General features: G+C 42.7%; 1 protein-coding gene and 1 non-coding gene across 3 annotated transcripts; both read left to right on the top strand.

Moving 5' to 3' along the window:
- The first annotated feature begins 12,199 nt into the window (after window positions 1–12,199).
- LOC135965569 (POTE ankyrin domain family member G-like) lies at window positions 12,200–42,331 on the top strand. Of its 2 annotated transcripts, none has more exons than XM_065522621.1 (12): window positions 12,200–12,436; window positions 12,617–12,807; window positions 17,201–17,315; window positions 17,475–17,648; window positions 20,842–20,948; window positions 22,275–22,412; window positions 24,862–24,932; window positions 30,760–30,830; window positions 32,199–32,243; window positions 33,267–33,433; window positions 40,327–40,450; window positions 42,110–42,331. In XM_065522621.1, the coding sequence occupies exons 1-12, from the start codon at window positions 12,200–12,202 to the stop codon at window positions 42,329–42,331; spliced, it is 1,662 nt and encodes a 553-aa protein (XP_065378693.1). The 2 variants fall into 2 exon arrangements, with proteins under 2 accessions (XP_065378693.1, XP_065378692.1); XM_065522620.1 differs by having other exon boundaries at window positions 12,200–12,594; window positions 12,682–12,807.
- On the top strand, window positions 23,638–23,744 carry LOC135965797 (U6 spliceosomal RNA). Its single transcript, XR_010578910.1, has one exon. It is a non-coding gene; the product is annotated as a U6 spliceosomal RNA (small nuclear RNA).
- Window positions 42,332–72,089: the final 29,758 nt, after the last annotated feature.

Here is a 72,089-nt window from a genome sequence, read left to right as displayed (position 1 = left end):
ACCCAACTGGATATTCAAAAGATAGAATTCAATGTTGGTGTGTCTGGTTCCAAAGATCACATTCTGTCCTTCATAGCGTGCTTCCTGGAGGTTGACTTTTATCCTCCTAGAGTTATTTAATAGCGAGTGAATAAATATATGTTAATTAGGAAGCCTTTGATCATAGAGTGATTATATATGTTTTCCTAAAGATTATAATGTATATTTACTTTGCTTTTATATAGAATACATATCAGTAGTAACTAGACTTGAATTGAGGCTTTTTGTACAACAGTTCTTTATTTAGTCTCTATTGTTTATCGGGTTTTATAATAAATACTGGGAGGAATCAGAAGTGACTGTCTTTGCTTTGAGGGAATTTCCCATGATGTTGAGAAGAAAGGTAATATGCACACACAAATATGGTATTTGCCATGAACCAAATGAGTTAGCTGACAAATCGTGCTAGAGGAGTTCAGATGAAGAAAGCAGACAATCACCCCAGGCTTAGAAAAAGGAAAAAAGGATGAAGCTTCACTTCCAAGAATCTACAAATCCAATTTCAAAAAAGACAAAACCTAATAATACCATGTTACAAAAGTAGACTTCTTTTATTCTAGGTAGGCAAGGGTCTTCTTTTCTGAAGTCCTGTGTGAATCTTAGTCTTACAGTTTTAGGTTTCCAAAGATTGCTATTACATAAAAACACAGAGAGCATCCTGTGTTTTTCCTTCCTAGCAGTCTTCACATTTTCATTTTGTTTGTTTTTTTAACAGCAGCATCAGTTGGTAATTGGCAAGCATCAGGAAAGCAGGGATGACTTAATATCTGTTTTCATTCCATTTTCACTCCTTCAGCACATAGAAAATATAGTGAGAAAGAAGTCAGTAGATTAGGTTCAAAGGCATAAAATGTGGCAAGAATAGCAATCAGGTAAGACATTTGCGTAAAATGAGATGATTGCAGGGTAGTTTTAAAAGTCATTTCCCTGATGAAAATATGGACTGTTGTGCACACTATTTCATAGACTTTGTGTTTGTTAAAGGTCTTAACCAAAAATTATCAAAGATTTCTCATATTAATAAATGTCAATAACATCATATTAATGGCTCTATAAAGACCTTATTCTGTGATTGTATCACAATTCAACAAGTGCCCTATTGTTGAACACTTAGACTCTTTCTGATTATTTCTTTACAAAAAATGCTATATTATACATTTTTGTATGTACTTTTAAGATATGAAATTGGTAGGGCAAGAGATGTGAATAAATGTAAGGTCTTTGATAAATACTGTCAGAATTCTCTCCATAGAGGGTATGATAAAGCATCTTTTCATTTGAAGGAACAAGAATAACTGCTATGTGCTTCTGAGACTTCCAGTACTTTTTTGGTTTTGAGTTTTATTGTTGTTTATTTGGTTTTTTGGAGGTTTTCTGTTTTGTTTTATAAGTAGGTTTCAGTATTACTTAGTGATCAGTCATGGTGGATATTTGAAGAATAATTTCTCTCTTTCGGATTATTCCTCTAACACTACAAGCAAGTATCACTGTGTTCTTTCTCTAAAGGAAAATATAAAGCATAGACAAATTAAATGCTGCTCAGATTCTAAAACTTTGAAAACACAACAATGGAGAAAACAAATAGAAAGTTTGTAGCTACTCAATGACAAGCATTGAGTGAATCCCAGTATGCCTATTTTTGCATAGAATGAAAAAAGACACAGCAGGTTCCTTTGAAACATCAAAGTGAGAAAATTGACTACAGCTTTAACAGCCTTCAAAGAAATTTTGGCAGAATGAAAAAGTATGCATAATTGAGAAAAGTACCCTAATCTGTAGAATAAAATAGGTATAAAAAGAGGCTAAACAAAAATGCTGCTGCCTGTTCTTTCCACAACAATTTTCCACCTGTCCCTGACTGCTGTGTTTAGGGAATCCAAGTTTAGAGCTGAAAAACATAGGAGGTTGGAGAGTTTAGGACGAAGGCAGTGTAGGGCTGTGTAAATTGCAGAGAACTTGGAGCCGGAAGACTTGAGCGGCATGCAATTGTGGGTGGGCTATGAAATCGGGGAGCCTGGCTTTAAATCCGAACTCAGACATGTACAAATCCTATGATCCCAGGCAAATACCATATCCCCTCTTTGACTCAGTTTCTACATTTTTAAATAGAGATAAAAATAGTGCTTTATGGCTGGGCGCAGTGGCTCACGCCTATAATCCCAGCACTTTGGGGGGCCGAGGTGGGCGGATCACGAGGTCAAGAGATCGAGATCATCCTGGCTAACACGGTGACACCCCATCACTCTCCTAAAACTGCAAAAAATTAGCCAGGCATCGCGGGCGCCTGCAGTCCCAGCTACTCGGGAGGCTGAGGCAGGAGAATGGTGTGAACCCGGGAGGCGGAGCTTGCAGTGAGCCGAGATCGCGCCACTACACTCCAGCCTGGGCGACAGAGCGAGACTCCGTCTCAAAAAATACATAAATAAAATAATAAAAACAGTGCCTTACTTTCTCAGTGCCCGACTCATATTATTTATTAAATATTAGCCAGTGTTTTATTATATAACTAGATTGGAACTAGACACGTCACCTTACTTTGTGTCTCAATTTCTTCAACTGTAAAATGAAGTAGGTAGACAATGTGAGCATGTGATATTACAACCAGATGTGAAAGTCTGTGGTCCTGTCAGAACAGCTTAGAGTAGGTTTGGAAATTATTTGAAACCAGCAAAGTGAATATGAAAATAAAGAATTTGAAGCACAGTAGGAGAGAAAAGGAGAGAGGAGAAATAAAAAAAGACACTTTTACAGAAGGATTTTTTATATCTGCATTTATCCTCTGAAACTATAATTATATCAAATATATGATTGATTGCATAGGCAATAAAGTTACTCTAAAATAGTCATTTGTGCACTGCAAGAAGAGTGGCTTTTTCCAACTTCCTTTTGTAAGCCAAAAAGTGAATGAGTCAGATCTCAAGTGCTTTAGAGATTTTGCTTTGCAAGGTGGAGGATACTTGCAAAGGGAAAATAGGAGGTTGGAGAGTTTAGGACATAGGCAGTGTAGGGCTGTGTAAATTGCAGAGAACTTGGAGCCGGAAGACTTGAGCGGCATGTAACTGTGGGTGGTCTATGAAATCGGGGAGCCTGGCTTTAAATCCCAACTCAAACATTTACTAATCCTATGATCCCAGGCAAATACCGTATCCCCTCTTTGGCTCAGTTTCTACATTTTTAAATAAAGATAAAAATAGTGCCTTACAGCCCGGAAAAAGAAGCACAAGTCACAAGTAGGCGGTGTCCCGTGCTTTTTCTAAAGAGGGCTTCGGGAACTTCAATATTTAAAGGAGAAAGAGCAAGCAGGCAGGAAATTAAAACCAGGGAGGAAAAGAAAGAGAGAGAGTAGGCAAGGAAGCTAATTGCTACATTCTTGCGAGGCTCTGATTAGTTCTCACTGAGTCTATTTGTTACATGTGGAAAAAAAAAAAAAAAAAAGGAAAGAGTCAGTTGTGCATTCATCCTCGCTCTCAGTAAATCTACATTTTACGTAAGTTAAAGTAAGCATGTGAAATTACAGCTATCTGTTTGGGAACAAAAGGATGGCAATTTTTGAATGACTCAGGTTCCAAGCTTAATTTTTCTTTGTCATAGTGAGTTTGGGGTCCCGAGATTTTATTTTCCTTTCACACTTTCTCCCAATATAAAGCTTCCTCATAGACGCCTTCTTTTTTCAAACATTTACAACCCTCATGGTTTTCTCTCCTTTTAAGTACAGAAAAACATAACACTGTGTAATAATCTTATCTGTCTTAAATACAAGACTGCTTAGGATTCACTTAAAATTTAAAAATGGCTCCACATTCCTGGTTTTCAGCTGGATTGTGATTTCCACCACAAATCAGAGCTTTTTAACATTGAGTTTGAGTTTCACAGACCCAGTAAAGTGGAAATATAGACTTTTTCTTAAGACAGTGTTATGACAGTCCAAAGAATCATGGCCAAACTTAATTACCTGTTGTAAACATCATTGCAGTTTTTTACTGAACTATCAGACACTTTCCAGGGCTTATCACAACGTATACTCTAAGTAAATATTATGGGTCCAGGCACACTGGCCCAGGCCTATAATCCCAATGCTTCGAAAGGCCAAAGCAGGAGGATTGCTTAAGGCCAAGAGTTTGAGACCTGCCTGGCCAACATACCACAACCCCATCTCTAAAAAAATTTTTTTTTTTTTAATTAGCGAAGCATGGTGGCAGGTGCCTGTAGATCTAGCTACTTGGGTGGCTGAGATGGGAGGATCACCTGAGCCCAGGAGTAAGGTTACAGTGAACTATGTTCACACCACTGCACTCCAGCCTGGGTGACAGAGTGACACCCTGATTCTAAAAATAAAAAATAAATTAAAAACGCATAAATACGTAAATAAGTATTATGGAATCAGCAAATAAATACATTGAATAAACGATTGAGTAAAATTACTTGGTAATGAGGCCTTTCTTGTCTATCCTTACACAAAATAAATCCCCAGGCCCCCACATCCCCCTTACTATTCATATTTTCCTCCATACCATTCATAGTCATGTTGTACTACATATGTATTTGTTTATGGTCTTTCTCTTGCTGCTAGAATGTAAACTCCATGATAGAAGAGACGTTGTTGGTGTTTTCCTTTGTATTTTTTTCACTGCTTAATTCCCACTGCATACAGTAAACACACAATAAATATTTACTATATGGATATTTAAGCAAGTCACCTCCCTTGATTTCTTCAAATTATTTATGTCACTTTGAAAGTAAAATCTCTCTTCTATACATCATTTTTCCTTCAATCTTCACTTTTAATATCTGTCACCGGCAAACTTAACACGTCTGCTCTTTGTCCAGGTCAACAATGAGAATTTTTAAGCACTTTATTCAATAAGTACTGAGTGCTCCTCCATAATGGACACTCTACTATACATTTCTGCCTTACTTGTGGAATGTATTCAATGTAATTACGCCACACACATAGACGTCCAGATCCTTGTGTCAAACTTACTTTCCTTGGCTTTGTGGGAGAACATGTACTTTTATGAAGCTCAGTTTAAGGCAAATGTTTCATGAAAATACAAAACTGATGGATATATGTATGCAGGGGTCCTTCTTATACGTCTTTTATAAACAATGAGGTTGTATTTCTCCTTTAGTATTTAATGTGTTTCATCAGATAATGCCCTACAAGTTTTATCAAAGCTTTCTGTCCACGTTTTTTTTTTGTTTTTGTTTTTGTTTTTTGTTTTTTTTTTTTTTTTTTTGAGACGGAGTCTTGCTCTGTAGCCCGGGCTGGAGTACAGTGGCCAGATCTCAGCTCACTGCAAGCTCCGCCTCCCGGGTTTATGCCATTCTCCTGCCTCAGCCTCCAGAGTAGCTGGGACTACAGGCGCCCGCCACCTTGCCCGGCTAGTTTTTTGTATTTTTTTAGTAGAGACGGGGTTTCACGGTGTTAGCCAGGATGGTCTCGATCTCCTGACCTCGTGATCCACCCGTCTCGGCCTCCCAAAGTGCTGGGATTACAGGCTTGAGCCACCGCGCCCGGCCCTGTCCACGTTTTGAGGTTGTATGAGAGTGAAAAAAAATGCAGTCTGCTGCTTCACTAATAAAACTAGGACAAAGGCCATTTAAACTTAAATATGTGAAAAACTTGCTTTTATTTCAAGCATTTTAAATGTCTAAATTTGGACTGGAGTAAAGACATTTCATAGAAAAACAGAAATATTTGTACTTGTTTATTTTTCAATCTTGATAACTTTTAATAGTTCACAGCCACAGTGGCAGCTTTTACATGTGTACATGTGTTTAAATATAGTTTCATACCATAAATAGCCATGTGGCAAAATACCCGCCTCTAGGCAAAAAAAAAACAAAAAAACAAAAAAAACCTTTGCCATTACATAAACACCTTTAAGTAATACTGAAAATAGATGTGAGGTAACTTTTTATCTAAAGTGACTGTAGCCAACATTAAGACATATTCAGTGTAACAATTCAAGTTTTAAAATCCTTGTTTTATAACTCTAAAATGTGCCTTTTTAAAAAAACACATCTTTACATTTATTGCTATTGTACATTTATTTGGCAGGAAACAGGGATGTTTGATGTCTTGCAATGATAAAATTATCCTATTCAATAGAATATTATCTCACATTCTGCATGACTTTTGAACATTCTATAAGACAATTACATAAGAGAAAAACCAATTTGTAGATATCTGAGTGAGTACAACCATTTAATAAATGTGAATAAAAACATTTCCGAACATTTTAATATACACTGCATTTTCTGATAGTAAGATTTTAGGTTAAAATAAGATCACAATTTAAAAAGTTTACCATTTTGAAAAAAATCATATCACTGTTTGCAATGCCATTTTCATACTTGAGATGCTAGTCCAACATATTGCTTATCCATTTGCTTTTGTTTGATTTTATTGTTATTAGACTCATGATAATGCTAAAATACACACACGCACACACACAATTACTTCGGTATTTTTTTTTTATTAAAAGCCCAAAGAAAAGTGGTGACAATGTTCAGTTGAAATTTTGAAATTGGGTTTTATAATTCTGCCCACGTAGCAAAAGTTGAAATGGTCAATGAAGATGTAGTTTTTGAAATAATGCAGCAAGTAGTAAAATCAACAAAACCAAGTGAAAATTATACAAGGAAACACAATAATAAGTTAACAAAGGAATTATATATAATACACTTTTTCTTCATGTTGACAAGACATGATTAAATCCTTTTTAATATTTCCCATCTCATAAATAAATAAGCTTGCTTGTTAATACTTTGTCTAACTCTAATTTTTATTCTGTTACCAATGTCAGTAATACTTTATTTTTCATTATTTCTCTTATAAAGTGACTTCTGAACTTCCTAGTTTGTTTAAACTATCACAAGGTCAGAAAACCAAACACAGCATGTTCTCACTCATAGGTGGAAATTAAACAATGAGAACACTTGGACACAGGGCAGGGAACATGATACACCACGGCCTGTCATGGGGTGGGGGGCCGGGAGGAGGGATAGCCTTGGGAGAAATACTTAATGTAAATGATGAGTTAATAGGTGCAGCAAACCAACAGGGCACATGTAAACATATGTAACAAACCTGCACGTTGTGCACATGTACCCTAGAACTTAAAGTATAATAAAAATAAATACATAAATAAAATTAAATTAAAAGGTAAATGCAAACATATTAATCATAAGTAAATGAAATATCTGATGATCTCATTATGTCTGGTAGTAATGTCATCTCTGAGTACTTAAATATTCATCTATATATTCCTTTGCTAAATTTCCCTTTATTTCTCTTTTATATTAAACTTTTTTTTAGAGAGCGCAACTCCAAATCATCTTTTATTAATGGAGAAAGGTCATATTTAGCAAAAGACACAAGGCAGGGAAGTGTCAGACCTGAGGCCTGAGCCCGTGCTGAGGGAGAAGGAGGCTCGGGGCACGTGGGAGAAGTGCTGGGAAGGGCTGAGTGGTGGGGGCCGCAGAAAGTTCCAGTGGGCAACACTGTGGGCAGGTCATGGGTGGGACTCACGGGGACCTCGCTGCTAACTCTTGTTGCGTTGGCAGAATTGGGTGGGGGGAAGGGAGGATCGTTAGTGCTGCCACCTGGAGTGAGAGCCGCCCCTTGGTTCCTGAGGGCACCATCAAGGGACACAGGACAGGAAGCCCAGGATGGTTAGTGCAGCTAGGGATGAGGGCCAGGGAGAAGCAGGTGCTCTGGAGTGGCCGGGAAAAGTCCAGACACGGAGGCTTAGGAGCTTCCTGTTAAGTGCGTGGGTTCCGCCCTGTCTCTGCCAGGCACTCTGACTAGGGATGGATGATCTCTCTCTTCAGGTGCTCCGTGGTGCTCTTGCTCCCAGCAAAGGTGGTCCGGATCCCTTTGCCCATCTCCCCTGTGACCGACAGCAGTTCCCTGTGGGTGCTCTGGGAGCCCCGGGCGCCAGGTGGTTTCATGGCCTGCATGCAGCCGATGGAGGCGGTCCAAAGTCGTTAAATAGCGGTTTGAAAGGGACAGCAGCTTCTGGCACCGAGCCCGACGGCGACGGGACGCTTCCTGTAGGGACCTGGGTGCCCAGCCCAGGGGTGCTGGAGCCGGGGGTGCTGCTGGGGGCAGGTGTGATGGGTTTGTAGGACATCCTCAACTCCTGGGTGCTGGGGATGCCAGCAGGCCGCTCCTCGGGGGTTGGCTGCCTGGCCACTCAGCAGAGAGCTGATTTGCAAGCTGGCTGCACGCCCCCTACTAAATCTGTGTTGAACTTTTTAACTGCAATTTTTATTAATCTAAATACAGTTCAGATATTCTCGATGAATATTTCACATTTTAGTTAGTTGAGACATACTAAAATGTAAAATACACAATGGATTTCAAAGGTTTCATATGAAAAAAGAATGCAAACTATCTCTAGTAATTTTTACATTGATTACATGTTGATACAGTATTTTGGATATAATGAGTTAAAATATGCAATTTTTTTTTTAAAAAATCTATGCTACATTTTTGTTAAAAAATTTAAATAAACTATGAAATTACTTCTTGGGATAGAAAAGGGGACATTATTAAATATTTACCTAAATTTTTTTCAAAAACATATCTTTAACAAAAACATTATCAAACAAAACGAAAGTATTTTAATTTTGAATAGGTAAAATAAACTTATTCCTGCTGGAATTCAATCCTGGTATGATTTCTTTTTTACGCATTTGAGGACTCTGTTTATAACCCAGATAAAACATAAAGCTTATGAAACTCCTCTGAGAATGTCGAACACAAATTACCTGTATAGATATCAGGGTGCAGATGATGCTGAGGCCGGGCTGGCTGAAGAAGAGCAGGATGAACATGCTGTACTGGCACCGGGGCTGGCCCCAGGTCACCCGCCCTTCATGTACGTGGCGATGGTCACCTGGCTCACCAGCAAAGTGAACAACAGGTCGGTGGCGGCCAGCCGCATACCAGTGTGTAGAAGGTGGTCTCCTTCTGCTCCTCGCGCGACTTGCACAGCAGCACGATGGCCACCAGGTTGCCCACCACTCCAAAAATGGACGGTCCCAGGCTGTCCAGCAGATTGGGCTCCAGGTGAGGGACACATTGACCTGGGAAGGGGTTAACATGACGGTGGCTGGTGGTGTGCAGCCCTGGAGTGTGAAGCTGAGTCTGGGGTGATGGAAGAGAGACAAAGCCTCCATGAGTGAAATGACCACCTGCAGGATGTCAGAGCCACGCCCAGGAAACGGGATGCTAACATGACAAGGGAGGACCTCAGTCCCACTCTCTGGATTGCAACCACTTACCAACTGCAGCCACCCAAATCTCCAGGCTCGCTCTGCTCCTGCCAGCGGCACACCATTGCTGATCTTAATATGTATAAACTGAGCCTCACATTCCTCTTCCTCCCCCCCCCGCCCCCCCCCCCCCACGCCTATATCACTACTCTGACAAGAGCCATCTTCAGGGAAAGGTAACTCCCTAGTATTATTCCTGACAGATTCTGAGTTAATAAAATGCTCGTGGAAACCCTGGAAGACAATTTGGAGAGTGTTCTCTTTCCTCCGTGGCTCCGCCGGCAGTGCCCCATCTCCATGCCTTCTACCCAATGGCCCAAATCCCATGTCACGTGTAGCGGCCCCAGTGGTGGCCTCTGCACAACCCCCCATGGTCAGCCCTCAGCTGTCCTGGACCAGCCTCCAGCCTGCCTTCACCTCCTCCTGCTCAGCCTGGAAAGTGCCAGGGCTTTGGCTTCTGAGAGCCAGGTCTCAGTGGCTGCGATTTAGGGATCTGAGGTCAGAGTGGCCAGTTTTCACAAACGTGGGAAACAAGAGGGCCAGCGGGATGGATCTGGAAAGAACAGTGCTAGGTTACTTGTTCGATTTTTTTCCTTCCTTCAAACATGAATACCAGATTTGCTGTGCCCCCCCCCCCCCCCCCCCCCACCGTGTAGGCTGTGGGAGGACAGCTTCCAGGTGTGAGCCGCACGCACAGGTGGCAGGAAGCCTGGGTCCCGGCTCCGGCCGCTGTCCGCCCCAGCCGCTAGCAGCGTCAGCAGCTACTGATGTTGGTGGCTGCCGCTCACTGGCATTTATAAAGTACTCCACCCTTGGCTGGGTGCAGAGGCTCATGCCTGTAATCCCACCACTTTGGGAGGCCAAGGCGGGTGGATCACCTGAGGTCAGGAGTTGGAGACCAGCCTGGCCAATATGGCAAAACCCTGCCTCTACTAAAAATACTAGAATTAGCCGGGTGTGGTGGCGGGTGCTTGTAATCCCAGCTACTGGGGAGGTTGAGGCAGGAGAATCGCTTGAACCCGGGAGGCGAAGGTTACAGTGAGCCGAGATCAGGCCATTGCATTCCACCCTGGGCAAAATGAGCGAGACTCTGCCTCAAAAAAACAAAACAAAATGAAACAACAAAAACCCCTGCTCCTCCACCCCCTAGCATCAGAATACAGCAGAACATTTAGGTACCCACAGAACATAAACCAAGATGGTCTGTGTCCTGCATTTTAACAAACATTAGAGTTTTAAAAGAACTGAAATCATGTAGAATGTATCCTCCAGCCAAAATGGCATCCAATTCAAAATAAAAAAGTAAGATAACAGCAAAATCTTAAATACTTGAAAGATAAACAGCACACATTTTAGTTTTGTTGGTTTTTTTCTTTTTTACATTTTTATTTATTTTATTTTAAGTTGTGGGGTACATGTGCAGGATGTGCAGGTTTGTTACACAGGTAAATTTGTGCCATGGTGGTTTGCTATACATATCAACCCATTGCCTTGGCATTAAACCCAGCATGCATTAACTATTTTTCCTGATGCTCTCCCTCTCCCGCCCCCATCCAGGGGCCCCATTGTGTGTTGTTTCCTTCCCTGTGTCCATGTGTTCTCATTGTTCAGGTCCTACTTATAAGTGAGAACATTAGGTGTTTCGCTTTCTGTTTCTGCATTAGTTTCCTGAGGATAATGGCTTCCTGTTCCATCCATGTCCCTGCAAAGGACATGATCTCATTCTTTTTTTATGGCTGCATACTATTCCATGTTGTATGTGTACCACATTTTCTTCATCCAGTCTATCATTGATGGACATTTGGATTGATTCCATGTCTTTGCTATTGTGAATAGCGCTAAACAGCAAGCACACTCCTAAGGGAAAAGTCTCAAGGGAAACTATTAAATATATTAAACTGAATAAAAATACGACATATCACACTTGATTCAACACAGGTGAAGCCAGTGCTGGCAGAAAATGTGTTTCACTAAATGTGTATGACGGAAAAGTAGAAATTTCTCAAATAAAATTTCAGCTATCACATCAAGAAAGTAGAAAATAGTAGCAAAATAAAACCAAAACAAATATAAGAAAGAAGCCCGAGCTCTGAGCGGCAGCCGTGGCCACCGGCAACAGCACTGCCACGAGTGTCTTGCGGGCTTTCCTCAGAGGAGCCTGTCAGCATCCTCCAGTTCCAGGCGCTCTAGCCCCTGTCCTGCTTCAAGAGGCTTTTTCCAACCAGAGGCCTCTCCTCCATAGCCTGAAGGCTCGGCCAGTTCCCACGAAGTTTGCTGGGAACGCAAGGCTGTCACTGATATTCGTGGCACCAAGACTTGTGCGCAGGTTGCACACATTGGCCACTGTCTGTGCCACGTGCAATGACGCCGCCTGAGGCGCGCACACCGCACGCGCGCCCGCGCGCCCGCGCAACGGCTTGGCTAGCCTGTAACGGCTAGGCCTGGCTCTGCGTTCCTGGCTTGGCTTGGCTTTCCTCGCTTGGCTCGGCCTTAATCGCTTTGCCCGTGTTTCTCGCTTGGATTGACGTTTCCTCCATCGCGTTCCTTTGCTGGGCTTGACCTTTTCGCTGCTGGGCTTGGCATTCCCTTGGCTGGGTTGGGTGTTTCCTTTGGGCGGGGCGGGACGGGGGTTGGCCCTTGGGGGGGGGGGCGGGGCGTGGGATCACCCCGGGTGGGTGTGGGCTTTCCCCGGCTGGGTGTGGGTTTTCCGGGGTGGGGTGGGCCGGGCTCCCCTGCTGGGGTTGGCAAGTTTGGGCTGGGATTGACCTTTCTCTTCAAACAGATCAGAAACCCAGAATTTCCTGCTAGTTGGTGAAACTGGTTGGTAGAGGCGATGTGCTCGCGACTACCGGCCTCCCCTGGCTGTTCAAAGCAGATGGTGGCTGAGGTTTCTTCAATACCTGCTGCCTCAGCTGTGAAGAAGCCATTTGGTCTCAGGAGCAAGATGGGCAAGTGGTGCCACCACTACTTCCCCTGCTGCATGGGGAGCGGCAAGAGCAACGTGGGCACTTCTGGAGACCAGGACGACTCCGCTATGAAGACGCACAGGAGCAAGATGGCCAAGTGGTGCTCCCACTGCTTCCCCTGCTGCAGGGGGAGTGACGAGAGCATTGTGGGCCCTTCTGGAGACCAGGAGGACTCCGCTATGAAGACGCACAGGAGCAAGATGGCCAAGTGGTGCTGCCACTGCTTCCCCCGCTGCAAGGGGCACGGGGAGAGCAACGTGGAAGCTTGGGAAGACTATGACGACAGCGCCTTCATGGAGCCCAGGTACCACGTCCCCAGCTGCAAGGGGCGCGGGGAGAGCAACGTGGAAGCTTGGGAAGACTATGACGACAGCGCCTTCATGGAGCCCAGGTATCACGTCCGTGGAGAAGATCTGGACAAGCTCCACAGAGCTGCCTGGTGGGGTAAAGTCCCCAGAAAGGATCTCATCGTCATGCTCAGGGACACTGACGTGAACAAGACGGACAAACAAAAGAGGTAACCGGGCCTGGGCTGGGAGGAGGTGGGACGTGGGGGGATGATGGGGACATACCCTCCTGGCGGGATCGGGGTCCTGGCTTTCTGTTCCTCCGCAGGCCCCACACCACCCTGGGTGTGGAAACCTCAGAGAGGTCAGGGCACAGGCCCTTTATGAACAACAACACAGAAACAAAACTTTAGCTGATTTCCTATCCGATTATAATTTCCCTTATAGAGCACTAATAGACTGTATGAAAGTGATTTAACTCGCAAAATCAAGTCGATGCAGCAGATTATTTTTAATGTACACATTTTAAAACAATGTTCTATACATTATAGAAAGGTGTATATTGAGAACTAAGTCCCATAATATATCAACTTCTGGGCTAAATATTTTTCAAATAAAATCCAATATGGATTTGATATCAATGTACCCTATGTAAATATGTCCTTTACTGAGGAACCTTACAAGGAAACTGAAATGGGAAGATGGTTTGTGTCCTTGAATAGGAAGATTCGTTTTTCTTAAGATGTGAGCTTTTTCTGTGTTTATCACTTTTACGTAAGCCAAATAAAAATAGCAAAGTTTTAGCATTTTTACACTGCACATCCTGTATTTTATTGCTATAATAAGTTAATTTTTAGTAACAGAATGGAAAAAGACTTGCTTTTCCAGATATCAAAATGTGATGTGCGATTTCCACAAATTGTTTACTAACAACTGAAAAATATCAATGAATAGAACAGAATAAGAAATCCGGAAATACCCAAATATATGTAAGAATTTAGCACTTGATAATGGCGATGTTTCATATTGATAAAGCAAGATTAATCATTAATAAATGAAATGCATGCTGTTTGGAGAAAACTAGCTAGATTTTTATGTCACAAAAGTAAGTTCCTGGAGTATAGATTAAAGTTTTTAAATATACAAAAGGAGAAAAGTACCAGAAGAAAACACAAAAGCCTATTTATATATGCAACTATTTATTTATTTACTTATTTTTCTGGGACAAAATCTCACTCTGTTGCCCAGGCTGGAGTTCAGTGGCGCAATATCAGCTCACTACAACCTCCGCCTCCCGGGTTCGAGCAATTCTCTGCCTCAGCCTATTGAGTAGCTAGGATTACAGGTGCCCGCCACCACACCTGGCTAATTTTTTGTATTTTCAATAGAGGCAGGATTTCACCATCTTGGCCAGGTTGGTCTTGAACTCCTATCCTTGTGATCCACCCGCCTCAGCCTCCCAAAGTGCTGAGACTACAAGCCTGAGCCACTGAACCAAGCATATATATGCAGATATAATAAAATAAGCTCAATTTAAGATTGGGCAAGGTACTTTTTTGCATATCTACCAGTGACCTGTGCACATAGGAAAACGTAGTGTTCCTGGCAAGAGAAGGAATTTAAGTTAGAAGAGGAACGAAATACTGTTTTCTATTTAAGTTAGAAGAGGAATGAAAGGTCGGCCGCGGTGTCTCACGCCTGTAATCCCAGCACTTTGGGAGGCCAAGGCAGGTGGATAACGAGGTCAAGAATTTGAGACTAGCCTGGCCAGCATGGTGAAACCCCATCTCTACTAAAAAATACAAAAAATTAGCCAGTCATGGTGGCATGCACCTGTAATCCCAGCTACTCAGGAGGCTGAGGCAGGAGAATTGCTTGAACCAGGGAGGTGGAGGTTGCAGTGAACTGAGATTGCACCACTACACTCCAGCCTGGATCATGGAATGAGACTTCATCTCAAAAATAAATAAATTAATTAATAATAAAAATAAATAAATAAAGGAATGAAATACTGTCTTCTATCCACAAAGTTTGTGAGGGTGAAGAACAGTGGTACTTATGTAGTTGCTGAAAGTTTAAGCTGCTGCAACTTTTCTAACACACTTCGATGATAAGAACCACATGTTAAAAATGTGTATGCCTTTTACCTATCAACTCTATTGTACTGAAATGTCTATATGAAATAGACACATATGTTTTTCTTAGTATTGCTTAAAATAGCAGTGTATTGAGAAGAGCTCACATAAAGATTTTATGAAAAACTTTCAGTGCATCCATAGGATGGAATAACATGTAACCATTGAAGGTGTCAGTAGATACAGAGATATGTTGACGTGCAAAGATGTGCTTTGCTATATCAAGTGAGGAAAAAATCAGTTTGTTATACACCTACACAAACAGAATCTGCTCTTGTGTTACCTGAAAACATGTAGAAAACATAATCAAACTTATTTCTGGGGATTTGTAAGTGAAGTTCTTCCCTTTCTCTTATCTGTGATTTCTGCAATGAATATCTGAAAAGTTTTAGTTAAATTTCACTAGTAATGAAATAATCCTTGGGAAGAGAAGGAATGTGCTACTTGCATAGATACAAATAATTTCTCACATTTTATTATTTATTTTTATTCCTGTGGATAGCTATCTTCTGTGAACTTTTACCCTCTTGAGAAGTAGAAGGTTTCTGTTTACCTGTTCCCGTAGATTTTATTGTATATACATTTTATTATAAAATTATCTTTTCATTATATATAAACATGTGTAAAAGGTATATATTATTTTATTTTAGTTATATATTTATGAAAACTAAAATAGCAAATATAAATGACCATTACTATTGTAAATGTATTGCTCTACTCAACAGGAGCATTCTTTAAAAATATTGAACTCCCAAGCTGTGTTTATGCATTCTTTCAATCCGTTTAGTCATCAAACATAAGCCAGACACCTATTATGTGGAAGGCATATTCTACCATCTCCCAGGATCCTTCCGTCTTTGAAAACTTCATATTTACCTGCTGGGCCTGAGCAAGTTGAGAGATTTAAAATTGGGGCATTAGGAGGTAATCTCAATTGAAACTTTTCTTCCCTCCTTTCAAACAAAAGCATTTCTGAAGGTAGACAATAGCAAAAGATAACCCTCAACTACCCTTCTGAAAATGTATAAGTCTTGGGTAAAGACTGTTTTAGTACTTTTAAGAACTAAAATGTGGTACACAAACAGCATGGAATACTATGCAGTCATAAAAGAAAGAACGAGAGCATGTCCTTTGCAGGGACATGGATGGTGTTGAAGGCCATTATCCTTAGCAATCTAATACAGGAACAGAAAACCAAATACCGCACGGTCTCACTTATAGGTGGGAGCTAAATGATGAGAATGCACAGACACCTAGAGGGAAGCGACACACACTGGGGCCTATCAGAGGGTGGAGGGTGGGAGGAGGGAAAGAAGCAGGAAATAGAACTAATGGGTACTGGGCTTAACACCTGGGTATTGAAATAATTTGTACAACCAACCCCCTTGACATGTTTTTACCTATGTAACAAACCTGCACATCCTGCACCTGTACCCCTGAAAGTAAACGTTGAAAAAAAGCTCCACAAATAGTTTCATAAATTCATTTTAAAAGGAGAAGAATTATAACAGTCTTAAATCCTATGAATGATTGGAAATATCTAATGTACATACATTGTATAAATCTAAGTATTGATAAAAATGAGCCCATGCCATTCATTTGAATTTCAAGCTTTCTTTGGCTTAAAGTTTTTGAAAACCAAAGTAAGAAATAGATTATTTTAGAAATTTGTTTGTGTTTTCACCTCAGCCTTCTTATTCCATACTTCTTTTAAGAACTAAAATTTATCTAAGTGCTAGTCATCAGACTGGAACTGCCCCAGACGTGTTATATTGTAACATATTTTACTTAATGTAAGGCACCAGGGATTGTATGATGCCCCATTATTGTATATCTCAATAAGAGAATTATTTAAATGCTGCCAATTATAGTTATAGTAAATCATGAATTATAAGTGGTATTTCAGTGTGAGAAATGGTGAAACATAGAGACAATGATCATCTTAGAATCACTAAAATACATCGTTACCTGTAATCTTTAAAACATACCTGAAAGTGTAGGTATAATTGTATCATCTCACTGAATTCAAATGTTGTCTTTAGTGGTATTAGTAAAAATTATAATATCTTACAATTACTGAGCTGTTATTTGTGTTAGGAACTATTCTATATCTTTCGTGTAGAGTCTTATTTAAGCATTACTGTGGTTTCCTCTGAGAAATCGACTCTTTTCATTCCCATTTTATTGATGAGGAAATTGAGAGCCAAAAAAGGTAAGCAACAGCTGGGAAGCATCAGAGCTTCAAGTAGGATTCCAGCCCACGTTGAATGCCATTCAAGGGCTCTGCTCTTCCTATTCAAATAGGCTGCTCTTTCATTCATACAGTGAGTCATGAGGTAATAAGTAGTGTGCTTTCTTCAAAGGGAAAATAAGTTTGTTTTGAAGGCAGAGTAATAGCAGGCTATTCTGTGTTTGCTATTGCATGAATCATTGATGTAGCTGTAGATCGTGCACTACAATTTCCTAAAAAGTCTTCTCACTCTCATAGGACTGCTCTACATCTGGCCTCTGCCAATGGGAATTCAGAAATAGTAAAACTCCTGCTGGACAGACGATGTCAACTTGATGTCCTTGACAACAAAAAGAGGACAGCTCTGATCAAGGTATGCAGTAGTCAACTATATCAGCATGAGATGGCTTTGATTTCAATACATAGCATAAAAATGAGTTTTCTCATTTAAATGGAACTAGTTGGTGAAAGCTGTGGAATGTTAGTTTTAATTCTCAGGACTTATAATTTATTTTTGGTATAATACTGACAGGCTGTACAATGCCAAGAAGATGAATGTGCATTAATGTTGCTGGAACATGGCACTGATCCAAATATTCCAGATGAGTATGGAAATACTGCTCTACACTATGCTATCTACAATGAAGATAAATTAATGGCGAAAGCACTGCTCTTATACGGTGCTGATATTGAATCAAAAAACAAGGTATAGGTCTACCAATTTCATCTTCAAAATACCGAAATGCATTCATTTTAACGTTGACCTGGGTAAGGGCCAGTTTTCCATATTTGGAAGCTCAAGCATAACCTGAATGAAAATATTTTGAAATGAGTTAATTGTCTAAGACTTTATTTTAAATATTGTTACTTTTAAAGAAGCATTTGAGGGTACAGTGTTTTTTTTTTTTTTTTTAATGCTCTTGTGGTTTATGTTTTTTTAAAAAACACTGAATTTGTAAAAGGTAATACTTTGTTTTTTTTCATGCCAGGTTTTTTTTTCCCCTAATAAATGTAAAATGACAAAATTTGCCCTGGAAATAGGTTTTACATTAAAACTCCAAGAAAACTCTAACACAGTTCAGTGAATAGTAATCCTGCCCCTTTGGCAAGTTCCCAAAAAAACAAAACAAAACAAAAAACAGTAATAGATAGGAGGTGATGGATTTCTCAGTGACAAGTCTTTTTCTCAGTGACAAGTCTTAAGATATTTCTGATTGCACATGAGGCAGAAGCGGAAAGGGAAAAAGACAGCAATCAGAAATATCAAGGCCAATTTGGAAATTAGGTAATGGAGGGAAAGACCATGAAGAGGTTTTCTGTGTGTGTGTGTCTCTGCACGTGTGTGTGTGTGTTGCTGTTGATCATTCATTTGTTTCCTTTGTATGGTGAGACAAGGTTCTTTTCAATTTTAGAGAATGACAGTTTTCAGTTTGGGAGAGGGAGTTAGTGGGTTGTAAACTGCTTAGAGATCAATTTCAGGAAGCCTCTGAGGATCCAGATAGGCAGTGAATAGGTGGTAATGTAGTGGGAAACACTTGAGCAGAGGGAACGACAAGTAATTAACTGACTTAGTGTCCTATTCTGGTAAAAATGGCCAATTGGAGTCTCAACTCTGCTTTCAACTCTAGAATATCTTGATGGGAAGGTGGGTGATAAGGGGCTTATAAGGAACAAGATCAGGTTGGATTTTGAGTTTACTAGACCTTGTTCTACTCTTACCGGGGAAAATTATGTGATGTTTTCAGCAAATGAGTCTCTCTCCTACTCTTTCCTCTTTTTGGCCAAATCCTCAAATGATAAAGGGAATTGGTTATGTGGATGAGCGCTGAGACTGAAGTAATCATCTATTGCACTAGCTTCCAGCTAGAGTTGTGCATTCCAGTTACCTCAGGAAAATTTTTAAATAATCCACAAGTCTAGGCTTTCCCCTGAAGATTTTGATAGAGTAAGTCTAATATGTACATTTAAAAATGTTTCCTTGAAGCCAGGCGTGGTGTTGCATGGCTGTAGTCCCAGCTGCTGGAGAGTCTGAGGTGGGAGGATTGCTTGAGCTCAGGAGTTCGAGTCTAGCCTGGTCAACATAATGAGACCCTGACTCTAACAACAACAACAACAACAACAACAAATTTCTCAAAATCTGGATACACTTCTGCTTAAGAACCATGAATACATAAGTGTAATATGTAAATTCTTATGTCTCAGAAACTTAAGATATTTCTAGAAGAGTTGGAGTTGGATATGTGCTAATTCCTTTAAATCTTTCCTTTCCAATAACATTAATCTAACTTTTTGTTTGTTTGTTTTTGAGATGGGGTCTCAATCTGTTCCCCAGGCTGTAGTGCAGTGGTGTGATCACAGCTTACCACAGCCTTGACCTCCCCAAGCTCAGGTGGTTCTCCAATCTCAGTTTTTGTTGTTGTTGTTGTTGTTTGTTTGTTTGTTTGTTTAGTAGACACGAGGTTAATGCCATGTTTTTCAGGCTGACCTTGAACTCCTGGGCTCAAGTGAATCACCCACCTCAGCCTCCCAAAATGCTAGGATTACAGGTGTGAGCCACCATTCCTGGCCAAGTCTGACTTTTATATGTGGATGAGACATTAAAATGAATATTATTGGCACTATCAGCTTACGGAATAATACCTTTTCCTTTATACCTCCAGTTATTCCCTGCCATTCAGAAGGTCTTTAGAAATTTGCAGTGAGTAGTCTTTCATTAAGTAGAGAATGGCCCTCTCAGGATTTTGTGTCTCTTTGTTCAGATATTCAAGTGCTTAGGTCAGTAAGTCATTGTTAAGAGCAGAGTTTTCTCAATTAGAATTGTAGCAAATTCTAAACCTTTTTTTTAATCAATTGAAGCTGTATTGTGGACTATCCATTATGCCTCTTATGGTTGCAGAGCTTTGACATAATCAAGATGACAGGTTTAAACACTAAAAACCATGGAGTTATTAAGAATACAGACGGGAATTCTGTTAGTTTCAGTAATCCTATGAACTGATGATTTAGTTAACAATCTGGAAAAAGTAAATACAAATAGATTTTAAATGAATGAATGGAAAAATTCTTCAAATGGGCAGTAGGAGTATTAATAGCAATTTTTATTGCACATTGGAGCTTGAACTTTTGGTAAAACATGTGAAACTTAAGAAATATTTTACATTCAAATTCTTGCTTTATACACAAGAATTTTGTCTTAGGGTTGGATAATATAGAGATAAAAGATACATCCCCTGCCCTCAAGAAGCTCTTTGTTTAAATGGGAAAAAAAATCATCATCCAAAAGTGCCATGCCAAATGCTGGGTTAGAAGCAAAGAGTCTTGGAAGCAGTAAATGTTGAAAGTGAGGTTTTTTTGTTTTGTTTGTTTGTTTGTTTGTTTGTTTGTTTGAGACGGAGTCTCGCTCTGTCACCCAGGCTGGAGTGCAGTGGCCGGATCTCAGCTCACTGCAAGCTCCGCCTCCCGGGTTCACGCCATTCTCCTGCCTCAGCCTCCCGAGTAGCTGGGACTACAGGCGCCCGCCACCTCGCCCGGCTAGTTTTTTGTATTTTTTAGTAGAGACGGGGTTTCACCGTGTTAACCAGGATGGTCTTGATCTCCCGACCTTGTGATCCGCCCGTCTCGGCCTCCCAAAGTGCTGGGATTACATGCTTGAGCCACCGTGCCCGGCCGAAAGTGAGTTTTTGAGATGATCAGAGTTGATGTGGTCAGGCAGCGAAGGGGTGTTTCCAAGGGAAGCAGCAGCATGTGGGAAAGCACAGAAGAGTGAGATGGAAGCAGCTACATTTGATTTACTTTCTGTGAGTGTAAGTCCATGGGATCTTATATAAAGTTTCCATTTCAGCTGAGAAATACATAATTTTTTGAATTACATATTGTTTTTGTTTTATATTGTTTTACAGCATGGCCTCACACCACTTTTGCTTGGCGTACATGGACAAAAACAGCAAGTGGTGAAATTTTTAATCAAGAAAAAAGCTAATTTAAGTGCACGTGACAGATGTGGAAGGTATAGTTATTTCTTTTAATCTGTGTGTTGTTCGAGATTGATAGCAGTCACTCAAGTCATAAATAATAAATTAGTAAGATTAAATTATACTTATTGGGACATAGTGATGAGTATCAACACAAATCAGTTAAGTAGAAAAACAATTATTTGGACTGGGCAACATGAAGAACAGTTTTAGTAGGATTCATCTTCTCTTATTGTATTGACTGATGTTATTTGTTGTATGATGTTTTTGGTTAGATGATATTAGGTTAGCTAAAGGGATTTCATGTTAATTTTATGAAATGTGAACTTTAGCTTTTAGTTTACTTTATGACCCAGTATTGAACTTCTTAACCTTTTCTAGTAGTTTTTAACCTCTGTGTCGTATATGCTTTTCTGCTAAATATGCTGCATGAAACATAAATAGGAGTTGAAAATCCTTTTTTCTATTCAATGACTCTGCTTTAAGTTGCCTTGTTTGAAGAATATTAATGTTAGCTTATCCCTACTTGACAATTAATTGCTATTCCCACATACTGTGGGTCCAACAGCTTTTCCTTTTTTATTTCCAGTGTATTTTGATGGTTTTATTTTTAACTGGTGTGGAGAGAGGGAGTGAAGATAGTTTTTAGTGGATACACTTTTCCTTTAATGAAGGCAAGCCGTAGGTGGGTGATAAAGAGAAAAGAGCTAGGCTTTGGATTCACACAAGACTGGGTTTAATCCCTAGCTTTCTTACTTGGTGTGTGACCTTGGGAATCTTATTTACCACCAAAAGTGTTGTCATATATGAAAAGTAGGAGAATATATCCTTCAAATTGATTGTGCATAAGTAAGGAAGATATATATGGCATTTAATTCAGTGCCTAGCACATGCTTATTGGCATCATTAACTGAAACTCTTGTGACTATTCTTACCATTATTATTAATATTACTGCTTTCAGCAAGCAGAGAGCTCTTACTTATCTTACCCTCTAGCTGATTTTCTATTACAGCATATCAGTCTAGGGAAGCTGTAAGGAAATCTTCACTTATAACTTTGTCCACTTCAGATAAGTGGCCCTAGCATTGTTTCTTGCCCATTGAAAGACTTTAAATTAATGTCTTCTACTTTCCAATACCTCACCGAGATAAGAGGTTTCCTTGTTGTCCCTTCCTTTAAGCCCTGTTGGTATTTTACAAAGATGAACACTTAAGCACCCAAGTGCTTGTGTGTTTTAGTGCATGTAAATCTTTAATTCTGCATGGACAGGCAAGATGTTAAGTTGATAAAGTATATTAAATTAGCTTTTAAAATAAGTTTATTACAGTTCCTAAGGGAGAAATTTTCTCTGTCATTTTAGAAATGCTCTCATACTTGCTGTACGTTGTGGATCAGCAAGTATAGTCAGCCTTCTACTCGAGCAAAATATTAATGTCTCTTCTAAAGATCTATCTGGACAGACGGCCAGAGACTATGCTGTTTCTAGTCATCATAATGTGTAAGTGTTTACATTAAAAGGCGAGTTAATGCTAAATTGAGGTTTAAAATAATTATAACAATAGCATCTTACATATCAGGTGAGATGTCATAGTGCCGTTCAGCTAGTTTTAGAGTGGCAGTCAGTTAGTCCCCTGCATCAGCCAGAAATCAGAAAAAAAGCAAGACAATTTAGAAGTACCAATGGATACAGGATTCTTTATCTCAGGACTTTTAAGACCTTGATACTTAGAGATCCCAACATTGTTCATTTCATCCAAGTATAACACCTATGGATGGGATTAAAAAACAGTGTCATATCTTTTATTTTTCTGATTAGTTGTTTGGGTCTTGAAATGTCCAGCTTAACAGAAAGCCTTGTACTGTCTTCTGGAGACTATTTCCTACATACTCCTTGAATTTTTCAATAACTGAAGGGATTCACTAAATCTAAGGAAGACAGTCCCTTTTATCAAGTCAGAAGGAGGAGAATAAAAAGGACATTCCAATCATTCTGATGTTTCCCTTGTTTCTGTTGCTGCGTTGTTGCCACTCAAACTGGTCCTGCTGCCTGGTAATGGTTGATCTTTGACACCAAGATGCCCTTACTGATTCAGATCCCTCAAGTCTTTAAGTTCCCATATCTATGCTTCTATGCTCAGCCATTGTTCCCAAAGCACCAACACCTTGCTCTGGCAGCTGGGCATCCTGACTTGATCTGCAGACAAAGTGAGCAAATTGACACTTCCCCCCATATTCAGAACCTAATATGGAAACCACATCTTAGCCAAGAATTAGCTGAGACCTTCATGGTACGAGATCCTTTGAGGCGGTTGTTGGTCTTTTCTCTGGTAGATATTAATTGGGCTTGTTCTAAAGGGTCAGAGGGGTTCAAATAATGTGACAGAAAGGGATCAGTGTTTGTTTCTTCTTCTTTGCTATCAGATCTGTACTTTGAGGCACCTTTATATTCTGTATAGAACCTTAGGCAGTAGAAAGTCCCATATGAACCTTCTCTGAGCAGTGGCTCCCAGTTGTGGTTGGCCCTTGAGTGATCTGTTTTACATGATAATGAAATTTGTCCAAGCTACTTTCATCTGTAACTCAAGATTTTAAAATATTTTCAAATTCTACCTCACAGGGATCCATTGAAGAGAATTCTCAGAATCTCAAGTAGGTTAGTTGGACTTAACAGAACCAAGCCCTGTGCATGACTCATCACTAATCATGTGTAAAAGTAGGGCTTTGTGCTTGCTTCTGCAGCACATATCCTAAAATGGGAACAATACAGAGAAAATTAGCATGGCATCTGTATAAGGAAGCAGCACAAATTTTTGAAGCATTCCATATTTTGGTCAGTCACTGGAAGGTCATTTGACTATTTGCTGACTAGCTCTAAGGACACAGTGTGAATCAAAGCAAAATGGGTGCCACCAAAATATTGAAATTGTGATTTGCACTAAAAAATAGTCATGTAAGATGGTCTATGAGGTGACTCAGAGCTGAATAAAGTGCTTGGTGCAAAATATGTTGTTAGTGTGTATGTCAAAAATTAGAGAATGTCAACTTACAACTTCTTCATGGAAACTAAAAAACATATAGGTAGAGTTTTGGTCTCCATGTCAGCTGGAATTGAACATCAATATAAACCATTATCCTAAGAAACATCCGCTGGCTCAGAGTTGGAGTCGGTAGAAAAGGATCACTGGTCCAAGCCAGGTCTTAACATCCATTGGTTTTTCTGCCCTTGGTGTGATTGGTCAACTCCGTAACAGTGGACACTCACATTATCTACTTTAATGAGATATTTATGAGTAAATTTAGTTACAAACTAAGACGTAGTTGAGATGCCCAGAATTATAAGCCCTAAGGAGCAGGAAAACTAAGAAGCAAAATTAAGACTTAATAACATTTGCTGAAAACTATAACATTTGCATATTAGAAGCTATGAACAAAATATGCATTGGGTTTTATTTAGGATTCTAAGATAATTTTAGTTATAATGTTTAGGAACAGATTATTCCTTTGCTTTACTATTTCTCTGAGCATTTAAAAAATGTTATCTTATTAAATCTTTGTAACAACCTAGTGAAAGAAGGCAGCAAAGTCCTCACTTTGTTGAAGAAGATATTGAGCCTAAGACAAGCAAGTCGTCCAAGAACAAATAGCTGTTCATTATGGAGCTAGGACTTAAGCAGGGTTGGAACACTTTCTATTATGTCATGCTAATGCAAGCTAATTTACTGGGTAACACTGCTCTCGATTTATGAGCATTTCACCCTACATTTTTGTCTTCTTTACTTAGAAGTTTCAAGAGAAGTTTGTAGAATGTACTCATAAGTGGATGGGATAATACTGTTAAGTTCTGATATTATGATATTGTTTGAAATTCTCTTAAGAATTTTACATTTGGTAAGTTTTTTACATCAGTATTAAAATAGTAATTTGGTTTATTACATTTTTATACATAGAATTTGCCAATTACTTTCTGACTACAAAGAAAAACAGATGCTAAAAATCTCTTCTGAAAACAGCAATCCAGGTAACACTTGTGATAGTGAATTACTTTAGGTCAGTTGTCCCCGATCTTTTTGGTACCAGGGACTGGTTTTGTGGAAGACAGTCTTTCTATGGGCTGGGGGAAGGTGGGGATAGTTTCAGGATTATTCATTCATGTTACATTTATTGTGCTACTTTATTTATATTATTATTACTTTGTAATATATAATGAAATAATTATACAACTTACCATCATGTAGAATCTGTGGAAGCTCTGAGCTTATTTTTCTGCAACTAGATAGTCTCATCTGGGGGCAATATGAGACAGTGACAGATCATCAGGCATTAGATTCTCATATGAAGCACACAACCTAGATCCTTCGGATGGGCAGTTCACAACAGGGTTCTTGCTCCAATGAGTATCTAATGCTATCAATGATCTAGGAAGGGGCAGAGTTCAGGCAATAATATGAGCCATTATTATTGGTTGGCTGTAAGTACAGGTGAAGCTTCCCTGGTTTGCCTGCTGCTCACCTCTTCTTGTGTGGTGTGGTTCATAATAATCCATGGACTGCTACCGGTCTGTAGCATGGGAGGTGAGGACTCCTGCTCTGGGTGGTCCTACCATAGATAAAAAAGTAAAAGTAAGGAACTTTTGATCTCAAAAGAATGCTGAAGAAAAGTTATGTTACATATGCTTGTCCCAACAAGGTCTCACTATTACTGACTTCATTCCTCCTCATTTGAAGTTGGAAAGAGACATATTTACTTTGTTGGAACAAGATGTGCTCTTCTACGTGCTGGTTAGTTATCATAACAGCAATTTTGTTAGAACAAATGCTCTGCTACCATTTGCCAAAAGATTGTCATAATAAATATACAAATTGCTCAACTCTAGGCTCAAGAGATTGTAATAAAATTAGAAAAATGTTTCACAATAACAAAAATGCTAGTATGCTACCTGGTTGTGGACACCTAATACATTGTATAACCCAAACACTATGAGGACACCTTCAATTTAGCCATCAATTTATCAAAGAATTTTGTAAGTTGGGTTTTGTAAGTTGCAGGAGATAAAGATGGAGCAGATGTAGTTTTGATCCTTAAGGTGCTCATAATAGAGCTGTCTCTATTTCATTTCTGTGCTTTTTCAATAGAATTTACAAAGAAAATATTTCCATTTATGTTTTCACTTCACTTAACAAATAACTATCGAATGTCTTTTAGATACTAACCATTTTTCTAATGCAACAGAACACAACAGAACACAATTAAAAATACAGACAGGAGCTTGTTATTATCATTGTCATTATTTTTTTATTTTACTACTTTATTCAGTTCTTACTGTGTGCTAGATGCCCACTGGAAGCTTATAATTTATTATTGATTGTGTGCCAGACATATGTGATGAAGAATGAAAGTTCTGGTTAAAAAAAAAAAAAAAAGTAGGTATGATTCAAGGGAAGCATGCAGAGTGAGAAGAATTTTTCTAGGTAAAGAAGCAGAAGAATAATGTTTGACAGAAGGAACATGCAACAAGATTGTGTGTTGGCCAGAAGGAACATCTAAGGAGATTGCCTGTTTGGCAGGAAGAGCAGCAAGTGCAAAAGACAAGATGCTTGAGTGAACTTTGCAGGGTTTCTGAGCAGTTCACTTTTGCTAGCACCAAAAGTGTGAGATACCAGAGTTTGGGAATGAGGTGAATACTTAGCTAAGGCAAGTTTATGACAGACTTTTTAATACTACAGAAATGAGTAGGTTTTATCCTGTGGGCCATGGGAAGTTTACCAGGTGGAATGCTTTGGACTGCAAATACTGATGAGCAGTGGTGAAAACAGTAGGAACCAGAGTTGTTTTGTTTGTTCAGTGATATCCTAGGGATCACTCTTGTCCCTCTTTCTGTGCTGTCGACAGTGTTTTATTCATGTCTCCTTTCATGTTTGGGTAATCTGCAACAGCTCCAAACATCTTGTTCTCACAACACAACATCTCAAGGGCTTCTTTTCTTCACCTGTGTTTTCTAAATAGGGAGAAAACTTAGAAGCGCACAAGGGGCTTCCTGTAACATTTCATTGGCTGTGTTACACTACCTGCTCATTCCCAAACCAGGCACTGGGAATGCAAATACGTGATTAGCTTAGAATTAACGTTTCTCTTTCTGAGGCTGAGGAGGGAGATTCGGATAATAAACATCCCAATAGACTTGTGTTTCTTCTGCAAGAAAGAATAAGGAATGTATTGGTAGGGAGCCGACAATGTTTGCTGCAGGGGCTCATTGGAGACATGGGAGCAGGGGAGTCACAAGATTAAAGTTGAGTATTAAGGCATTCTGGTTATGGTGTAAAATGGGTTAGCAAGCTTTTCCTGTAAAGGACCAGGCGGGAAATATTTTAGACTATGTGGTCTCTGTCATAGCTACTTACCCCTGCTGTTGTCTGCTGTTGTAGAGTGAAAGCCACCATGATTCTATGTAAGCAAACAGGCATGACTGAGCTCCTATAAACTTTTATTTACAAGCCATAAGGCAGATTTAATTTGGACTGTGGCCTATAGTTTCCTGGGATTGGTGGAAGGTTACCATGGAAAGAAACCAGGAGACAAAGGAAGCTTTTGCAATAGTCAGCTATAGTTTCTGTCACACATCCTTGGACTAGTATCAATGTATTATAAGGTTTTCACCCATCCATGGTGGAATAAAGTTAGGAATCTCAGTTACTCATTTTAATATGTTGGCCTTTGTTTTTATGGTGTTATGCCTTTTTATTTGTTTTGCTTAATTTTTTTCATGTAAGAACTAACATTAGTAGTTGACGGTTTTCTTTTAAATAGAAGCCATTTTGTAAATGTTTATGTTCCCAGTGGCAGTGGAAATATAAAGCAGAGGCAGAAGAGAGGTGTAGTCTATATGATTTAGTGATAATTGAATGAGAAAGGCTTGGGGGACCGAGCAAAATGTCAGATGATTTACAGGTTTCCAGGTCGTACACTAGTATTTAACCTGGACATGAGGAAGGAGTAGGAAATTTTCTGGTGAATACAGAAGAGCAAAGAGCTGCAGGTCAGCAGAAATGACCATTTTTTTCCTATGCATGTTTAATGGAATATTCATGTAAGATGTTTTGAGTAGGTAATTGCATAACCAGCATTTATAACTCACATCTTACTAGTTTGACTCTCAGTAACAAGACTTGTCAAAGATCAAAGAATCTGAAAGTTGATGAAAATGTCCATGTGTATCACCTTCAGTGACCAAAAGTCAGCATCCACAGAACACAGAATTGGGACAGGTGAACTTAATAGATAAAGATGACTATCAGAGTTGTGTTCCTCTTAGGGAATGATAGTCTCCATGACCTGTGTGAGTCATGGCTGCCAGAAAAGAAAGAGAGCAAGGAGTGTATTAAAGAAGCACAGCAAATTCAGTCCTAGAGTGCCCTGCTTGACTTCATATCATAGTTCTGATTTCTAAAATACCATTTTCTGCAAAATATGCTTTCTGTTTTTCCCCTCTTGTAGCCTGCAACCAAATAGAATCCCTTCAGTGGGGCATTTTTGTGTTCTTCCTTTAAAAACAGCAACATATAAATAACAAAAAGAAGTAAGAGAAAGAGTGTTTTTTTATAGGCTAGTATTTAACGTAAACTTGAGAGTGAGTATCAACATTATACTTAGAATTTACAGACTGGGTAGGAAGACGAGATAGAAATCTAAAGATTACTGACTCAAACACAGTGTTCTTTCATTGCTTTATTGTCGCATTTCTGAATTCACAACTATGAATTATATTCGTATGCACTATAACTTTAGAAAGCACCTTCCCAAACCAAATATTAAGTGATTGATTATAATTTCTTTGACTTATTATAGAATTGACTTTCCAAGTGCTCATGAGAATTATTGAGAATTTGCTATATAGTAACATCTCAGCTGTGTCCACAAGAGCTATCTGTCTCCTTGTCTTAATAACTATTGGCTCACTAGGAATATTGTTTTTGGCATTAAAATGATATTTTTCTAAATGCAGATAGGACCAGGGATCACTCTTGAACATTAATGTCCAAGCATCTTAAAATTACACATCAGGTTTCATAATCTGACTTCTGTCCCACTCTCCATCTTTAGCCCTTTTCCCTGTGCGCCCTTTCTCTGGCATTACTGAGCTGCTGGTAATGTCCTACTCACTCGTTCACTCTTTCAGGCCTCACTCCTGCTCTTGCTGCTGTGTGGAATGCTGTTACCCTTTCCTTCCCTCTACTGCTTTTAATCTGCCTAGCCTCAACATTTCAGTCCTGCTTGGGCATGTGTTCTAGAAAAGCCATCCCTGATATGCTTTATTTTCATTGTTTTTAAACCCTAATGCCTAGCATGTATGTAGCAGGACTCAATAAGAAATTTCTGAGTAAAATAAAGACTGTTTTTACAAAGATGATGTGCAAGACTGTTCTCTGCAGTCTTGGAGCAGAGGGGACAGACATGTGGGGGAATAATGTACAGTTCAGGTGGTAAAGATGCAGTAGAAAAATCAGTGAAGTCAGAAGGCAGCCTCAAGAAGGAGGTACCTTTTTATCTGGGGAAAGACATGCAGAATCAAGGAAGACTTCACATATTGTTTTAAAAGATGAAAATAAGGTCAGTTGTTGTGTCTCACAACTGTAATCTGAGCATTTTGGGGGGGCTGGAGGAGGTGGATCACAAGGTCAAAAGATCAGGAACATCCTGGCCAATCATGAAACGCCATCTCTACTAAAAATATGAAAATTAGCTGGGCATGATGGTGCATGCCTGTAATCCCAGCTTCTTGGGAGACTGAGACAGGAGAATCACTTGAACCAGGGAGTCAGAGGTTGCAGTGAGCTGAGATTCTGCACTCCAGCCTGGTGACAGAGAAAGACCTTGGCTCAAAAAAAAAAAAAAAAAAAAAAAAAAAAAAAAAAAAAAGAATAAGAAGAAGAAAAAAAGAAAAATAAATTTGTCAGAATAGTGGAGGGAAACATTTTAGATATTAGGAAGACATTGTGCACTAATAAAGGTGTCAGTAGTAGTTTTGGAAATAATTTATAAGGTACTATTGTTGCAGAAAACAGGAGGCAGGAGAGACCCAGTGGGTGAAACAGGAGGATTTTATTTAGGTGCACACCAGTTCAGTGGATTTGCATCCAAATGCTGAGTCCTGAGCAAAGACAGAGCCTGGCTTATAAAGGCAAGCTTACAGAAGCAGAACAAAGGCAGTTAATCATATAGTGACAGTTTTGCAACCTCAGCATAACTTGTGACTTTGCAACTACATTGAAGGAAAAGAGGAACTTGCAAAATATATGCATTTGTACAAATAGCTATGAGTAAATGCTGAGGGGAAGGGGAGACGGTAAAGGAATTTGTTTTCTTAACCTTGCTCTGGGATGTCTGGACCCATACCTGTGGGCTCTGGCTTCTCAGACAGGGTCAACACGACCTTACCTGGGCCCTGCCTGTTACTATCCTTAGAGTCAGAGTAGCTAAGTGCAGGAAAACTTGTTTCTCTTTAAAACTAAATTTCCTTTCCATTACATTTACTGCTTCATGATTAGGAAGTGGAGAACAACATACTGTGTTACCTTATATGTTTCTACTGTATTTTAAAGTTGTGTTTCTGGTGGTTTTGCTCATTTATGTTGGGTGGATGAATTTGTGAGTGAATCTCATCAGGTGTCTCCCCAAGTGGTTTGTTGAAGTCTTAGAGAATGATTTCCTAAGTAACTATTTCATGAAACACTAAACACTCAATTTATGAGATAAAATAAAATGTTGTCTTAAATCTATTTTTATAAAGGCAATAGTTTTTAACTGTTCTAAGTGGTTCATTTTAACTGAATATATGGATTTCTCAACAGAACAAGACTTAAAGCTGACATCAGAGGAAGAATCACAAAAGCTTAAAGGCAGTGAAAATAGCCAGCCAGAGGCATGGAAAATTTTACATTTAAATTTTGGATTTAATGTTGTTTTCTTTGCTTTAATAATATTAGGTAGTCCAAATGAAATTACCTTTCAGACTAGGTTTTGAGAGTCAATAGATTCTTTTTTCTAAGAACTTTTTAATAGATTCATAAAATTTAATAAATTCAGCAATCTCATTAACAGAAGAATCAATAGATTCTAAGTTAGCAATTGAAACTTAACTTAAAAAACATAACCACTATAAAATTTAAAATACTCTTACTTTACAATATTCTTATTTAAAATATTCTTATCTGCCTTTTTGATTAGCTTATAGGTAATCTTTCCTTTTGGAATAGAGGCAAAAGAAATTCCAGAACATTGTTCTTTCATTCTTACAACACCCTGACGTGATAAAGAAACTAACATCAATTATTGGATTATATTATTAAGCAATAGAATTATGAACAATGTAACACTGATGGTCCCTGAGCTGGATTCGTGGTTGAAGAGTAATCATGGCCAGTGATTGAAAATCTGCAGTTTTATATTGCAGTCACTGATAGCAAGGTGAAAGATATATTCTGCCTTGTGATCTCTCATTGACCTCAGCGTTTCTCTTCAGGGAGGGAACCAGGTCATAAAAGAAACCCAAATGCCTATTACAAGAATCATATCTTGCAGAACGGGACCTTTGGTGTTAGTGCAGAAACACAATAACATTCGCACTTACTACAGTTGCAGAAAATCAGTACAGGTTATTAAAATTTTTATCCACTGTCATTAGTACACGTTAGACTATATTAGAACTGGACTTAAGCAGATAAACTAGATACATAACACTATCGTATTACAACATATAATTTGAATTAAAATTTAAGAATTTGCATTTCTTTCTTTTTGGTGTTGATTTCAGCTTCTAATAATTGAAAGAATGCCTACAATCCAGTTAGTAATCTGTAGAGGCTCACTGGTTAGGGTTTGGTGAGGTAAACTCTTTTCAAGTGAGGAATTGCAACACTACAAATCATCTGCTGATGCATTTTTGGCAGATTTAACACATAAACAATTAAGTTGAGACCAAACAAATGGTGACAAAGTTAAGTTTGCTGGTTCATGTTTTTCTTCTTCCGTTGGCTAAGGTGAATTATTTTTCCCATGTTAGTCAGAAGCCAGTGATGTGGCAGTAGCTGAACGTAGATTAAAAAGTTAATTTTTAATTTTAATTAATTATTTATTTTAACAGTTAAATTTTAATTTTAATTATTTTCTAATTTTTCATTGTCTATACTTGATTACTTAAAATAAAATTATTTTAAAAACATGCATTCCAAAAGAGGAGAAATCACAGAAATACAACAAGCAAATTAACCTTCTATTTTTTCATTTGCAGGAAATGTCTCAAGAACCAGAAACAAACAAGGATTGTGATAGAGAGGTATACCATTATATTCAAATGTTTCTGTTGAATTAGATTTTTACATTATGTTGTTGAATAAAATGTTGTAAGTGTAGGCATACATGATCCTATCATGTAAGTAGCATAAATCATCAGTGAAAAATTTAATATTTAACTCAGAAAGAATTCTGTAGATTGAGTTTTAAAGAGATACAAACCCCAGAGATATTCTTTCATTATTATGGAATAATCCTGAATGGTGCCGTAAAGTGCTAGGTCATGCCACTTTAGGAGCTTTGGATCCATCATTTTATCTTTCTTGGTTTTAGTCTGATTATCAATAGATAATGTGGCTAAAGAAGATAATTTCTTATTCTGTGTATCTTCCAGCTAGAAAATTGTACGGCTATCGAATGTGAAATTTGGGGAGCATCTTATTTTCTGGGCATCCACGCTTGTACCTCAGCAGTTTCACTCTGCTCCTTGTGTTGTGGCGAACTTTGGTTCCCATGTTTCAGTGAGAACCATCATGTTTTTGATATCCCAGGAACCAAATGAAAAAAGAATGATCAAAAGCAGTGGGGGAGAAGAATATCTCAGTGCAGAAAAGGGCAATCTTCCTTTCTATTCCTGAAGCCCCACAGTGTCTCATCCTGTAAATCTGACTGCTTAATGTGAGATCTAGGTGGTAAAGACAGAAGAAGACACATTTTACATCCTTGCCTTTTTATTTGTGTGTTCCCACGAGTCAAATGGGATAAATACATATATAAGATTCTGAAGAGTGGTTGGGAATAAAAGCACAAAATGACGGAGGGCCCTTTTTGAATTTTGGAAAATTCTATTTTATTCAGTCAAACAGAAATGAAGCAAACTTTACAATGATATGATAATTACATCTTAAAATTAGATGGTAATTGTTCTGTATATATGATCAAACTTAAGTGTGAAATATTTTTAATGACTACAATAATGACAAACTGAGTCAATTGATAAAATCCATTAAAAAGGTTCTTTTTATTCAATAAAGTGAATATCCTTAATATCAAACTTCCATTCAAGGCTGAAGAAGACATGAAGAAGCACGGAAGTAATAATACGGGATTACCAGAAAACCTGACTAATGATGCCGCTGCTGGCAATGGTGATGATGGATTAATTCCACAAAGCAAGAGCAGAACACCTGAAAGTCAGCAATTTCCTGACACTGAGAATGAAGAGTATCACAGGTAAGCCTATGGCAACATTTAATAGGAGATAGCCATATGCTGTCAAACTAATCCTAATTTGGACTAATATTCATGATTAAAAATTTTATATTTTTCCTAGGATATTCAGCCTTGCCTGGTAATCAGAAAAATGAAAATCAGAAAAAATGAGTTACCATTTTTTCCAGTCATTAATTTATTTGAAAAATAACGAGTATTAGCAAACGTGAGGAGAAAGGAATTTCTTTACGTTTTAGTGAACTTTTATTTTAGCTTCAGAGGTACATGTGCAGTTTGTTATATAGGTAAACTGTATCATGGAGGTTTGGGCTACAGATTATTTCATCAGCCACATAATAAGCAAAATACCCAAAAGGTAGTTTTTTGGTTGTCTCTCTCCAGCCATGCTCCACCCTCAAGTAGAACCTTTTGCCTGTTATTCTCCTCTTTGTGTCCATGAGTTCTCATTGTTTAGTTCTCGCTAATGAGTAAGAATATGTGGCATTTGATTTTCTGTTTCTGCATTAGTTTGCTTAGAATAGTGGCCGCCAGCTCCGTCTGTGTTGCTGCAAAGGAAATGGTCTCATTGAAAAAGACATGTCGTACGCTGTTGGTAAATGCATTTGGAACATTAATTGAGTAGCATATTCACACACACATATATAACATAGTAAGGATATATATGTACGTTAAGGATACTTTTATAGATTTGTTACATATATACTTACATATAAGAACATTTATTACAGCATCATTATATCAAAAGATGGATCCTTATCAGTAGGAATTTATCATTATTAAAAGTAAATCCTTACCAATAGGAAATAGCTCAATTTTCATTCTCAGAAAATAATGTAGTATGGAACCATTTTTTACAAATGAGGTTAGATCTAGAGTATACTGATTATTTCACAATTAAAATGTATTTAAAACCTTTACTTTGATAACATATCTTAAGATAAATTTTTTAGAATTCTTGTAATATCTGCTGTGTTGCAAATGGAAGCTACATGCTCCATTGACACTGTACCTTGATTGCTAGTTATTAAATTTTTGTTGTCAGTGCCTGAGTGCTGAAATATTGGATCTTCAATCTGAATATTGCCAAGGGATTGTATGGGGATCTATATTTAATATAAACATTTCAGTATATTGGGTAAAACTTTTATTAAAATGTATCAAAGGATCTTTCATCTACTAAACCAGGATTTGGCCAGATTTTTCTGCAAAGAGCCAGTTAGTAAATATTTTAGGCTTTGCAGACTATGTATATATTTTTGAGACAGGGTCTCTGTTGCCCAGGCTGGAGTGCAGTTGTGTGATCACGGCTCACTGCAGCCTCAACTTTCTGGGCTCTAGTGATCCTCCCACCTCAGCCTCTCTGCTAGCTGGGACCACAGATGTGCAACATCACACCCAGCTAATTGACTCTGTGAACTGTAGAGTGAATAAGCGTGGCTGGGTTCCAAGATACTTGACTTACAAAAACAGGCAGTGGGATTTGGCCCACAGGTGCTAATGTGCTGACCTTGTGCTAAAAGGAAGGTGCTGCTCATGCAGTAACTCTTATTCATAAAAGTGTCCTGCATGTGTGACATTATCCTTCCTTTTAGAAAAGTATATATTTCAGCATTCACCACACCACATTTTTCCACAGTGACTTCATATAATTTTTAAATTTGCATTTATAAAATAAGACTATTTTCTGCATTTCTGCCGCTTTATTCCTATGAATAGAACTCAGTAGTTTACTGTGATCAATTACTTTGTATATTTGATGAGTGTCAACTGTTCTAGAATTGGCTGATTTTTATCAAGCCAGAAATACTCTCCTTGAAACGTTTAGTGTTTCTTGGTCTTTATGTATAAGCATGAACAATGTGATATTCAGCTTATGGAATCTAGAAATGTTTAAGGTGACATTTAGTTCTATAGTTTTAAGAATTTAACACCTCAGTCTGGCATTTTTAATGCCATTTGTGTATAATTTTATAATCTTTAAAATATATAATTGTTATGTAAAATTTGAAGACTACACCTGTTATATATAAAATTTGATATTAATTGTCTATTGCTGTTCCATGACTGTGGAAGAAAATTACAACATTCTCAGCCATGAATTCTAAGTTTGATGTCCTTAACAGAACTGTCTACACTCACGAACTCAATTTGCTTTTCATTCACTCTTGATCTCACACCAGTAAGTCCTCAGTTTCAGTACTCCTCCAACATTGTTTTTCCTCAAGATTATCACTAATTTTTTTCTGTAATAAATCTAGGCATTTTTCTTACACATTTTATTTAATCTGTTAGCAGAATTTGAGCCAGTGGAGGACATCTCCTCTCTAACAGCATCTTCAACTTGGCTTTCAGGACCTCACTCCCTCAAGCTTTTCCTCCTACCTTTCTAATCCATTCATCATGGCCTCTTTTACTTGCTCCTTCTCATCTTTCTCCATTTGGACATTGTTTTTTCCCAGGGCTCAGTCCTCAATCTTCTCTCTCGTGACTTTTTCTTTTTTTGAGACAGAGTTTCACTCTGTCACCCAGGCTGGAGTTAAGTGGTGTGATCTCGGCTCACTGCAACCTCCACCTCCTGGGTTCAAGTGATTCTCCTGCCTCAGCCTCCTGAGTAGCTGGCATTACAGGTTCGTGCCACCATGCTCGGCTAATTTTTGCATTTTTAGTAGAGACAGCATTTCCCCATGTTGTCCAGCCTGGTCTCAAACTCCTGACCTCAGGTGATCTCTCTGCCTTGGCCTCACAAGGTGTTGGGATGACAGGCATGAGCCACTGCACCCAGCCCCTCGTGACTTTTTCTACCGTGTATATGCTAGTGATTTCCAAATGTATGTCTCTGGCTCAGATCTCTCTCCCTAATTCCAGATTTCCATATGAGCCTGCCTACTTGACATCTCTATTTGGTTAGCTATTGGGTATCACACACTTGTCAGACTCAAAATTGGGCTACTGATGGCCTTCCTGAAATCTACCCCTCATGTAGTCTTTCCTACTTTGGTTAAGGGCAACTCTTCCAGTTGCTCTGCCAAAAATCTCATTGTCATTGTTGATTCATCTCCCTCTCCGTCTCTGACACCTTACATCTATTCTCTCAGTAAATCTTGTCAGGTCTACCTGAAGAATATGTCCAGAAGCCAGTCATATCTTCTACATCTGAGCCACCCTCATCTGCAGTCTACATGAGTGTCATAGACTGGTAATTGATAGTCCTGGCTTTTAAAAACTTCCCTTTTCATCAATTCTTAACTCAGTGGATGTACTTAAAATATAAGTCAAATTGTGTCAGTCCTCTGCCCCAGCCCTTCTGATTGCCTCCCATTTCACTCTGAGTATGTGTCAAATTTCCTCCTAATTCTCTCCCTTGCTCTGCTTTAGCCACACTGAACTTCTTGCCATCCCTTATCTACCCCTAGTGCTTAAAGACTCCAAGCACACCTCTGTACTTGGCAGTTCCCTGTGTCTGGAATGCTTTTTCCCCAGATATCCTCCTAGCTTACTCTTTCCATTCCTTCAGTTCTTTATTTAAAACCTCCTTTCGACTAAGAAGTAGAAAAAGGGTAAAAAGAATCACATTATGGAACAACCACTTTCTGAGGAAGAACCATGTACTACCCAGACGCATCATGCTTAAGATTCAGCTGGGAGTGTACCAGGGAGGCTCTCTAATGTAACCAAGGGAAGGTTCAATGAAACAAAGTGATTTATCATCTCTAACTTCAAACCAATTTGTATCTTGACATCAACGCTCTTAACCTTATATCATTATTTCTTAGAGTCTTTGATATACAAATAAAAGGTTTTTGTATTAGAAAGAAAAAATCTCCTTTCTCAGCAGAGACTTTTCTGACCATCCCAACTTTCCCACCACCCTCCCCATCAAACACGTAAACATTTCATTTTCCTGCTTTAGTTTTTCTCCTCTAACGTACTGTATATTTTGTCTTCTCTGTCTGTTGTTATTGTGTGTTTATCTCACTCTCATGAATAGGGATTTTATTTTTCACTACCATTATCCTTACTGCTTAGAAAAAGGCCTAGCATATTGGATGTAGCTACCTAATAAATCCTTATTAAATGAGTGAATGGAGTTTATCCTGCGTATATTGTTTGATTGATTCTCACTTTAAAATTTTGACATGAGTCATTCTAATAGTTTTGTCTGGTAATTATATGCATTTTAAAATTTGTTTTGGCTTTTTATAATAAGCTACATTCTTTAATTTTTTTTATTTAGGGAGAAAAGCCCAATATTGTGGTTATTCATTATTTATTCTTTTACTAGTAATCATAATTGTAATTACGGTAAACTGAGCCAGAGGAATTGCAAACTTTACTAGTATTTTATTTGATTTGATTTTTGAGATGGAATCTCACTCTATCGCCCAGGCTGGAGTGCAGTGGAGGGGTCTCATTTCACTGCACCCTCCGCCTCCTGGGTTCATGCATTTTTCCTGCCTTAGCCTCCTGAGGAACTGAGATTTACAGGGGCATGCCACCATGCCCGGCTAATTTCTGTATTTTTAGTAGAGACTGGGTTTTACCTTGTTGGGCAGGCTGGTCTCGAACTCTTTACCTCAGGTGATCCACCCACTTCGGCCCTTCAAAGTGCTAGGATTACAGGCGTGAGCCACTGCACCCGGCCACCTGCTTTTAAAAAAAAAAAAAATTTTGGGTGGCACATTTAATGGACTTACAAATTCTTTTCAGGGGATTATGAACCTTTAGTATTTGAAATAAAAAGACAGAGTTGGAAATTTTTTGCTTCCTATAGTAAGAGGAATACTGGTCAAGCACTGGCTATTCTGATGGAGCAGGTGCTGCTGCTTGGCTGTATTTCAGAAGCAAGCTGCTCACATCTGTATTAGTTGGTGAGCAAGACCAGTGGTCATTGATTGGTTGACTAGATTTCAAACTGGCTCTGGGTGGCTTCTTGTTACCATTGGTACAGGTCATTTCTTTCCTAAGTTAGACTCAACTTTAACCAAACATTTTCGGTTTAAAAGTTGCCTTCAATTAACTATGTTCAAAATGAAACTATTTTGTATTCCAGAATTTTAGACCTCATTTTAAAATTGTGGTCACGATGAATTGGTTAATAATAGCTCTCAGGAAGATCTGTTTACAATTTTAAAATAGATATTTCTCTGCATAATTTATTCCTTAAAATTAATTCTCTTGTTTCTGCTGTTGGTATTTCTAGAAGCTTTTGCTCAAGTCCTAACTCAATCTCCAGTAGGAGATTTTAGTCTCTTTGTCAGTTAATGTATGTATATGGTAGTGATATTCTCTTTTTAAATTCCTTTTCTTTTCTTGTTCACTGTCTTCTCTGTACAATAACAGTGATATTCTTATACATTTTTACCTCATTAAAAATAATTACAGTTTTCAGGTCATGTGATGCCAACATGTTTGTTCCTTTTGCTTGGTGTGTGTGCTGCTATTCAGGTTCTGTTGTAGTTCTACATGAATGGCAGCTTTTTAAAATAACTCTGTGAAGAATGACATTGGTACTTGGATAGAAATTGTATTGGATCTGTAGACTTCTTTGGGCACTATGATCATTTTCACAATATCAATGCTTTCAGTCCAGGAACATAGGATGTATGTTCATTTATTTGTGTCATCTCTGATTTTCTTCAGTGGTGTTTTCCAGTTATCGTTTTATAGTTGACTCACCTCCTTCGTTACGTATTTTCCTAGGTATTTTACTCTTTTGCAGCCACTGTCAAAGGGACTGGGTTCTTGACCTGACTCGCAGCTTGGTTATAGGTGGTGTATAGTGGTACTACTCATTGGTATTTGTACATTTTGTAGCCTCTGAGACTTTACTGAATTCATTTATCAAGTCTAAGAGTGTTTTGTAGGAGTCTTTAGGGTTTTCTAGGGATAAGATCATATCATTGGTGAAGAGATAATTTGACTTTCTTTTTTTCAATTTGGATGTCCTTTATTTCTCTTGCCCAATTGCTCTGCCTAGGACTTCCCAGTTTTATTCTTAACATACATGAAATAAAAGTAAAATCAAAAGTGATTAAGGATTACTTTATTTCACATCTCTGTCACATACACAGATAAAATTAATTCAAAGTTGTATGTTAAAAACACAATATTAGACCTTGTCTTGTTTCAAAAGGAATTTCTAAGTTGTCTATAAAATACAGAGGAATCAAGAATATAAGTGGAAAGTGTTTCCCAAAAATAAATGTAAAAAGTATGGGTTAACACAGGGCTTCCCAATCCCCAGGCCATGGACCAGTACCAGTCCCCTGGACTGTTACGACCTGTGCCACAGAGCAGGAGGCTAGTGGCAGGTAAGCTAGCAAAGCTACATCTGTTTAAAGCCACTCTCTGTCACTCACATTACTGCCTGAGCTCCTCTTCCTGTCAGATCGGTGATGGCATTAGATTGTCATAGGAGTGTGACTCAAACCCTGTTGTAAGCTGCTTACACAGGGTATCTAGGTTGTTCACTCCTTATGAGAATCTAATGCTTTATGATCTGTCACCATCTCCTGTCACCCCCAGATGGGACCATCTAGTTGCAGGAAGACAAGCTGAGGCTCCCACTGATTCTGCATTATGGTGAGCTATGTAATTATTTCATTATATAAAAGTAATAATAGAAATAATGTGCACAATGAATGTTATGTGCTTGAATCATCCTGCAACCATCCCCCAACTCAGGTCTACAAAAAAATTACCTTCCACAAAACCAGTCCCTGGTGCCAACATGGTTGGGGAGAGCTGGATTAAGAGATGTGAGACCCCTTTGCCTTGTCTTGGATTAATGTGCAGATATGCATTGTGTGAATGACATCTGAGGGCACCATCTTGCCCTGTAGATCATTTTAGGGACACCTCCAGTATTTCATGAAAATCAAAATTTCTTTTAGTGATGAACAAAATGATACCCAGAAGCAAGTTTCAGAAGAACAGAATGCTGGAATATCACAAGAAGAGATTCTGACTGGTAAACAAGAGCAGATGGAAGTGGCTGAAAAGAAAATGAATTCTGAGGTATTTTCTTTAGTCATTTTCAAATGTTTTAATATGTGTATTTATTTAAAAGACAACTTTATGTATTTTGGAAAGTATAAAGGATTTTAAAAACATATATATACACACACTCCATAGATCCTTTATCATATATCTATATATGTACATACAGGATAAAACCATGTTCTTAATTCAACTGCATTTGCCTGCAACTGTAGAGTAGTGATCTTCACAATGGCCTCAATCCAAAGGAGAAGCATTTCATATGTTTCATAAGAATTGATGATCTTTCCAATATCAAAAATAAGTTTTGCTACTAACAACAGATTTTCTAGTTTTTGGACATTAGTTCATCTTTTTAAAATATTGATAGAGAAATCAGTTTGTTATTTTCACTGATAGGAAAGTAGGAAATGTATAGCTGGGTCAGAGGCCACATTGTAAATGTCATTATCCTTGCTTTTGAGGAGAGTAACAGTTTGCTCCAAGAAGTTTCTCATTTCAATGCAAAGAGTTCTGAATACAATGGCTTGCCATGATATACATTTAGTGATAATTTATTGATAAGCATTTTGTTCCCAGAGAAATATTTCAGTATATTTCCCTTATTTCACACTTATTACTATTTCAAACATTATAAAGAGGAAAGAAAAGTTATTGCAATGGCAAATAATCTCACGATTTCTAAGAAAAGCTTTGTAAGTTGTATCTTATTTACCATTTGTATTTTGAAATATAGGGCTTCTTTTGTGTTAATATATTTACACCACAAAAGTAACCGTGATTTTATGAAGTCGCCCATGCTGGCATGCAATGGCACGATCTCAGCTCAGTGCAACCTCTGCCTCCCAGGTTCACACGACTCTCCTGCCTCAGCCCCCTGAGTAGCTGGGTTTACAGGTGCACACCACCACACCCAGCTAATTTTTTGTATTTTTACTAGAGACAGGGTTTCACTATGTTGGCCGGACTGATCTCAAACTCCTGACCTCATGATCTCCGCCCACCTCAGCCTCCCAAAGTGCTGGGATTACAGGTGTGAGCCATTGCTCCCGGCTGCATTTATTTTCTGACCTCTCCTTTTAAGAATCATGATCTTAAATGAGTTCAGTGTTGTTTGTAGAAGTGCAATGCTTAGATGCCGATGTGTATATTGTGGAAGGGTACAATGCTTAAACAGTTATGAATAAATGCAATTCCTATAACTGACTGTAAAAATATTAGAAAAGCAGTATATTGATAAAACTTTCTTCAGAAAAAGGAACTTAAAGAACTTTAAGAAATTGCTTCTGTCCAAATATATGCATAGCTAAGGTTCTTACAATGGTGTGGTTGATAGGTTAGATATCAGAGTATAAACCCAATTTTAAAAATATATGCAAGCATATTAATCTTATATTTTATGCATCTGGTTTTTTTATAATTCAGAGAAAGGCTTTTCCAATTCTGAAATTCTAAAAATCCTCTAGTGACTTATTTTTCATGGTCTTTAAATAAGTATTTCAACTTTTTGGAATTTACACATTTTTAGATTTGAAGTTTTGTCCAACTTTTTTCCCGTTAAATATCCACTATGGGAATTCTTTCCTTATACAAATAAATGTCATTCTTCAATTTCAGAAGAAATCACGATATGTCATTCTCTTGAGTGCTAATTAGAAGTTCCCTTTGTTTACTTAGGTTTCTCTTACCAATAAGAAAGAAAAAGATCTCTTGCATGAAAATCGCATGTTGCAGGAAGAAATTGCCATGCTGAGACTGGAAGTAGACAAAATAAAACAGCAGAGCCAGCTAAGGGAAAAGAAACTTTTGGAGGAAATTGAAAGTGTGAAAGCAAAGAATGAAAAACTTCTAAAGGCTGTAAAATTGAGTGAGGAAACATTAACAAAAATTAGTATTTAAATACAGTGGACATCTTAGCATTTTGACAACTGAGAACAATGATAAACTTCTAAAGGCTGTAAAATTGAATGAGGAAGCATTAGCAAAAATCAGTATTTCAGTAGAGTGGACACTTAGCATTTTGACCGCTGAGAATGCTCAGTTCTGAACTGCAGAATGTAAGACACAGCTAGGAAACACTGGAAATGGAAATCCTATCATGTCGCTTTAGACTGACTACTGCCCTACATGACTGTGATCAATGTCAAATAGATGAAAGAGACTTCTTTACAGAGAACAAACATGAACAGGTTTATTTACAGGAAGAAATGAATTCTCATATATCTAACCTAAAAGATAACAGTGAGATCCTTTCTGAACAACTCTAACGTTGACAACAAAATTAACAGCCTAAACATTAAGCTGCATCACACAGGATAAATTCTGAGAGACAAGATGGGGCAGGCCCCCATCTTTCCTGTTCAAACAACTTAGTCATTCTAGTGTGTGGGCTTTGGAGACTACAAATCCATCAAGGGCAGAAAAGATCCTGTGGCACGGCACAGCTGCTTTACCAAATCATGGCCAGACTGCTTCTGTAAGCAGGCCCTGATCCTGTTCCTCATCACTGGACAGGACCTCCCACCTGAGGCCTCTAGCTACCCCCACCAGTGTTCCCTGGCCAACGGAGATTTGAAACCTTCCTGGGACAGAGTTCCCAGAGAGAGGGGAGGGCCACCACCTTTGCTGTTTGGGCACCTAGCCGTTCTGGCCCATGGGCTTTGGAGAGCCCAAGCTGACCAGGGGTGGAAGTGGTGTCTCAGTGCAGCACAGCCACCCTCCAAAAACATGGCCAGACTCTTGTTTAAGTCAGTCTCCAACCACATTTCTAATCACTGGGTGGAGCCTTTCAACCAGGGTCTCCAGCCACCTTCACTGCTGTTCTCTGGCTGACAGAGGTTTCAGGCCTCCCTGAGTCAGAGCTCCAGGAGAAGGACCAGACTGTCATCTTTGATGTTTCGACAACTTAGCCATTTGAGCCTTTGAGTTTCAGAGTGTCTGAGGCGACCAGGGGCTGAACTGAACCCCCAGCACAGCACAGGCACTCTACAAAAACGTGACCAGACTTCTTTTTTAAGCAAGTCCCTGTTCCTGTTCCTCCTGACTGTTCAAGACTTCTCAACTTGCCTCCAGCCACATCCTACAGGTGTGTACAGATTGGCAGCAGGTTCATACCTCTGAGGTGCAGAGCTCCCAGAGGAAGGGGCAGGCTATCATCTTTGCCTTTTTGCAGACTTCACTGCTGATACCTTCAGGTACTGGAAAATAGGAGGCAATTGGGGACTGGAGTGGACCCCCTGCATACCACAGCAGCCCCACAGAAAAGTGGCCAGACTGTTATGTGGGTGCCCATTTCCATATCTCCTCGATGGACAGGCCCTCCTGGCCAGGGTCTCCAGCCAGCCCCCCACTGGAACTATCAAGCCTGTAGCAACTTGGCAATTCCCTGGACTGAGCTTCCAGGAGCAACTGAAATTCTCTCTGCCACTGCCTCTGCAGTGGAACTGCCCTTGCTTCCCTCAGAATATCAAGGGAGCAAAGACCCTAAGTGCCATATCGACACCTCCAACAAGCTGCAGTTGACCCAAGGAACACACCAGTCCATCTCCCACAGGTACCACACACCCTGCACTGCTCATCACCAGATAGGGAACCCTGGCTTGGGCTCACAGCACAGACCCTCCATCCTGGGGTGATTACATCAAGTAACTGCTAACTTACATCTCTCTCAGATGGAGCCTCCAGGAGACAAGGAAAGTTTTAGAGCAACAAGTCAGATGATATGCAGGACAGAGGGCAGGGGCAGCTATCTCTCTAGCTCTACTTGCTCTTATGAGACACTTTATCCCAGCACTTAAGGAGTGCTGCGGTCAGACCAGCCCTGTCTCATGTGCAAGATTGCCCAGCACAGATCAGGTCTAAGAGTTATCTTCTTTAAAAAGGGGACTTCCTTATAAAAGAAGTCTGGCCATGTTTGTGTAGAGCAGTTGTGATGTGCTGGGGTTCACTTTTGAGAGAGTTCTCTGAGACCTGATCTCTGCTAGGCAGCTTTGCACATCAGGTGGGGCTGGTCTGACCTCAGCACCCCTTAGTCAGCTTGCCTCTTCCAGGACCCCAGCAAGGCCATACCTGCTTACAGGACACTCTCGGGTACACACACCATAGCTTCTGTACCAGTGGACCATGCCTGATCAGTGGAGAGCTGCAGCAAGGTGGCCCCTACAGCCACACACCAGCCTGCACATCACCCCTCCATACTGCAGCTCTTTATATGGAAACTTCTCACATCCCTTTGCTGTGTGTGTTTACACAGGTGGGTTTTTCTGTACTTGCCCTGACAGCACATGGGAGTGCAGCACACACCCCAACCCACACCAACTGCCACTGAAGACGAAGCCGTGGTTGGAACAGAGCCAAAAACCCCACCCCTGTCAACATCTCATTCCTGAGGTAATGCTGTGCAGAGAAAAAGGGACCTTCTTATACCCTGAGCGACCACTGTTGCTTTGGGGTGGGGGGCTCAGAGAAGGCACCCAGACATGCACTGGCCAGCAGCCCACCCCAAACCAGCACTGCCTCCAGTGTAACAGCACACAGAGTCAGCAGGGGCCCCCTGGCCCACACCCCTGCAGTCTTGCCTCCACCCCTGGTCAACGCTCCCAGGGAGGCAGGGACTCCTGCATCCGCTAGCATTCCGCCGCAGCTGCCACACTTGGATCCCCTCAGTGCAGTGGACTCCAAACCTCAAGGAGCCAGAGAACAAAGATGGGGCCCAATACACGTTCCCCAGAGTTAAAGCGCACAGTTCAGGAATTGGGAGCTGCGTGTTGGCCCCCTAAAATCCTCCAAAAACAAAACCAGTTGGCTGAGTCTGCCTTACACCACAATCAAATCCTCATGGTCATCAGATATAATAAAAGAAAAATACCCTGTCCAAAGGTCAGCAACCTCAACGACTGAAGGAGGATAAGCCCATAAAGATGAGAAAGGATCTGTGCAACAACACTGAGAACTCAGAAAGTCAGCATGCCTCCTTTCCTCCAAATGACTGCATCAGCTCTCCAGCAAGTGTTCAGAACTGGGCTGAGGCTGAGATGTCTGAAATGATACAAGCAGAGTTCAGGATACGGGTAGGAATAAAGTTCACTGAGTGAAAGAAGTACGTTGTCATCCAATACAAGGAAGCTAAAAATCATTGTACAACACTACAGGAGATGACAGACAAAATAGGCAGTACAGAGAAAAACATAACTGACCTGATAGAGCTGTAAACCACAGTACAAGAATTTTCATAATGCAGTCACATGGTGATTGTGTGTGACGGCATTATGAAAATTATTGTAGTGTGTGGGGGCACCCGAGAGTGCCTGTAAGCAGGTGTGCCCAAGCTGGAGTCCTGGGAGAGGCAAACAGACTAAGGACGGCAGAGGTCTGACCAGCTCCATCTCATGTGCAAAACCACCCAGCAGAACAGACGAAGCAGAGGAAAGAATCCCAGATCTTGAAAACTGGCTTTCTGAAATAAAACAGGCAGACAAGAATGGGGAAAAAATAGAATGAAAAGCAATGAACAAAACATCTGAGAAATATGGGATGATATAAATGACCAAATCTGTGACGAATTAATGTACCTGAAAGGGATGAGGAAAATGGAACCAACTTGGAAAATGTACTTCAGAGTATCATTCATGAGAATATCCCCAACCTAACCAGATGACCAACAATCAAATTCAGGAAATCCAGAGAACCTCAGTAAGATATGCCATGAGAAGATCATCTCCAAGACACACAGTCATCAGATTTTCCAAGGTCAAAATGAAAAAAAAAAATACGTTAAACGCAGCTGGGGAGAAAGGCAAGGTCACCTACAAAGGGAATTCCATCAGACTTAGAAGACCTCTCAGCTGAAACCCAACAAACCAGAAAATTTCTTAAAAAGAAATTTCAACCCAGAATTTCATGTCCAGCAAAATGAAGCATCATAAGTGAAGGAGAAATAAGATCCTTTTCAGACAAACAAATGCTGAGGGAATTCATTATCACCGGATCTATCTTACAAGAGCTCCTGAAGGAAGCACTAAATATGGAAAGAAAAGACCATCACCAGCCAGTACAAAAACGCACTGAAATACAGTCCAGTGATGCCAAAAACCAACCACATACACAAGTCTGCAAAATAACCAGCTGACAGCATGACGACAGGATCAAATCCACACATACCATGATTAACCTTAAATGGAAATGGGCTAAACGCTCCAATTGAAAGACACGGGGGCAAGCTGGATAAAGAACCAAGACCCATTTGAGTATGCTGTCTTCAAGAAACCCATCTTGCATGCAGTGCCATACATAAGCTCAAAATAAAAGAATGGAGAAAAATTTTTCAAGCAAATGGAAAACAGAAAAAAGCAAGTGTTGCACTCCTAGTTCCTGACCAAACGGACTATAGCAATAAAGATAAAAAAAAGACAGAGGGCCGGGCGTGGTGGCTCACGCCTGTAATTCCAGCACTTTGGGAGGCTGAGGTGGGAAGATCTCGAGGTCAGGAGATCGAGACCATCCTGGCTAAGACGGTGAAACCCCGTCTCTACTAAAAATACAAAAATTAGCCGGGCACGGTGGCGGGTGCCTGTAGTCCCAGCTACTCAGGAGGCTGAGGCAGGAGAATGGCATGAACCTGGGAGTCGGAGCTTGCAGTGAGCTGGGATCGCGCCACTGCACTCCAGTCTGGGTGACTGAGCGAGACTCCGTCTCAAAGAAAAGAAAAAAAAGAAGGAGATTACAAAGGTGGTCCTGACCTTTGATAAATCTCATTATTGATTGATACCAACCTGGGCTATCTTTATTGCCCAAACCAATAGGATAATTTGCTGAGGTTGGGGAGCTTCTCCCCTGCAGAGAGTTCCTGATCACCCAAAATTTGGTTGAGATCTAAAGTTGATTTTGCTGTACAAGTCCTTTTCTGAAGTTTTACTCATTTCCAACAACGAAGGCAAGTTTTCCTGCTTCCATGGCGATGGAGAGCAGGCACCTCCTTTCCTGAGTTTCGGCTTGCTTCTGACAGGAAAGGTGAGTGTCAGTTTTTTCCAGCTTCTAAGATGGCAGAGAACGATCACCAGCCTGAGCCTTATTTCCAGGTAAGTAGTTGAATTAGAATTTTGTCTTAAAATTTTTTCTAATGACTAAAATTTAAGATTACCCACCAGCTGCTTTTAATTTCTCCTTACCATGAGAACACTCAGTAATCATATAAATGGTGCATTTGTTTGTTTTGCTCAATTCTTTGTTTGTGTTTGTGTTTGGGGTTTTATTGTTGTTGTTTCACTTTTCTCCAATCTCTTCCTGACTTGGTCAAATCCAAGGAAATGTTCCAAATTGTGGGGAGCAAGGCATCTGAATTGGCTAAAAGCCCTGTGGCTGCAAAAATGAAAAAAAAATTCCAGTTATCAGAAAATATTTTTTATTTTTATTTTTTTTGTTTGTACATTAGCGGGCTCACCTACATAACAAGGTCATCTTTTGCTAGCCAAGGCCAGGCTGAAGGAGTAGTCTTGGTGACTCAGTGTTAAGATTCTGCCTGTTAACTATAGAAACCTGAGTTTGGTTCCTAAGTCTAGTTCTTTCTGTTTGATGTTTGTGTTACTTTTAAAATATCAGCAGTTTGTCCAAGCTAAGATGTGGTAGTAAAAGATTCAAAAGGATTTTTTTTTAAAGTTCTATGACTAAAAGTTTACTTAAAAGCAAATTTCCTTTTTTTAAAATTATACTTTAAGTTCTGTGGTATATGTGCAGAACATGCAGGATTGTTTTATGGGTATACACATGCCATGCTGGCTTGCTGCATCCATCAGTCCGTGATCTACAGTATGGATTTCTGCTAATGCCATCCCTCTCCTAGCTCCCCACCCTGACAGGCCCTGGTGTGTGGTGTTCCCCTTCCTGTGTCCATGTGTTCCCATTGTTCAACTCCCACTTATGAGTGAGAACGCGTGGTGTTTGGTTTTCTGTTTTTGTGTTAGTTTGCTGAGAATGGTGGTTTCCAGCTTCATCCATGTCCCTGCAAAGGATATGAACTCATCCCTTATTGTGGCTGCATAGTACACCATGGTGCATATATGCCACATTTTCTTTATCCAGTCTATCCTTGATGGGCATTTGGGCTGGTTCCAGTCTGCTGTTGTCAACAGTGCCTCAATAAAGATACATGTGCATTTGTCTTTATATTAGAATGATTTATAATTTTGGAGGTATATACCCAGTAATGGCATTGCTGGGTCAAATGCTATTTCTAGTTATAGATCCTTGAGGAATCATCACACTGTCTTCCACAATTGTTGAACTAATTTATACTCCCACCAACAGTGTAAAAGCGTTCCTCTTTCTCCACATCCTCTCCAACATCTATTGTTTCCCGATTTTTTAATGATGGCCATTCTAACTGGCATGAGATTGTATCTCATTGTGATTTTGCTTTCCATTTCTCTAATGACCAGTGGTAATGTGCTTTGCTTCACATGTTCATTGGTTGCATAAATGTCTTCTTTGGGAAGTGTCTGTTCATACCTTTGCCCACTTTTTGATGGGGTTCTTTGTTTTTCTCTTGTAAATTTGTTTAAGTTCTTTGTAGATTATGTATATTAGCCCTTGGTCAGATGGAGAGATTGCAATAAATTTCTCTCATTCTGTGGGTTGCCTGTTCACTCCGATGATTGTTTCTTTTGCTCTGCAGACACTGTAGTTTAATTAGATCCCATTTGTCAATTTTGGCTTTGGTTGCCATTGCTTTTGGTGTTCTAGTGATGAAGACTTTGTCCATGCCTATGTCCTGAATGGTATTGCCCCACTCAAGGACATTTCTGTGCCTGAGTGCCATACCACCTAAAGTAATTTATAGATTCAGTGCTATCCCCATCAAGCTACCACTGACTTGCTTCAAAGAATTAGAAAAACTGCTTTAAATTTCATATGGAACCAGCAAAGAGCCCACACAGCCAAGAGAATCCTAAGCAAAAAGCACAAAGCTGGAGGCATCACAGTACCTGACTTCAAACTATTCTACAAGGCTACAGTAACCAAAAGAGCATGGTACTCATACCAATCCAGATATATGGACCAATGGAACAGAACAGAGACCTCAGAAATGACACCACACAACTAAAACTGTCTGATCTTTAACAAACCTGACAAAAACAAGCAACGGGGAAAGGATTCCCTATCAATAAATGGTGTTGGGAAAACTGGCTAGCCGTATGCAGAAAACTGAAACTGGGCTATTCCCTTACGCTTAATACAAAAATTATATTAAGATGGATTAAAGAGTTAAATGCAAGACCTAAAACCATAAAAAACCTATAGAAGAAAACCTAGGTCACCAACTGCAGAGAAAGGTACTTGCAGTGAAATGCATGGTACAAACATGCATTCCCGGCTTCCCTGAGTGGGTCGGCATGCACAAGCCGCAGTGCAACAACTGTGCTTCAAATGGAGCCACACAGAGAAAAGCAGCAGCAGGATCAGGAGCAGGGTGTGCGCTGCCTTCAGGGTTCCAGTCTATTCCTCAGGGCTCAGATGGCACTGTGGGCTTCTTCGTTGCAAAGAGGGAGACCACAGGCCATCTTGAGGAGGACTTTATGTTTAAGTGCAGAAAGCAGCCAGGAGTTCCACCCAGTGGACTCGGCCTTCTGTGCCCCTGGCCAGATTTAGAATTTGACCCGAGGCAGGACAAGCTCACTCAGAGTAGCATGGTGGTAGGTGGGGTCTATGCATGCCAGGCAAGGCCAAACTGGCTCAAGGAGCAAGCAGCCACGTCTGCAAAGGTGTGGCTGGAACAGGTGGAACAGCCACTGACCTCACCCACTCAAGGAAGCAGAGATGGTTTCAACAGCCAGACTGGCTGCCACCTGATGGCTGATGGAGCTGAGGCCTGAGGAGAAGCAGATGGCACTGGTTCCCTACCTCTAGGGTAGAACTGATGTACTATGAGCGGCAGTGAGTGAGGTTGGTGGCTGGTCCACCAGCTCCTGGCACACCCTTGCAGAGGTGGTTGGTTGCTTTTTGAGCCAGCTTGGCCTTGCCTGGCATGTACAAGCCTCAGTGCAACAACTGTCTTACACATGGAGCCACATAGAGGAAAGGAGCAGCAGGCTCAGGAGCAGGGTGTGCACTGCCTTTAGGGATCCAGTCAATTCCTCAGGGCTCATATGGCACTGTGGGCTTCTTTGTTGCCAAGAGAGAGACCACAGGTGTCTTGAGGAGGACTTTCTTCTCACGTTCAGAAAGCAGCCAGGATTTCCACCCAGGGGCCTAGGCCTTCTGTTACCCTGGCCAGGCGTAGAATTTGGCCCTAAGCAGGACAAGCTCACTCGGAGCAGTACTTTGGTACCTGTGGTCTGTGCATGCCAGACAAGGCCAAGCTGGCTCAAAGAGCAACCAGCCACCTCTGCAAGGGTGCGCCCAGAGCAGGTGTAGCAGCCACCAACCTCACCCACTCAAGGAAGCAGGGATGGCCAGTTTCCAACAGACTGAGTGACTGCCGCCTGATGTCTGGTGGAACAGAGGCATGAGGAAAAGCAGATGGCACTGGGGCCCTACCTCTAGGGTAGAACTGATGTACCATGAGTGGCATCGAGTAAGGTTGGTGGCTGGTCCACCGGCTCCTGGCACACCCTTGCAGATGTGGCTGGTTGCTCTTTCAGCCAGTTTGGCCTTGCCTGGCATGCACAAGCCTCAGTGCAACAATTGTCTTACACATGGAGCCTTATAGAGGAAATGAGCAGCAGGCTCAGGAACAGGGTGTGCACTGCCTTTAGGGTTCCAGTCAATTCCTCATGGCACAGATGTCACTGCGGGCTTCATGGTTGCAAAGAGGGAGACCACAGGCCATCTTGAGGAACAATTTATGTTCAAGTGCAGAAAGCAGCCAGGATTTGAACCCAAGGGACTCGGTCTTCTGTGGCCCTAGCCAGACTTAGAATTTGGCCCAAGGCAGGACAAGCTCACTCGGAGCAGAATGTCCGTAGCTGGGGTCTGTGCATGCCAAGCGAGGCCAAGCTGACTCAAAGAGCAACCAGCCGCCTCTGCAAGGGTGCGCCTGTAGCAGTTGGACCAGCCTTCAACGTCACCCATTTAAGGAAGCAGGGATGGCCAGACTTAGAAATTGGCCCCACGCAGGCCAAGCTCACATGCAGCAGTGTCTGTTTCTGGGGCCTTTGCATGCCAGGCAAGGCCAAGCTGGCTCAAAGAGCAGCCAGCCAACTCTGCAAGGGTGCGCTCAAAGCAGGTGGAGCAGCCACCAATCTCACCCACTCAAGGAAGCACGGATGGCCAGATTCCAACATACTGAGTGGCTGCCACCTGATGGCTGATGGAGCAGAGGCCTGAGCAAAGTAGATGGCACTGGAGCCCTAACTCTAGGGTAGAACTGATGTACCATGAGCGATAGCGAGTGAAGTTGGTGGCTGCTCCAACTGCTGCAGAGGCACTCATGCAGAGGTGGCTGGTTGCCCTTTGAGCCAGCTTGGCCTTGCCTGGCATGCACAAGCCTCAGTGCAACAATTTTCTAACAGATGGAGCCATATTGAGGAAAAGAGCAGCAGGCTCAGGAGCCGCGTGTGGGCTGCCTTTAGGCTCCAGTCAATTCCTCAGGGCTCAGATGGCACTGCGGGCTTCTTCATTGCCAAGAGGCAGACCAGAGGCTGTCTTGAGGAGGACTTTATGTTCAAGTGCAGAAAGCAGCCAGGATTTCCGCCCAGGGGCCTAGGCCTTCTGTGGCCCTGGCCAGGCTTAGAATTTGGCCTCAGGCAGGACAAACTCACTCAGAGCAGCACTTTGGTACCTGAGGTCTGTGCATGCCAGGCAAGGCCAAGTTGGCTCAAAGAGCAACCAGCCACCTCTGCAAGGGTGCCCCTGGAGCAGGTGGAGCAGCCACCAACCTCACTCACTCAAGGAAGCAGGGATGGGCAGATTCCAACAGACTGTGTGGCTGCCACCTGATGGCTGATGGAGCAGAGGCCTGAGGAAAAGCAGATGGCACTGGGGCCCTACATCTAGGGTAGAACTGATGTATCATGAGCGGCAGTGAATGAGGTTGGTTGCTCGTCCACCGGCTCCTGGCACATCCTTGCAGAAGTGGCTGGTTACTCTTTGAGCCAGCTTGGCCTTGCCTGGTATGCACAAACGTCAGTGCAACAATTGGCTTAGAAATGGAGCCATATAGAGCAAACGAGTAGCAAGCTCAGGAGCAGGGTGTGGGCTGCCTTTAGGGCTCCAGTCAATTCCTCAGGGCTCAGATGGCACTGCAGGCTTCTTGATTGCAAATAGGGAGACCGCAGGCCCTCTTGAGGAGGACTTTATGTTGAAGTGAAGAAAGCTGCCAGGATTTCCACCCAGGGGACTCGGCTTTCTGTGGCCCTGGCCAGACTTACAATTTGGCCCCATGCAGGACTAGCTCACTCAGAGCAGAATGTCAGTAGCTGGGGTCTGTGCATGCCAGGCAAGGCCAAGCTGTCTCAAAGGGCAAACAACCACCTCTGCAAGGGTGCACCTGGAACCAGTGGACCAGCCACCAACCTCACCTAGTGAAGGAAGCAGGGATGGCCAGATTCCAACAGCCTGAGTGGCTGCTGCCTGATGGCTGATGGAGCAGAGGCCCAAGGAAAAGCAGATGGCACTGAGGCCTTACTTCTCAGGTAGAAGAAGTGATGTATCCTGACCGGCAGCGAGTGAGATTGGTGGCTGGTCCACCGGCTCCTGGCGCACCCTTGCAGAGATGGCTGGTTGCCCTTTGAGCCAGCTTGGACTTGCCTGGCATGCACAAGCCTCAGTGCAACAATTGTCTTACAAATGGAGCCTTATAGAGGAAATGAGCAGCAGGCTCAGGAGCAGGGTGTGCGCTGCCTTTAGGGTTTCAGTCAATTCCTCATGGCACAGATGTCACTGCGGGCTTCTTGGTTGCAAATAGGGAGACCACAGGCCATCTTGAGGAACACTTTATGTTCAAGTGCAGAAAGCAGCCAGGATTGAACCCAAGGGACTCAGTCTTCTGTGGCCCTGGCCAGACTTAGAATTTGGCCCAAGGCAGAACCAGCTCACTCGGAGCAGAATGTTGGTAGCTGGGGTCTGTGCATGCCAGGCAAGGCCAAGCTGACTCAAAGAGCAGCCAGCCATCTCTGCAAGGGCGCACCTGTAGCAGTTGGACCAGCCGACAACCTCACCCACTTAAGGAAGCAGAGATGGCCAGATTCTAACAGCCTGAGTGACTGCTGCCCGGTGGCTGATGGAGCAGAGTCCTGAGGAAAAGCAGATGGCAGTGGGGCCCTAACTTTAGAGTAGATGAAATGGTGTACCCTGAGCAGCATCAAGTGAGGTTGGTGGCTGGTCAACTGGCTCCTGGCACACCCTTGCAGAAGTGGTTGGTTGCTCTTAGAGCCAGCTTGGCCTTGCCTGCCATGAACAAGCCTCAGTATAATTATTGTCTTACAAATGGAGCCATATACAGGAAATGAGCAGCAGGCTCAGGAGCGGGCTGTGCACTGCCTTGAGGGTTCCAGTCCATTCCTCAGGGCTCAGATGGCACTGCAGGATTCTTGGTTGCAAAGAGGGAAACCACAGGCCATCTTGAGGAACACTTTATGTTCAAGTGCAGAAAGCAGCCAGGATTTAAACCCAAGAGGCTCGGCCTTCTGTGGCCCTGGCCAGACTTAGAATTTGGCCCAAGGCAGGACAAGCTCATTTGGAGCAGCATGTCAATACCTGGAGTCTGCGCATGCCAGGCAAGGCCAAGCTGGCTCAAAGGCAACCAGCCACCTCTGCAATGGTGCGCCTGTAGCAGTTGGACCAGCCTTCAACGTCACCCATTTAAGGAAGCAGGGACAGCCAGACTTAGAAATTGGCCCCACGCAGGCCAAGCTCACATGCAGCAGTGTCTGTTTCTGGGGCCTGTGCATGCCAGGCAAGGCCAAGCTGGCTCAAAGAGCAGCCAGCCAACTCTGCAAGGGTGCCCCTGGAGCAGGTGGAGCAGCCACCAATCTCACCCACTCAAGGAAGCACGGATGGCCAGATTCCAACATACTGAGTGGCTGCCACCTGATGGCTGATGGAGCAGAGGCCTGAGCAAAAGTAGATGGCACTGGGGTCCTAACTCTAGGGTAGAACTGATGTACCATGAGCAGCAGTAAGTGAAGTTGGTGGCTGCTCCAACTGCTCCAGAGGCACTCTTGCAGAGGTGGCTGGTTGCTCTTTGAGCCAGCTTGGCCTTGCCTGGCATGCACAAGCCTCAGTGCTACAATTGTCTTACAAATGGCGTCATATTGAGGAAAAGAGCAGCAGGCTCAGGAGCCGCGTGTGGGCTGCCTTTAGGCTCCAGTCAATTCCTCAGGGCTCAGATGGCACTGCAGGCTTCTTCATTGCCAAGAGGCAGACCAGAGGCCGTCTTGAGGAGGACTTTATGTTCAAGTGCAGAAAGCAGCCAGGATTTCCGCCCAGGGGCCTAGGCCTTCTGTGGCCCTGGCCAGGCTTAGAATTTGGCCTCAGGCAGGACAAACTCACTCAGAGCAGCACTTTGGTACCTGAGGTCTGTGCATGCCAGGCAAGGCCAAGTTGGCTCAAAGAGCAACCAGCCACCTCTGCAAGGGTGCCCCTGGAGCAGGTGGAGCAGCCACCAACCTCACTCACTCAAGGAAGCAGGGATGGGCAGATTCCAACAGACTGTGTGGCTGCCACCTGATGGCTGATGGAGCAGAGGCCTGAGGAAAAGCAGATGGCACTGGGGCCCTACATCTAGGGTAGAACTGATGTATCATGAGCGGCAGTGAATGAGGTTGGTTGCTCGTCCACCGGCTCCTGGCACATCCTTGCAGAAGTGGCTGGTTACTCTTTGAGCCAGCTTGGCCTTGCCTGGTATGCACAAACGTCAGTGCAACAATTGGCTTAGAAATGGAGCCATATAGAGCAAACGAGTAGCAAGCTCAGGAGCAGGGTGTGGGCTGCCTTTAGGGCTCCAGTCAATTCCTCAGGGCTCAGATGGCACTGCAGGCTTCTTGATTGCAAATAGGGAGACCGCAGGCCCTCTTGAGGAGGACTTTATGTTGAAGTGAAGAAAGCTGCCAGGATTTCCACCCAGGGGACTCGGCTTTCTGTGGCCCTGGCCAGACTTACAATTTGGCCCCATGCAGGACTAGCTCACTCAGAGCAGAATGTCAGTAGCTGGGGTCTGTGCATGCCAGGCAAGGCCAAGCTGTCTCAAAGGGCAAACAACCACCACTGCAATGGTGCGCCTGTAGCAGTTGGACCAGCCGACAACGTCATTCACTGAAGGAAGCAGGGATGGCCAGGTTCCTGCAGACTGAATGGCTGCCTCCTGATAGCTGATGTAGCATAGGCCTGAGGAAAAGCGTATGGCACTGAGGCCTTATCTCTAGTGTAGAAGATATGATGTACCCTGACCGGCAGCGAGTGAGATTGGTGGCTGGTCTACCGGCTCCTGGCACACACTTGCAGAGGTGGCTGGTTGCCCTTTGAGCCAGCTTGGCCTTGCCTGGCATGCACAAGCCTCAGTGCAACAACTGTCTTACACATGGAGCCACATAGAGGAAATGAGCAGCAGGCTCAGGAGCGGGGTTTGCACTGCCTTTAGGGTTCCAGTCAATTCCTCAGGGCTCAGATGGCACTTCTTTGTTGCCAAGAGGCAGACTACAGGCCGTCTTATGGAGGACTTTATGTTCAAGTGCAGAAAGCAGCCAGGATTTAAACCCAAGAGACTCCATCTTCTGTGTCCCTGGCCAGACTTAGAATTTGGCCCAAGGCAGGTCAAGCTCACTCAGAGCAACATGTCGGCACCTGGAATCTGTGCATGCCAGGCAAGGCCAAGCTGGCTCAAAGGGCAACCTGCCACCTCTGCAATGGAGCTCCTGTAGCAGTTGGACCAGCCTTCAACCCCACCCACTGAAGGAAGCAGGGATGGCCAGACTTAGAATTTGGCCCCATGCAGGACAAGCTCCCATGGATCAGTGTTGGATTCTTGGGCCTGTGCCTGCCAGGGAAGTCCAAGCTGGCTCAAAGAGCAACCAGCCACTTCTGCAAGGGAGCGCCCGGAGCAGGTGGAGCAGCCACCAACCGCACCCACTCAAGAAAGCAGGGAAGGCCAGATTTCAACAGACTGAGTGGCTGCCACCTGATGGCTGATGGAGCAGAGGCCTGAGGCTCCTGGCACACCCTTGTAGAGTTGGCTGGTTGCTTTTGAGCCAGCTTGTCCTTGTCAGGCATGCACAAGCCTCAGTGCAACAACTGTCTTACAAATGGAGCCATTTAGAGGAAATGAGCAGCAAGCTGTAGAGCGGGGTGTGTGCTGCCTTTAAGACTCCAGTCAATTCCTCAGAGCTCAGATGGCACTGTGGGCTTCTTTGTTGCCAAGAGGCAGTCCACAGGCCATTTTGAGGAGGACTTTATGTTCAAGTGCAGAAAGCAGCCAGGATAGCAATCCAGGAGACTAGGAATTCTGTGGCCCTGACCAGACTGTGAATATGGCCACAGGCAGGACAAGCTCACTCAGAGCAGCACGTCGGTACCTACGGTCTGTGCATGCCAGGCAAGGCCAAGCTGGCCAAAGAGCATCCACCCACCTCTGCAAGGGTGCGCCCGGAGCAGGTGCTGATGGAGCAGAGGCTTGAGGACTCTGCCTTCTGTGGCCCTGGGCAGATTTAAAAGTTGGCCCCAGGCAGGACAAGATCACTTGGAGCAGCTGGGGCATGTGCATGCAATGCAAGGCCATCCTGGCTCAAAGAGCAACCAGCCACCTCTGCAAGGGTGCGCCTGGAGTAGTTGCACCAGCCACCAACCTTACCCACTCAAGGAAGTAGGGATGGCCAGATCCCAACAGCCTGAGTGACTGCCACCTGATGACTGATTTAGCAGAGGCTTGAGGAAAAACAGATGACACTGAGGCCTTACCTCTAGGGTAGAAGAAATGAGGTATAGGAGTGGCAGTGAGTGAGGTTGGTGGCTGGTCTACCTGCTCCTGGCACACTCTTGCAGAGGTGGCTGGTTGCTCTTTGAGCCAGCTTGGCCTTGCCTGGCATGCACAAGCCTCAGTGCTACAATTGTCTTACAAATGGCGTCATATTGAGGAAAAGAGCAGCAGGCTCAGGAGCAGGGTGTGCGCTGCCTTTAGGGCTCCAGTCAATTCCTCAGTGCTCACATGGCACTATGGGCTTCTTCTTTGCCAAGACTCAGACCACAGCCGTCTTGTGGAGGACTTTGTATTCAAGTGCACAAAGCAGAAAGGATTTCCGCCCAGGGGCCTAGGCCTTCTGTGGCCCTGACCAGAGTTAGAATTTGGCCTCGGGCAGGACAAGCTCACTCAGAGCAGCACTTTGGTACATGAGGTCTGTACATGCCAGGCAAGGCCAAGTTGGCTCAAAGAGCAACCAGCCACCTCTGCAAGGGTGCCCCTGTAGCAGGTGGAGCAGCCACCAACCTCACTCACTCAAGGAAGCAGGGATGACCAAATTCCAACAGCCTGAGTGGCTGCCCCCTGATGGCTGAAGGAGCAGAGGTCTTAGGAAAAGCAGATGGCACTGGGACCCTACCTCTAGGGTAGAACTGATGTACCATGAGCGGCAGTGAGTGAGGTTGGTGGCCTGTGCTTTATGTTCAAGTGAAGAAAGTAGCCAGGATTGAAACCCAAGGGACTTGGCCTTCTGTGGCCCTGGCCAGACTTAAAATTTGGCCCCAGGCAGGACAAGGTCACTCGGAGCAGCATGTCCGTAGCTGGGGTATGTGCATGCCAGGTAAAGCCAACGTGGTTCAAAGGGGAACGAGCCATCTCTGCAATGGTGCATCTGTAGCATTTGGACCAGTCTTCAATGTCACCCACTGAAGGAAGCAGGGATGGCCATGTTCCCCCATGCTGAGTGGCTGTCTCCTGATGGCTGATGTGGCAGAGGCCTAAGGAAAAGCAGATGACACTGAGGCCTTAACTCTAGGGTAGAGGAAATGATATATCCTGACCAGCAACGAGTGTGATTGGTCGCTGGTCCACCGGCTCCTGGCACATTCTTGCAGAGGTGTCTGGTTGCTCTTTGAGCCAGCTTGGCCTTGCCCGGTGTGCACAAGCCTCAGTGCAGTGATTGTCTTACAAATGGAGACATATAGAGGAAATGAGCAGCAATCTCAGGAGCAGGGCGTGTGCTGCTTTTAAAACACCAGTCAATTCCTCAGGGCTCAGATGATACTGCGGGCTTCTTCGTTGCCAAGAGGCAGACCACAGGCTGTCTTGAGGAGGACTTTATGTTCAAGTGCAGAAAGCAGCCAGGATTGCAATCCAGGGACTAGGCATTCTGTGGCCCTGGCCAGACTTTGAATGTGGCCACAGGCAGGACAAGCTCACTCAGAGCAGCACATCGGTACCTGTGGTCTGTGAATGCCAGGCAAGGCCAAGTTGGCTCAAAGAGCAACCAGCCACCTCTGCAAGGGTGTGCCTGGAGCAGGTGCTGATGGAGCAGAGGCCTGAGGAACCTGCCTTCTGTGGTCCTGGGCAGATTTAAAATTTGGCCCCAGGCAGGACAAGATCACTTGGAGCAGCTGGGGCATGTTCATGCAAGGCAAGGCCATGGTGGCTCAAAGAGCAACCAGCCACCTCTGCAACGGTGCGCCTGGAGCAGTTGCACCAGCGTACAACCTCACCCACTCAGGGAAGTAGGGATGGCCAGGTCCCAAAAGCCGGACTGGCTGCCACCTGATGGCTGATGGAGCAGAGGCCTGTGGAAAAGCAGACTGCAGTGAGGCCTTACCTCTAGTGTATAAGAAATGAGGTACACGAGCGACAGTGAGTGAAGTTGGAGGCTGGTCCACTGGCTCCTGGCACACCCTTGCAGAGTTGGCTGGTTGCAAGCCAGCTTGGCCTTGCCCCGCATGCACAAGCCTCAGTGCAACAACTGTCTTACAAATGGAGTCAGACAGAGGAAATGAGCAACAGGCTCAGGAGCAGGGTGTGGGCTGCCTTTAGGCTCCAGTCAATTCCTCAGGGCTCAGATGGCACTGCGGGCTTCTTCATTGCCAAGAGGCAAACCAGAGGCCATCCTGAGGAGGACTTTATGTTCAAGTGCAGAAAGCAGAAAGGATTTCCATCCAGGGGCCTAGGCCTTCTGTGGCCCTGGCCAGACTTAGGATTTGGCCTCAGGCAGGACAAGCTCACTCAGAGCAGCACTTTGGTACCTGCGTTCTGTGCATACCAGGCAAGGCCAAGCTGTCTCAAAGAGCAACCAGCCACCTCTGCAAGGGTGCCCCTGGAGCAGGTGGAACAGCCACCAACCTCACCAACTCAAGGAAGGAGGGATGGCCAGATTCCAACAGACTGAGTGGCTGCCACCTGATGGCGGATGGAGCAGAGGCCCGAGGAAAAGCAGATGACACTGAGGCCTTGCCACTAAGGTAGAAGAAATTAAGTACCTTGACCGGCAGCGAGTGAGGTTGGTGGCTGATCCACCGGCTCCTGGCACACCCTTGCAGAGTTGGCTGGTTGCTCTTTGAGCCAGCTTGGCCTTGCCTGGCATGCACAAGCCTCAGTGCAACAATTGTCTTACAAATGGAGCCACACAGAGAAAAGGAGCAGGAGGCTCAGGAGCAGGGTGTGCGCTGCCTTTAGGGCTCCAGTCAATTCCTCAGGGCTCAGATGGCACTGCGGGCTTCTTCATTGCCAAGAGGCAGATCACAGGCCGTCTTCAGGAGGACTTTATGTTCAAGTGCAGAAAGCAGCCAGGATTTCCACCCAAGTTCCTAGGGTTTCTGTGGCCCTGGCCAGGTGTAAAATTTGGACCCAGGCAGGACAAGTTCACTCAGAGCAGAATGTCCATACCTGGAGTCTGTGCATGCCAGGCAAGGCCAAGCTGCCTCAAAGAGCAACCAGCCACCTCTGCAAGGGTGCGCCCAGAGCAGGTGGAGCAGCCACCAACCTCACCCACTCAAGGAAGCACAGATGGCCAGACTCCAACAGACTGAGTGACTGCCACCTGATGGCTGATGGAACAGAGGCCTGAGAAAAAGCAGATGGCACTGGGGCCCTACCTCTAGGGTAGAACTGATGTACCATGAGCGGCAGTAAGTGAAGTTGGTGACTGGTCCACTGGCTCCTGGCACACACTTGAGGAGGTGGCTGGTTGCTCTTTGAGCCAGCTTGGCCTTGCCTGGCATGAACAAGCCTCAGTGCAACAATTGTCTTACAAATGGCGTCATATTGAGGAAAAGAGCAGCAGGCTCAGGAGCCGCGTGTGGGCTGCCTTTAGGCTCCAGTCAATTCCTCAGGGCTCAGATGGCACTGCGGGCTTCTTCATTGCCAAGAGGCAAACCAGAGGCCATCCTGAGGAGGACTTTATGTTCAAGTGCAGAAAGCAGAAAGGATTTCCATCCAGGGGCCTAGGCCTTCTGTGGCCCTGGCCAGACTTAGGATTTGGCCTCAGGCAGGACAAGCTCACTCAGAGCAGCACTTTGGTACCTGCGTTCTGTGCATACCAGGCAAGGCCAAGCTGGATCAAACAGCAGCCAGCCATCTCTGCAAGGGTGCGCCCAGAGCAGCAGGAACAGCCACCAACCTCACCCACTCAAGGAAGGAGGGATGTCCAGATTCCAACAGACTGAGTGACTGCCACCAGATGGCTGAAGGAGCAGAGGCCTGAGGAAAAGCAGATGGCACTGGGGCTCTACTTCTAGGGTAGAACTGATGTACCATGAGGGGCAGCGAGTGAGGTTGGTGGCTGCTCCACCGGCTCCTGGCACACCCTTGTAGAGGTGGCTGGTTGCTCTTTGAGCCAGCTTGGCCTTGCCTGGCATACGCAAGCCTCAGTGCAACAATTGTCTTACACATGGAGCCATATAGAGGAAAGGAGTAGCAGGCTCAGGAGCAGGGTGTGCACTCCCTTTAGGGCTCCAGTCAATTCCTCAGGGCTCAGATGGCACTGCGGGCTTCTTGTTGCAAATGAGGAGACCACAGGCCATCTTGAGGAGGACTTTATGTTCAAGTGCAGAAAGCAGCCAGGATTTAAACCCAAGGGACTCAGCCTTCTGTGGCCCTGGTCAGAGTTAGAATTTGGCCCTAGGAAGGACAAGATCACTTGGAGCAGCTGGGACACGTGCATGCAAGGCAAGGCCATCCTGGCTCAAAGACCAACCAGCCACCTCTGCAAGGTTGCGCCTGGAGCAGTTGCACCAGCCACCAACCTCACCCACTCAAGGAAGTAGGGATAGCCAGGTCCCAACAGCCGGACTGGCTGCCACCTGATGGCTGACAGAGCAGAGGCTTGAGGAAAAGTAGGTGACACTGAGGCCTTACCTCTAGGGTAGAAGAAATGAGGTACACTGACCATCAGTGAGTGAGGTTGGTGGCTGGTCCACCGGCTCCTGGCACACCCTTGCAGAGTTGGCTGGTTGCAAGCCAGCTGGGTCTTGCCTGGCATGCACAAGCCTCAGTGCAACAACTGTCTTACAACTGGAGTCCTATAGAGGAAATGAGCAACAGGCTCAGGAGCAGGGTGTGTGCTGCCTTTAGGGCTCCAGTCAATTCCTCGGGGCTAAGATGGCACTGCGGGCTTCTTCATTGTGAAGAGGTAGACCACAGGCCGTCTTGAGGAGGACTTTATATTCAAGTGCAGAAAGCAGCCAGGATTTCCACCCAGAGGCCTAGGCCTTCTGTGGCCCTGGCCAGACTTAGAATTTAGCCCCAGGCAGGACAAGCTTACACAGAGCAGTGTCAGTTTCTGGGGCCTGTGCATGCCAGGCAAGTCCAGGCTGGCGCAAAGAGCAACCAGTCACTTCTGCAAGGGTGCGCCTGGAGAAGGTGGTTCAGCCACCAACTCTACCCTCTCAAGAAAGCAGGGATGGCCAGGTTCCGACAGCCTGAGTGACTGCCGCCTGATGGCTGATGGAGCAGAGCGCTCAGGAAAAGCAGTTGGCACTGTGGCCCTACGTTTAGGATAGAAGAAAGGATTTACCATGTCTGGCAGCGACTGAGGTTGGTGGCTGGTCCACCTTCTCTTGGCACACTCTTGCAGAGGTGGTTGGTTGCTCTTTGAGTCAGCTTGGCCTTCCCTGGCATGCACAAGCCTCAGTGCAACAATTGTCTTACAAAGGGAGCTATATGGAGGAAAGGAGCAGCAAGCTCTGGAGCAGGGTGTGTGCTGCATTTAAGACTCCAGTCAATTCCTCAGGGCTCAGACGGCACTGCGGGCTTCTTCGTTGCCAAGAGTCAGACCACAGGGCATCTTCAGGAGGACTTTATGTTCAAGTGCAGAAAGCAGCCAGGATTGCAATCCAGGGGCTAGGCATTCCGTGGCCCTGGCCAGACTTAGAATTTGACCCCAGGCAAGACAAGCTGACTCAGAGCAGCACATCGGTGTCTGTGGTCCGTGCATGCCAGGCAAGGCCAAGCTGGCTCAAAGAGCAACCAGCCAACTCTGCAAGCGTGCGCCTGGAGCAGGTGCTGATGGAGTAGAGGCCTAAGGACTCTGCCTTCTGTGGCCCTGGGCAGATTTAAAAGTTGGCCCCAGGCAGCACAAGATCACTCGGAGCAGCTGGGGCATGTGCATGAAAGGCAAGGCCATCCTGGCTCAAAGAGCAACCAGCCACCTCTGCAAGGGTGTGCCAGGAGCAGTTGCACCAGCCGCCAACCCCACCCACTCAAGGAAGTAGCGATGGCCAGGTCCCAAAAGCCAGACTGGCTGCCACTTGATGGCTGACGGAGTAAAGGCCTGAGGAAAAGCAGATGGCACTGAGGCCTTACCTCTAGGTAGAAGAAATGAGGTACACGAGCAGCAGTGGGTGAGGTTGGTGGCTGGTCCACCTGCTCCTGGCACACCCTTGCAGAGGTGGCTGGTTGCTCTTTGAGCCAGCTTGGCCTTGCCTGGCATGCACAAGCCTCAGTTCAACAATTGTCTTACAAATGGAGCCATATTGAGGAAAGGAGCAGCAGGCTCAGCAGCAGGGTATGAGTTGCCTTTAGGGCTCCAGTCAATGCCTCAGTGCTCAGATGGCACTGCGGGCTTCTTCTTTGCCAAGAGGCAGACCACAGGCCATCTTGAGGAGGACTTTATTATATTCAAGTGCAGAAAGCAGAAAGAATTTCCACCCAGGGGCCTAGGTCTTCTGTGGCCCTGACCAGACTTAGAGTTTGGCCTCAGGCAGGACAAGCTCACCTGGAGCAGGTGGAGCAGCTGCCAACCTCACCCACTCAAGGAAGCAGGGATGGCCAGTTTCCAACAGCCTGAGTGGCTGCCACCTGATGGCTGATGGAGCAGAAGCCTGAGGAAAAGCAGATGGCACTGGGGCCCTACCTCTACGGTAGAACTGATGTTCCATGAGCGGCAGTGAGTGAGGTTTGTGGCTGGTCCACTGGCTCCTGGCACACCCTTGCAGAGGTGGCTGGTTGCTCTTTGAGCCAGCTTGGCCTTGTGTGGCATGCACAAGCCTCAGTGCAACAATTGTCTTACAAATGGAGCCGTATAGTGGAGAGGAGTAGCAGGCTCAGGAGCAGGGTGTGCACTGCTTTTAGGGCTCCAGTCAATTCCTCAGGGCTCAGATGGCACTGCGGGCTTCTTGGTTGCAAATAGAGAGACCACATGACATCTTGAGGAGAACTTTATATTCCAGTGCAGAAAGCAGCCAGGATTTCCACCCAAGGGACTCGGCCTTCTGTGGCCCTGGCCAGACTTAGAATTTGGCCTCAGGCAGGACAAGCTCTCTCAGAGCAGCACTTTGGTACCTGCAGTCTGTGCATGCCAGGCAAGGCCAAGCTGGCTCAAAGGGCCACCAGCCATCTCTGCAAGGGTGCACCCGGAACAGGTGGAGCAGCCATCAACCTCACCCACTCAAGGAAGCAGGGATGGCCGGATTCCAACAGCCTGAGTGGCTGCCTGCTGATGGCTGATGGAGCAGAGACCTGAGGAAAAGCAGATGGCACTGAGGCCTTACCCCTGGGGTAGAAGAAATGATGTACCCTGACTGGCAGTGAGATTGGTGGCTGGTCCATGGGCTCCTGGCACACCCTTGCAGAGGTGGTTGGTTGCTCCGTGAGCCAGCTTGGCCTTGTCCTGCATGCACAAGCCTCATTGTGACAATTGTCTTACAAATGGAGCCATATAGAGGAAATGAGCAGCAGGCTCAGGAGCACAGTGTGCCCTGCCTTTAGGGCTCCACTCAATTCCTCAGGGCTCAGATGGCATTCTGCGCTTCTTTCCTGCCAAGGGTCAGACGACAGGCCATCTTGAGGAAGAATTTATGTTCAAGTGCAGAAAGCAGCCAGGATTTCCACCCAGGGGCCTAGGTCTTCTGTGGCCCTGGCAAGACTTAGAATTTGGCCCCAGGCAGGACCAGCTCACTCAGAGCAGCATGTTGGTGCCTGGGGTCTGTGCATTCCAGGGAAAACCAAGCTGGCTCAAAGAGCAACCAGTGACTTCTGCAAGGGTGCACCTGGATCAGTTGCAGTAGCCACCTACCTCACCCACTCAAGGAAGTAGAGATGGCCAGGTTCCAACAGCCGGACTGTCTGCCACCTGATGGCTGATGGAGCTGAGGCCTGAGGAAAATCGGAAGACACTGGGGCCTTACCTCTAGGGTAGCGGAACTGATGTACCCGACCGGCAGTCAGTGGGGTTGGTGGCTGGTTCACCAGCTCCTGGCACACCCTTGGAGAAGTGGCTGTTTGCTCTTAGAGTCAGCTTGGCCTTGCCCCGCATGCACAAGCCTCAGTGCAATAACTGTGCTACAAATGGAGCCATATAGAGGAAATGAGCAGCAGGCTCAGGAGCAGGGTGTGCAGTGCCTTTGGGGCTCCAGTCCATGCCTCAGGGCTCATATGGCACTGCGGGCTTCTGGTTTTAAAGAGGCAGACCACAGGCCTTCTTTAGAAGGACTTCATGTTCCAAAACAAAAAGCAGCCAGGATTACCACCCAGAGGACTCGGCCTTCAGTGGCCTTGACCAGACTTAGAATTTGGCCCAAGGCAGGACAAGCTCACTCAGAGGAGCATTTCAGTAGCTGGGGCCTCTGCATGCCGGGTGAGGCCAAGCTGGCTCAAAGAACAACCAGCCACCACTGCAATGGTGCACCTGGAACCGGTGGACCAGCCAGCAACCTCACCTACTGAAGGAAGCAGGGATGGCCAGATTCCAACAGCCTGAGTGGCTGCCACCCAATGGCTGATGGAGCAGAGGCCCGAGGAAAAGCAGATGACACTGAGGCCTTGCCATTAGGGTAGAAGAAATTATGTACCTTGACCGGCAGCGAGTGAGGTTGGTGGCTGGTCCACGGGCTCCTGGCACACCCGTGCAGAGTTGGCTGGTTGCTCTTTGAGCCAGCTCGGTCTTGCCTGGCATGCACATACCTCAGTGCAACAATTGTGTTACAAATGGGGCCATATAGAGGAAATGAGCAGCAGGCTCAGGAGCAGGGTGTGCGCTGCCTTTAGGGCTCCAGTCAATTCCCCAGGGCTCAGATGGCACTGCGGGTTTCTTTGTTGTCAAGAGGCAGACCTCAGGCCGTCTGAAGGAGAACTTTGTGTTCAAGTGAAGAAAACAGCCAGGATTGCAATCCAGGGGTCTAGGCTTTCTGTGGCCCTTTCCAGACTTAGAATTTGGCCTCAGGCAGGACAACTCACTCAGAGCGGTACGTGGGTAGCTGGGGCCTGTGTATGACAGGCAAGGCCAAGCTGGTTCAAAGAACAGCCTGCCACCTTGGCAAGGGTGTGCGTGTAGCAGTTGGACCAGTCACCAACCTCACCCACTGAAGGAAGCAGGGATGGTCAGGTTCCCACAGCCTGAGTGCCTGCCACCTGATGGCTGCTGGAGCAGAGGCCTGAGGAAAGCAGATGGCACTGAGGCCCTACCTCTAGGATAGAAGAAATGATGTATCCTGAACGGCAGCGAGTGAGGTTGGTGTGCTGGTCCACCGGCTCCTGGCACACCCTTGCAGATTTGGCTCATTGCTCTTTGATCCAGCTTGGCCTTGCCAGGTATGCACAAGCCTCAGTGCAACAATTGTGCTGCAAATGGAGCCAGACAGAGGAAATGAGCAGCAGGCTCAGTGGCAGGGTGTGTACTTGCTTTAGGGCTCCAGTCCATGCCTCAGGGCTTGTATGGCACTGCAGGCTTCTTGGTTACCTCCACAAGCCATCTTGAGGAGGACTTTATGTTTTAAAATGCAATTCAAATTAGCATAAAACATTTGCAACCTAGGAAAAGGCTTATGGCATTAGAATCCTTATTTATATGATTATTTTGTGTTTTTTTGAGATATGGTCTTTGTCTCTCATCCAGACAGAAGTGCAGTAATTTTGTCGTAATTCACCACCGCCATGAACTCTGAGTGCAATCCATCCTTTTGCCTTGGTCTCCCAACTAGTTGGAGCTGCAAGCATAAGGCACCATGCCTGGCTAGTTTTTCAAATGTGGTTTTGTTGTTGTTGTTGAGAGTATGGTATCATTATGTTGCTCTGGCTGGTCTCAAATTCCCAGCCTAATGTGATCTTTCTGCCACAGCCTCCTAAAGTGCTGGAATTACAGGCATGAGCCACCATGCCTAGCATAGAGTATTACATTATTTTCAAAGTCTTATTCTAAGATCCATTTATTGACTTTGGCCTAAATAACTCAATATAATATCTCAGAAACTTTTTTTTGACAAATTTTGGGGCATGATGATGAGAGAAGGGGGTTCGAAACTTTCTAATAAGAGTTAACTTGGAGCCATTTAAGGAGGAACAAACACAAATTATCAGAAAAATAAAAGAAAGATCAAGTGCAGAAGTTCTGTGGCAAAGATGATAGTAAAGAATATATGATTGTGACTCATGGTGGCTTTTACTTTCTTCTTGAATTTCTGAGTAACTTATGGGTTAACATTTAAAGAATGTATGTTATAGATAACATTTTATTGCAAGTAAATATATTTCAAATTTTGTTACTGGTTTTGTATGAGATTATTCTCAGCCTCCTTCATTATCAAGCTGTATCATTTTATTAATGTAGTTTGATGATCTTACAACACAGCTGGGAGCTGTATCTTCAAAATATGTCTATTCGACTAAATAAAATCAAGTTATTCAATGGGAGTTATTATCTATGAAAAAAAGTACAACAGGAATGTAAAAATTTTGAGGAGGATAAAAATATGTTGGAAGAAGAAATATTAAATCTTAAGATGCTTATGGAAAGAACACACAGGTGAAGACAAATTGGTGATGTACAAAATTATAAATTGGATCTAGAAGAAAGCGCATTGCAGGCAATAGAAAAATGAGTAGAAATCCCTTTACAGGTTAGTTTGTAAAATCAGGTAAGTTTATTTATAATGTGCTTCTATTTATTTCACTGCAAATTATATTTTGGAGATATATATATATATTTCCTCTGCCTCTCTAATAGCAATTTGCCTTGTAGAATTCTAGCAATAAAGTGGCATCTGTTTTTACTTCAAATATTTAAATTTCCATCATTATAACAAAATTGATTTTTCAGAGTAATGATTCTCACTGTGGAGTCATTTGATTAATAAGACCCATTGGCATAAGATTACATCCTCTGACTGCAAAAATCCTGGAAGAAAAACTAGGAAATATTCTTCTGGACGTTGCACTTCGCAATGAATTTGTGGGTAAGTACTCAAAAGCAATTGCCAGAAAAATGAAAACTGACAAGTGGGATTTATTTAAACTAAATAGCTTCTTCTGCACAGCATGAGAAACTATCAAGGGATTGAACAGACAGCCTACAGAATGGAAGAAAATATCCACACACTATGCACCTGTAATCCCAGCTACTCGGGGGGCTGAGGCAGGAGAATCATTGGAATCTGAGAGGCGGAGGTTGTAGTGAGCTGAGATCATGCCATTGCACTCCAGGTCGAGACTGCATCTCAAAAATAAATAAATAAATAAATAAATAAAATAAAAACAAATAAAAGCTAAAAGTTCTATGAAAACATTAATGCACATACAATCTTTTAAAAATGTTTATTGTTTCTCTAGAGATTTCAATACCTATTCTAGCTTATTACAGTAACCTACAGTTTATATTATATCAACTATGGTATAAAAACCTTAAATTGTATATTTCTGTTTCCTCCCTCCTTTACACTATTTATGTCATGCATTATAGTCTCAAATATTATGAATTCCATGATGTGAAGTTACTCTTTTTTAAAAAAAAATTTAGACAATCCATGATCTTTAGAGCAATGTAAAATAATTGGGCTACATATCTTTATATCTTCCCTGGCACTCTTTATTTCTTTGAGTAGTTTCAACATTCATCTGCTTCCATATTCCTTTTGCCTCAAGAAATCGTTTTGACGTTTATTTTAGTGCAGACCTGTTAGCAAGGGACTCTTCCAGTGTTAATCTGAAAATGTCTTCATTTAATTGTTATTTTAGTTATATAGTTAATGGATATAAGATTGGGGACTGATTTTTTTTTTAGTTATTTAAAAATTTTGTATCATTGGTTTGTGACTTGTAGAGTTGCTGACAAGCAGTTCACTGTAATGTTTGTTTTTGTTTATCTCTGTACACAATGTTCCTATTTTTCTGTGACTGAATTCAAGATTTATGCTAATCGTTGGTTTTCATCAGTTAGACTAGTGTGATTATTCTAGCGTTCCTTAAATTTTTTATTAATCTTTCTTGGAGCTATTTGAGGTTGCTTGGGGTCCTCAGTCATCTTTTTCAAATTTTTCTTCTCTCACACTCTGTTTTTAATCTCCTTCTGGAATTCCAATTAAGTGTATTTTAGTGAATTTCGTATTAGCAGAGAATTCTTGGACTCACTGGAGTATTTTATTTGCTTGGTTCATTGGTTTATTTTGTTTTCCTCTTTCTTCCCTTTGTGCTGCCATTCAAATAATTTGTGTTGGCCTAATATAAAATTTGCTGCTTCTTTCTTAACTCTGATGACCAGTCTGCTAATCAGCTTGCTGATGTAATTCTTCATCTCTGTTCTCAAGCTTTCACTTATTTCTAGCTTTTGCCTTTTACTGTTCCCATCTCTGCTGAAATTCCTCATTTTTCCATGCATGTCTTTTTTTTAACTAGATCCTTTAACGTTTTGATCATTATTATTTTAAATTACTTGCATTTAGTTCCAACATCTGAATTATCTCTGAATTTGATTCTGTTGACTTTTTATCTTTTGAAAATATTATAACTCATAACTCAAATTTCTAACTTGCTTTTATGTGTCTCCCAGTTTCTAAAAAAATGCAAATCATCAGATGTACAAAAGCAGTAGCTCGTGAGATAATTACTTATATCAAGATTGTTTTATGTTTCTGTTTCATTTTGGTTTGTGTCGTGCTATTATTGTGGGCAGGAACAAAGGCTGGTTTTTGCTGTGGTGTCTGAAACATTCAGTGAACATGTAACTTCAATTTCTCCAGCAGTAGGCTGCCATACCTTGTGCCTTGTGTGGGGCCTTAGGCTCTGCAGGGCATATGCCAATGCTCCTGTTCCACAGTTACCTTCCGGTAGTCCTTACCACCTATGTCACAGAGAGGGTCTCACTCCACTTTCTTGTTCCTCTCTAACTGTAGAACATCATTTCTTGTGTGTGTGACTATGCAGAAAATTGAGGTTGGGAGCAGAGGGATGATTCATGTTATTTTGGAGCCAGTTTCATCATCGGAGTCTCAGAGAAGGGATATTTTTAGCACTTCGTGACTTTTATTCCAGTGGGAGTCAAACTGTCCCTTATCTGTGTTGGTTTTTGAGGAAGAAATAATATCTTGCCTCCTCCCACCTCAGTGGTAGAAAACCTTTGATTTATATCATTAAAAGTTTTCAAACCCACAATAAGGGCTAACTCTTTTCTTTCTCCTTCCATAGGAACAATGCACCTTTGTCTGTGGTCACTGGATGGAGATTTTCCAACCCTTTACCACAGTAGCACGACTCTGCATTAGTGCAAAATCCTGGGCCCCAAAACAATCCTTGTTCCTCTCCTGATGGAGAAGTATTTTTCCTCCATCCGTGCCCTAGAAGCAGTGATCCTTTGCCTGGTCTCAGGTGGGGTGGAGTAGGGGTGAGAGGTTTCTTAACCTTCTCTGAAAGCTGATGTGATTTGCTTCTTCTTATCTCCCAGAAACAGTAGACTTTTGCATGGCTTGTGGACCTAGATGCTTTTAAGCCACAGCAAATTAAGCGTTTTGATTCTTAGGAGAGAAGCAAATGTTCATGTAGTCAATTTTTTTCTTATTTATTTTTTGCTTTGTTTTCTTATTTCAGTCATGATGAGTTGAGTATGATCATGATTTTCCAGTTAAGCCGCTTGCATTTCTAAAATTTTATTAGTCCCCCTTTGGCCTTTCAGCACTAAATCAAATGCAGATAATCATCACTTGTGTGAATAAAGTGTTTTTATTGAGAACAGAATTGTTCATATACACACGAATGTGGATATTATCTACTTAGCACAATATGTCATTGTTTCAAAATGTAAAATCTGCTTTAGGCTGAACAAAGAATGGTTCTTGAAACTATTTTCCCTTTGTGATCAATTCAAAAAACCCAGAGCTTTCTATCTCATGGGTAGATTATTAAAATAATTACATACTGATCTTCATTTTATGTTCTCTCTCTTCAAGATATTTCCTTCAAAACTACTTTGACTGATTAGTCTCTTTTGGATTTCGTTATACTCTGTATTTTCTTCACAAGCTCGTCAGGGTAAATCCTGCCTTTACATTTGTTATAAAAATTCTCTCTTTTTTTTTTTTTCCAAATCTTATTTGAGCTGAAAGCTCTCCACCAAATGTCTCCTATGCCACAAAGCCTTATTTTACTGATCTCTCCTGTCCTCCTTGCTCAAGCTCATTTAGGAATTTTTTTTATGAAAATATTCAAGGAATACTTTTAAAAAAAGTATGAACATATAGTATTTTCAATTTGAACACAAAATACTGCTCTACTTGAAAACAAGTTTTAGAAACAATTAAATGTTTCTAGAAGGAGAATCAACAGTGTCATAAATATCATAATCCAATTTTCCTGTTTGTTCTAAAACACACATTAGCAAATATTTACTGAGAAATTACTATCTGCCTTAAAGTATAATGCTTTTGATACACGTTATAAAAACTAGGTACTATTATTAGCAGTATTTTAAGAGTAAAAATATCGAGTCTTAGAGATGTTAAGCAATGTGCACAAATAGCATAGGGAAAGTTGGAGTTCTGAAATTGTGACTATGCTGTATGTATGATAGGAGAATCAATTCTTGTCAAATGTAACTGTCAAGTCATTGTGCAGATTCGGAGGTCTCTGATTGCTAGGGTCAGTACACTTAAATCATGTCCCAATTTAGTTAAATCTATTTCATTAAAGCAAAATTCCATGTATAATTTCACAAAGATTATTGGCACCAAAAACATTATTTTTCCTTCCTTCCTTCCTTTCTTTCTCCTTCCTTCCTTCCTTCCTTCCTTCTTTCCTTCCTTCCTTCTTTTCTTCCCTCCTTCCTTCCTGCTTTCTTGCTTTCTTTCTCTTGTTCTTTTGTTCTCTTTCTCTTTCTTTCTTTGAGATAGGGTCTCAGTCTGTTGCCCAAGCTGGAGTGCAGTGACACAATCATGGTGCACTGCAGTCCCAGCTTCCCCAGGCTCACGTGATCCTCCCACCTCATCCTCCTGAGTATCTAGGACTACAGGCAAGCCACCACACCTGGCTTTTTTTTTTTTTTCAAGATTGGGTTTC

This window comes from Macaca fascicularis, chromosome 10 (genome assembly GCF_037993035.2).
Source record: "Macaca fascicularis isolate 582-1 chromosome 10, T2T-MFA8v1.1".
Classification (NCBI taxonomy): domain Eukaryota; kingdom Metazoa; phylum Chordata; class Mammalia; order Primates; family Cercopithecidae; genus Macaca; species Macaca fascicularis.
The sequence above is the reverse complement of the archived record's forward strand: the minus strand, read 5'-3'. Positions and strand labels throughout refer to the sequence as shown.

Bases quoted from the DNA above. Each gene is read 5' to 3' on its own strand.
- LOC135965569 (XM_065522620.1), top strand. From the start codon at position 12,200: ATGGTGGCTGAGGTTTCTTCAATACCTGCTGCCTCAGCTGTGAAGAAG. The intron at 30,831-32,198 runs GCATGGAAAATT...TTTCATTTGCAG, and splicing joins GTGAAAATAGCCAGCCAGAG to GAAATGTCTCAAGAACCAGA. The intron at 33,434-40,326 runs GTAAGCCTATGG...AATTTCTTTTAG, and splicing joins GAGAATGAAGAGTATCACAG to TGATGAACAAAATGATACCC.